This window comes from Amblyomma americanum, chromosome 5, assembly GCF_052857255.1.
Source record: "Amblyomma americanum isolate KBUSLIRL-KWMA chromosome 5, ASM5285725v1, whole genome shotgun sequence".
NCBI classification, from domain to species: Eukaryota; Metazoa; Arthropoda; class Arachnida; order Ixodida; family Ixodidae; genus Amblyomma; species Amblyomma americanum.
The window spans coordinates 143,259,222-143,331,310 of record NC_135501.1 but is presented as its reverse complement, the minus strand read 5'-3'; the positions used below and the strand labels follow the sequence as shown (position 1 = coordinate 143,331,310).

The 72,089-nt window shown below is 43.6% G+C and overlaps 2 protein-coding genes and 1 long non-coding RNA gene across 3 annotated transcripts in view; all 3 read left to right on the top strand.

Annotated features, from left to right (window-relative positions):
• Positions 1–4,742, top strand: part of LOC144134245 (BPTI/Kunitz domain-containing protein-like) — a 14,908-nt gene extending 10,166 nt beyond the window's left edge. The window contains exons 4-5 of the mRNA XM_077667203.1: positions 4,007–4,044; positions 4,675–4,742. Of these exons, the coding sequence (XP_077523329.1) occupies positions 4,007–4,044; positions 4,675–4,742 (106 nt within the window). The remainder of the gene's footprint in view (positions 1–4,006; positions 4,045–4,674) is intronic.
• A 23,321-nt stretch (positions 4,743–28,063) lies between these two features.
• Positions 28,064–31,752, top strand: LOC144135115 (uncharacterized). The gene is made up of 3 exons (XR_013315378.1): positions 28,064–28,141; positions 28,278–28,416; positions 31,659–31,752. It is a non-coding gene; the product is annotated as an uncharacterized LOC144135115 (long non-coding RNA).
• A 23,900-nt stretch (positions 31,753–55,652) lies between these two features.
• On the top strand, positions 55,653–71,487 carry LOC144135113 (BPTI/Kunitz domain-containing protein-like). The gene is made up of 5 exons (XM_077667865.1): positions 55,653–55,751; positions 59,662–59,868; positions 64,856–65,045; positions 71,186–71,223; positions 71,369–71,487. The coding sequence occupies exons 1-5, from the start codon at positions 55,685–55,687 to the stop codon at positions 71,431–71,433; spliced, it is 567 nt and encodes a 188-aa protein (XP_077523991.1). The 5' UTR covers positions 55,653–55,684; the 3' UTR covers positions 71,434–71,487.
• Positions 71,488–72,089: the final 602 nt, after the last annotated feature.

Genomic DNA, 72,089 nt, shown 5'->3' with positions numbered 1-72,089 from the left:
GTCCTCACCGGTTTGAAATGTTTGCCTGCAGGCAGCTCTTGGCACTCAAGGCGATGCTGAAATTTCTCATGGCATTTTTTTTCATCAAGTTTAAAAAAAAATTAACACGAAAGAGGAACGAGATTTGGTTCAGTTGAGAAGTTTGGAGATATGTGAGCATCACATACCCAAAGAATGAAAGAACAATAATCTAGTACTTAAAAGCACTGACAAGCTATAAATCTTGCATAGACACAGTGAGGGATACACACAAACATATTAGGTAAGAGCACGCGCACAAAACAGAGTGTGAAGTATTGCCTTAGAAGAAGTGAAAATAAGAGAAGAATATGCAACGCGGAATTTTGCGTGGCAACTTCTAAACTATTTATTTATTTATTTATTCAAGAAACCGACAGTGCCCCGAAGTGCAATATTGTTGCAGCATTAACCAATCGAAACCATTCAACATAGCAACGCAAAACATAATAAAGATACAAAGTTTTTAGCATCATTAGTGGAATCTTTAGATGAAGCGTAGCAGTCAACGTGCGAACATAATAATCCTCAAGAGGATTGTTAACTAACCTTCAGTATATGTTACACCGTTCAATACACAACTGAAATTGCACAAAAAACATCGGAAATTATAAAAACCAGCACAGTACATTTTTTTATATAACCGTGAAATTCGCACTGTCAAATATGTCATTAGGCAGCAGATTCCAATCATATACCATTTTGGGTAAAAATTTTTTTCAGTAATTTGGCAGCTGTAGTGTCCTCTAATTTGCATGGCACTGTTCCTTCTAGTTGAAACATAGTGAGAAATTCTTCAAATAGACTGTTCTAATAAATCTAACAAGCCAATGACATACAGAAATATTAATTTCAATGCTTTTCTCTTAAGCGATCAGAGTTTCCGCCCAAGCGCTTCTCGCAGCTCAAAGCTTCTATAATTAAAAGTATAGTTAGCGCTTACAAACCTTGCACTAGCTCTAGCTCTAGTGTATCCTTTGGCGGGCCACTAGGCGAAAAAATTTAAGAACTTAAGTTCTTCAATACAACGGTTGGCGTAAACGTTTTTAGAAAAAGAAAGATCGTGTAACATCGGCCAGGCTAAGAAGAGATTATAGTAGTTAGGGAGGTACTGGAGGTAATGCTGTAATGCATTTAGGTCGAGTGGTAGCTGTACGCTTCAAAGGCGCATGATAAATTTCCACAGAATTTAGAATGCACCTTTGGAAGGTGTTGTCCAGGTAATCAGGGCCCAGCCTCGCTCATTGTAAGCTGGGGGGTTTAACGTTCCAATGATAGGCATGCGCTGTGAGGAACACCGCAATAGAGGTTTCCGGATTTATTTAGTCCTCCAGTGATTTCTTACGCACGCAGACATTTCTTAGCACATGGGCAATTTTTCATTTCATTGCAATGATGAGGCGACAGCAGGAATTGCGTCCCGTGCCTCAAATTCAGTAGCGCAACGCGAAAGCCGCAGGGCCAAAGCGGCGGATCCGCTTCTCTTTAACCATAGCATTAACCCCATGTAACCAAGTTAACATGGAGGTACTCATTAAAATGGCCAAACATTATGATGTTAAGACAGCTCTTATACTGTAATACTGTAAAAAGTCGAGCTTAGCTGCTATAAAAAGTTTGCGGTAGGCTTAATCTTCAGAGGAAGCGAAAATTTCGACATAAGAAAAAAATCGATTGGAGTGTGTACTGAAGCTTTTTATAAATAACGAGTAGGTAACCTTTACAGATATTGAATTGAGAAGTGATAATAAACCTTAGCAGTGTTAGTAAGGAGGTGGGAATACGAATTCTGCAAAAGGAAATAAAGGGCAGCAAATATCTCAAGTTCTATTCGCTTGTTCTCGCTCTCGGCTGGGACAAGGCCAAAGCTAAAGGAAGTTATGTAACAACCTCCCTTCTGCTACCTTAATGACTTGCAGCCTTCATGACCGGGGGGCCAAAGAAACACTACATATTTTTTGTTTGGTTTATGGGGTTTCGCGCCCCAAAGTAGATGAGGCTATGAAGAACGCAGCGGTGGAAAGCTCAGAATAATTTCGACCATCTGGGGTTTTCTAATGTGCGCTGAAATCTCATTGTACACGGGCCTCTAGCATTAATTTTCCATCAAAATGAAACGCCTGGAATGCAACCAATGTCTATTTCTTATCAGTAAACGTAACCATATGTGCACTGAGAAAACAAAATTATCAGAGCAGGACTAGGAACGATGGGAATGTGTGGTGGCTGCAGCAGAGAGTTATTTTCAGAAAAATTGCTTGTCCTCTGTTCGTATATATGCCGGTAAATATACATTTGTGCTTCATTCTTCATTTTTTCCGGCATAATTGCGTAAGCGCCAATTTCCACCATGTGTCCTTTTTGTTAGGTCGACGTACTCATCGAGCAGTTCATGCAGCTTTTTGTTGCTGTGCTCCTCGTTCAAATCCGGAAATAGGCTTCGATTTGATTAAATGAGCTTAATTCGAAATACGGCAAATGCTCTTGCTATCACTGCTGTAGGCATCATTTTGTCCGCAAGAACTTTCTGCGCATTTGAACCAGGCGTAGAGAAGTCACCAAACTGATGCATGCTTACGTGTACCAAAGTACACTGACGATCGTATACTGAACAAAAACAACTTTTACTCGCAAATACGAGCGTCTTTTCAATACAATCGCAGCAGGGGTAGGCAGGCGTGACATCAAAGGAAAGAAAATGATAGAGACTAACATCATTCTGATGGGCTTCAACAAAGCAATCAAAAGTGACCAACAATTAAGAGCAATTCAAGAACAGAAAACTCACAGAGGTGAATGTTATACTAGAAAGATTTAAAGAAATTACAACAGACTGCCAATCATTTCTTTCTGATGTCACTAAATCAGAAAATTAATTTACTCAATATTGATTACGAAAAATAACAAAACTTGTAATAGTATGATTCTGTGTTTTAAGCAATGCTGAAAATTTGGGCCCTCCCTAGCTTTATATCCGGACGAGTTATTTATAAACATGAACGTAATATTTTGTTTTCACCTCTGATTATTTGAAAACGAATCTGTAAATAACCAAACTTCTGGGCTGATACAATCGGAAAAGCATTGACCTTTCTTTTCTTAGGAGCGTTGTCCCTTTACTCCAGCTTACCCTTTGTGATACCTTTCTAATACACAAGGACAGCATGGTGGTGCAACAGTTTCGAATACTATCCCCAGCATCAGCGACATAATTAATGCAATAGTCATCTAGTGCCAGGTGCAAGCACTGATGTATAGCTGTTTAGTGGGTTGTTATTTGGCTCCCCCCATTCTGTTTACCTCGTGCTATGGGACTTTGGCTAATTCGCAACGGCAATAATCATGTAAAAAGTATAAACCTCATTTCCAACGATTATTTTATTGCCCGTAATGTATTTCGTTAGCACAGTCCACGGACGTGACGCCGCTGGGGTCGTGAACAGTTACCCAAACTGTTCTGCGAGGACACACGCATGGCTCTGCACCGGCAGAAAATATAGTGGCTTCTAGTTGAAAAAAAAAAAAACGCTTTTCAAGCTTGCTATATACGTAATTGCTTCAGTGAAGATAGTAAGGACAGCTAAGAAGGCAAATGGTACGAAAAAGTCTTCTTGTAGTATGAAGTAAATTACATCTTATCAGTGTCTCTCATACAGGCGGCCACCAAAAAAAAAAAAAGAAAGAGTGCCGCGCAATGGCAATATTGCAATTTTTTAACTGACTCGACGCGCCCTGTGACATTGATTGAACTCACTGTGCTGGCCTCGCATGACGCTGCACAACTGGCCATTCAATACATGACCTTTTGCGAATAGTACCAAGATTAAAGGCATTTTTGCTAACTATGGGGTTCTGAATTTTTTGTGTATCCCTCTACATAATTATGTCCATTTATGAATTTGTGTTCTAAGAAATTTATAATTTTCTTAAGCCAATACTCTTTCGTAACAAGCTGTAATCACAAGGCAAATTTCTTTTTTTATTTCAGTGGATTCGTAATGCCTCAAAATGCTTCAGCCGTAGCCGGTAAGTGTGACAATAATATCCGTTATGGCTGCACTATTTTGATAACTTACTGTGAGCTGTTTAGTGGACCCAGGCTTCACCTTTCTACAAAAGAGTCGTGATTTTGAACGATCATTAAAAAATGTCTCGCTTTAATGTTTTCAGAGATGCTGAGGCGCCTAGGGAGGCTCCCCTTCAAAGAGTTATTCCAAAGCCCCTACAAGCAATAATAAACGAAAAGTTTGTCTTATGAGCAAGTAAATTTTCTGGAAATAAACAAGTGGATTCTGACGGGAAACTGAGTCTGTGCAGAATCCTTCAGACGACGTCATTTAATTGCGAGTTAATGTTGTATGTATTCACCAAAGAGAAATGCGACAACCGAGTACTTGCAGCGAACTTCGGCCGCCGCCAGTGATGCTCCTTGCAGTTTGATCTGTGGGGCGACATGTCAAGCTTTGAAACAATATGCGCTGCAAAAAGAATGAATAAAAAAAAGTGCACCTTCCTCTCACAACCGCAGTAACCTATATGCGACTGTGGGGCAAACGTATTTCGATATCATGTGCAATTAGCTGCGCATCCAGTATGCGTGGGTATTCGTCTCCATGCTTGGCGAAGTGCATTCTGCTCGTCTCGTGGACTACTTAGAGCCGCAGAAATTGAAACCGCAAGGTGGAACCATCGGCTTCAACAAGGATGCTGTTATGACGCGCTGACGGCCAACCACACAGTGTCGCAGAAAATGTCTACACGGTGGAGATGAGATTGTTGCAGAAATTCACACTCTTTTCTGCTCCTTATAACCTGCTTCTTAATTCCAACAACATTTCCGCGTCTCACCATTTCTCATAACCTCTATTCCACTAAGACAGAATGATCTCGTGTGCCCGAGTGTTTTCCTGTCCCCATGACTAGCGTTCGTTTTTTATTCTAACTAAAGTTCCTGGAAATCCCAGTCACAAATTGTCTTTTTGGCTTTCAATTGTGCCCGCAAAGGTTGGATTGCAGGACTCCACGCATATTCTCTCTCCGCATGATAGCCTTCTAGAAGTGCGAAGCTCCACCGACTTCAAGCACACGGTTTTACATTGAGGTTGTTATGTGGTCCATTTTAAAGGCTGAGGCGCATAAACAGGGCAGGTGGCGTAATATATCGCAACAATAAATGGGCGAATTAAACTGCTCCAGCCTGGCGCCTAAGAATACGCTCCATTGTAGATTAGAGTGAACTATACGCGGTCGGCCTCCTGGCACCGTGTCTTCGCTCCACGTAACGCTGAATTCTTTTGCACATGTATCACGAACCCTCCTGCCTAGCTATTGCCTTAATCCTCTCTTCATATGCGAAATGAGCAACAAAGCAGTGATTATGAAAGACACATAACCATTTGACGTTCTACTCACAAGTAGATATTTGAGTGCAGTCCCACACAAGGAGGTAAAATTTGTTAAACATTCGTGGTGATTCATTCGCATGATGAGCGCTTGCCCACATTTCATTCGCCGAATGCAAATAATTCATGATTTACGCGGCAAGGTGTTGTCATTTAGGTAGTATGCGATTATGATGTAAGCCCCAAAACAGCAGGCAGATAAATTTAATATCAATCTGTCTTTGCCGGATAGATTCTGGTTCTCTTGGAGTGCTTGCAATTGAGGATCTCGCAGTCAGTCAAGGGTGACTTGTAGCTTGTGCAACCTGCGCTCGGGGATGCCAAGTGCCTTATGTACGCTTGACCTTGGAACATTTCGCCTGCCGAGAACGCTTACGTCACCGCTGTGGCCCAACCTCAGCATGTTTATTTTTTCGCTTGATATGTCGGACCACTCTGTTACGCGCTGCGTCCTTCTCCTGAGTTTCTTGAAGACGTGGTCCGTCTTTGCGATTGGCAGGAGCGTCAGCCGCATATGCCAACTGTGCGACTAGCATCGAAAGGTAGCGGCTGGTTTGCTACCAGCAACGAAGTTTCCCAAGGTGACTACAGCGCCCTAACCCACAGCCTAACCACAGAAGGAAGCAACTCTGAGGCGGGCCAGGCTCAACGATGTGAGGCCACCAGTCATACGGAAGCTGGAGACATGAACGTTCTTGATTTATGAGGATGCGTGGGATCGCCTTAAGTATAGGGATGCTCCAGTCACAGTTCGAGGGTTTTTTATGTTACTAGTAGATAAAAAGAAATAAAAGGTCAAATGTATTGGACGCCTAGACAATGCCCAGCCAGGAATGTGCTAGCACAAGGGGCCTGTAGATGAACAGTTAGGATGCTTCCGATTTGGTGACGTCACTTGCGGTACTTACTTTAGGTTTTGTGAGGTCACCTGGTAGGCGACGCCACATGAAATGGCATGCTAGTCATATATAATCAATGGCGTTTTATGCTTAGCCATACACTTCACCATAGACTCCGACCATGTCTGACAGAAGGCAACTTGGACGCCGCGAAAACGGGAAAACGGGCTTGTTATGCCTCGCATAACACTTGTCTTCGGCCGAGGTGATACATACGGCTCTCCTACGGTTTTCAGAGAAGGAAAGCGAATCACTGGTTCAATTTGTAGGTGGACAACACCGCCACCTAAAAAGCGCGATTGCGGATTCCACAGAACCAGTGAGCCAGTTATGCACCTCCCGGCCGCTAATACCAATCATCTTTAGCTGATTAATGCACTAAGCTGGGAAGCTTAGATTTAACAAATTTAACAAAGTCCAGGTTTCGTGTAAAATTAATTTTGCTACAATCCTCCCTCTAGATCGAGTACCTGGGATCTGTTTGTTGGATCCAACCAACAAATGCTCCAGTGCTGCCGAGAGCGGTATTTCTACACCAAAACATCTCGTGGTGGCGAAGAGTATTTGACGTTAAACGTTGTAGGAACTGAGTTCTCTGAGATTACATTTGCTTCACTGACGCTTAGCATGATGCGGTGTGGGTGTGTGCACTAGTACTAGTTGTCAAAAACCCCTCCGTCAGGAAAATGTCTTCATTATTATTACACGTTTTCCGTAAATAGGCTTTATCTTGTGAATATGCAGCTTCTAATATGCTATTCACTACTCTGAATGATTTAGTTCAAGAAATTAGAGGCTTTTATGAAAGAAAAGGTGCCATGGTTGGCATTATTCCGGGGAATGAGACTCATAACATTAAATCTTCTACACTAAAACTTTACAAAAGGTAATCAATGGAATATTGTGCAAAATCTACACGAATACGAAATTACTGTGTGAGAGATGAACGTAAACTTTTTCTTTTTCGTTCAGCTTTACTTTCGGGCAGCTGCACACAATTCGAGTAATGCGTTCTAATTTGACTAATTCCACAGAGTGGCAAGTGAAATATCTTGCATTTTTGAACAGATGGAAAAAAAATCGAACTGATTTTAAATCTCATATCTTAGCTGCATTTTTAATGAAATTATTTTTGCATTATTGGCTACGAAAAATACACTTTGCCAGTCATGGATCTCTTTACGAACTACAAAGAATCAATAGACAGGATAATTTTATTGCGGTTTTTATTATAATAAAGCTTGTAGAAAGAAACTTGTGCTTCATCGAATGAAATTGTGTTTATGATAAATTTAAAACCCTGATATCGGTCAAGACCGTTTACAGCTCCGAAAAAGACAACATTAATGCTGGAAAGGGGTGGTCAAATTATGAACTGTCGAAAACGAATACTGCGCTTATATCAAACTAGTACAAAACAGAGCGAAGCAAATATCATGATATGAAATGATTACAACAAATAATGAAAGTATCCATTGCAAACCTAACCTTTTTATTCTTATATTACAAAAGGGTCGCCAATTACGCTCCGCATAAGCACTGATATGTCACCGAAACTATTTTTATTTGCACCTGAGTGAACATGGTCGTTATAAGAAAACGGAGGCACGGATACCTCGTTGTGGGACGTGCGTTTCATAACCTAGATAAGTCTAAGGTTATCTTCAGGTAGCAAGAAGGAATTCATCCTGCACAGGCCATGAAGCCTATCTTATACGACATTAGTATTGTTCACATAGGAAGCATCAAAGTTGCAAAAACGGAACATTAAAAAAATACCCTCACTCTCAGTAAAAGCGCCTTTATTTTATTCGCGGTTATTTTTAAAAGGGCTTGTCAACTATCAACAGGAATTTCTGCATTTAAAACACTGTTTTATATTGCACCATTAAAATGGTTAAAACGGGGGCCTATATGATTGTCCTGTGGCCTTTCGCATATTGTCCGTGCCTGCGTGTGAAAGAGGGCCTGCTGCCGGGACCCATTCATGATATCGCTTCATACCATTAAAGACATGTAGTGTAGGCGTCAACCGCCCTTGAAGGCCGTGAACCATGACAGCAAACGCATGGAACGAAACCCAGTTTATTCAGTGACGCACGCACATATATATGCACACAACTGTAGCCCTCTGGCGGTGTTCACATTGAAAACGAAACAAGAACTAACTATACAACATATTCCCTCCCTTTGTGTTAATGTTAGTGAATTAGTGGATTAGTACGTATTGCCACATCTCAAAGGATTTACTTATAACAAATGCACATTTACATGTACACCATTGCAGTTTGACAAAAATGATCACAACACAGTCCATTCATGCACTCTTCACCTAGAGTTCACACTAGCCTACATGTAGCCATATCGGTCAGGCGGTCGTCTCTTGCGAGGTGGCAGCACACGGCGCGGAGGGTCCGGCGTTGGAAGCAACGCCTCTGTTGTGTCTTGAGGTGGGTCCGGAGTGTAAAGAACTGGTCCGAGCAATCGTGGGGCGTCAGAAGGCGACCCATGCTGGATGCGGACACACTCACCACTCTCGCTGGGGTTCCACGATTGAAGCGCCGCTGGAATCCTCGATAGCATGACCGCATTTCATATCTTGCCGTCGTCGAGACGGAAAGACGATCGCCCATATTTCTTCGTTACCTTGCGGGGACCTGTGAAAGCGAAGTCTCCCTTGAACGAAGTAGCTGGCTTCTTCACCCGCACATAGTCCCCAACTTTCACAGTAGTCTCTTTCGCAGACCTGCGGCTATCCGTATACTTCTTACTGTACTGCTGTTGCTTCTTCACCCGTTCGCGCAGGCGCTCCAGCTCAGAGTCTGGGGAGCTGAAAAAGGCAGGCGACGGGTATCCGACAATATCAAGTCTTGTTCTTGGTACGCGTCCATGGAGCAGTAATGCAGGGGTAAGCCCCGTAGTAGCGTGCGGAGTGCAGCGGTAAATTCCAAGGTACTCGATTACTGCTTGACGAAACGGACGCTGCTCTAACGCTGCCACTTGAACATACGACTTGAAAACTCTGTTGAAGCGTTCAACTTCCCCGTTCGCTTGAGGATGATACAAGGATGAGTGCAGAAGGCGGATGCCACGATCTTTTAGAAATTGCTCAAACTCTCTAGACGTGAACTGTGGCCCATTATCACAAACGACTTCATCCGTGTAACCTTCACGGGAAAATACAGAAAGCAAAAACTTTGTGACTGTAGTGGTGGAGACGTCGGAGCTGAAGTGTACCTCGGGCCACTTCGAAAAATAGTCCACCAGAGTAATCGCAAACCGACAGTCATGCGGAGCTCGCTCCAGCGGTCCCACGATGTCGAGTGCTATCTTTTGCCATGGACCGTCTGGGAATGGCACTGGCTGCAGTGGTGTAGCAGATGCTTTGGCGCTCTTGTCTGCTCCCTGGCAGATGCTGCAGGTCTGGATCGCGAGCTCGACTTGCCGATCCATGCCCGGCCACCAAAACCGCTCTCGTAGACGCGCCTTCGTCCTGACAATTCCGGGATGGGCCTAATGTGCAGTGGCGATCACATGCGGAGTCAGTGCTTCTGGAACAATAAGACGCTCTCCGCGGAGCAACAAGTTATCAACAACGGACAATTCTTGCTGTACCTTGCCATATGGCTTAAGTTTAACCGGAAGCAATTTGTGCGAAGGCCACGACGACTGCACGTAAGAAATGACTTGTTGTAACGTGTCGTCTTCAGCTAGACTCTGCTGGAATTGCTCTTTGGTGATGCACGATGGCGCTTGAATGAATGCTACCACTTCGTCTATAGACGTGTCGTCCTGCTGTAACCCGACTGGAAGACGGGACAGAGCGTCTGCAACTTGGTTTTTCAATCCCTTCCGGTATTGCACCGTATAGTTATACCGAAGATGTCGCTCTGCCCAGCGTGCTATGCACAGCGGCCGTCTACCAGTACCTTGACTTGACAAGAGAGATACCAAAGCCTGGTGATCTGTGTACAGTGTGAAGTGGCGCCCCCAAGGATACGTGTGCCAATGCTCGATAGCCCAGACACACGCGAGCGCTTCGCGTTCTCCCACGGCGTACCTTCTTTCTGCAGGCGTCAGAGTCCTTGACGCAAACGCCACTGTGAATAACTTGTGCCCATGCATCTGTTGAAGAACTGCTCCGAGGCCGCAGTCGGATGCATCTGTGGCGAAAACGACTGGAAGAGATGCGTCGAACATCCGGAGCACTGTCCCGGAATCGAGCATGGACTTGACCTTTTGAAAGCTGGCATCGACATTCTCAGACCAAATAAAAGGCACATTCTTGCGAAGAAGGGCCCGCATAGGCTCGACAACATGTGCTAAATTTGGAACGAACTTTGCGTAATATTCCACTAAGCCAAGGAAGGATCGAAGACCAGCAGCATCCGTGGGAGCAGAGATGTTTTTGATGGATTCTACCTTCTCAGGTTGTGGAATGATGCCATCGGGCGTGACTTTGTGGCCCAAGAATGAAAGTTCATTTGTGCAAAATACACACTTGTCATTTGGCTTGAGCCCTGCTTCTTTTATACGCCTGAGAACGGTCGCAAGGTTTGCCCAGTGGTCTTTTTCACTCTTTCCAAAAACGATGATGTCGTCGATGTAAAACAAGACACCAGAACATCCTTGAAGAATTTGCGACATCATGCGTTGGAAGGCCGAGGGGGCGGAAGCTAATCCAAAGCACACACGCTTGAAGCGATAAAGTCCGTCGTGTGTTACGAAGGCTGTTAAATCACGGCTCTCTGGATGTAGCAAAACTTGGGGATAAGCAGATGCCAGATCTAACTTGGATAAGTGTGTTGCACCCACAAGGCTGTGCAGAAGTTCTTCAGTGTGGGGAAGCGGAAAATTGTCCGGCACGACGGCCTTGTTGGCTTCTCGAAGGTCGACACAGAGGCGAATCCCTCCATCTTTTTTTTTTTTTACCACGACGATAGGGGAGACCCATTCTGATGCGTTGACGCGCTCAATCACATCCGTCTCTTCCAGCCGACGAAGTTCTTCTGAGACCAAAGGTCGTAATGACAGTGGTAGGCGGCGAAGCTTAGACGCAGTGGGTTGGACGGATGGACGCGTTTTGACCTGGTGAACAAAAGTCTTAGCCAGACCAATGCCCTCTCCAAACAGACAATGGAACTCTTTTCTTAAGTAGCTGGGGAGCCCAGCATAACACGGATGCGTTTCTTTTACAGAACATCGTTCTTGGCTACCAGCTGCAGTTGTCTCAAGGCAACAAAGGGATGAGTCCTCAATTCGTAGATTAAGAGCTCTAATCGCATCGATACCGAGAAGCGAAGTGCGCCGATACACGACATAAAACAAAATGGATGCTGTACGAGCCAGGTACGTAACCTCAGAGAGAAAACATCCATGCACCGGTATGGGCTGTCTTGAATAGTCCAATAATTTAACTAGCGGGGCAGTACAGTGTGCTTTACTGGAGAAATGCTGGTTGAAGAGGCTGTACGACATAATGGAAACTGCTGATCCCGAATCCACTAAGAATGATACGCTGGTGTTTCCTACTAAGACATCAATATGAATACCAGGGTGAGTGGATGCTGCCACTACCAGAATGTTTGCAACGTCACTGCGTTCTTCGCTGCTTAGTTCCCGAACAGAAACAACGCGTCGATCCTTATGGCACACTGACTTGAAATGACCGACCCGACCGCAGCAATGGCAGCGTTTCCCTTTAGCCGGGCAGTGGAACGACGCAGCCGAGTGCTGATTAGAACCGCAACAAAAGCAGTGGAAGGGGGCGTTGTTCTTGGTTGCAACATGCTGTACACTTGTAGACGCAAAAGCTTGGACGTCTTGAGTTGTCTGTTCCATCTGAGTGGCCACAAGCACAGCACGCGAAAAAGAAAGACTCGAGCCATCGAGCAACAGACGCTCACGGACATGTTGCGAAGAAATGCCTGTCAGGAACTGATCACGGAGCGCATCCTCAAGCACGGCGAACGAACAAGCAGCTGCATGCTCACGTAATGCAACAATACACTCGTTGATAGATTCACCTGGCTGCTGGACGCGTTTGCGAAAACGGTGACGTTCTACGACGATATTAGTTCGGGTGGTAAAATGGTTCCCCAAGACTGTAACCGCATCGTCATATGGCGAAGGTGCCGTCTCTGTCTGTTTTGGCAACAGTCCGGTGCTTGCGCCCTCACTATCTGCTGGCAGATCCTTAGCGGTAGCGCTCTCACCTTCTTTGGCGTCTTTGGCTGACCCAGGAAGCGTGAAGAATATTCGCTGGCCTTCGACGCCCAGACTGTGGATAAGAAGGGCTTTGCGACACCCTGCCGAAAAATCAGACGCTCCCGAAGCCAGCATGTAGTTCTCGAATAGTCGCACCCATTGTGACCAAGGAACAGCCGGGCGACCTGGAACAGGCAGAAATGGGGGCGGTGGTGCGAGTCCGGAAAAGCTCATGACTGGAAGCGAAAAGGTTGATACGCCAGCTCTTCCGTTCATCCTCGTCGCCAATGTAGTGTTGGCGTGAACCGCCCTTGAAGACCGTGAACCATGACAGCAAACGCATGGAACGAAACCCAGTTTATTCAGTGACGCACGCACATATATATGCACACAACTGTAGCCCTCTGGCGGTGTTCACATTGACAAGGAAACAAGAACTAACTATACAACACTATATGATTGTCGTGTGGCCTTTCGCATAGTGTCCGTGCCTGCGTGTGAAAGAGGGCCTGCTGCCGGGACCCATTCATGATATCGCTTCATACCATTAAAGACGCAGCTTACGTGCACCCCTAATTTCGCGCATGAAAGAACTGCCAAAATAATATTTAGTTACTATTAAGCATTTTTCTTTTCCTTGTTTTCCTTCCTACAAGTGTTCCTTTTCGGAACGTATTGCCAAATAGAAGATGTCAGTACTCAGGCGTACAATCCGATGGGTGTTCGCGTACAAACCACGGTGATGTCCCAAAGAAAGGCAGTAGCTGTATTTTTTTTTCTTTTTTTTCGGCTTAGAGACGTCCACATACAAAGCTTCAAAGCAACGCTTGTCCTTAAACTTCTTTTCTTTCGGGAACAATCTACGCTCCGCTCCGTCCCACGCACACCTGGACTTCCCCACTGAAGGAATGCGAGGGTGCTCCACCGCGTTCTGCGGTCATGCTTACACACCAAGACTTATCTGTTCAAAAACATGCCTGAAGTTGTTCCGTTGGGCTTCGCTTTCATGCCGTCTCCAAAGGTTGTGGAGTAATCAAAGTAATCTTGAAGCAAAGTCTTTGTTCATCGCTTGAGCTTCATCGCCGGCAGGATGTGCAAGGGCGTCACTTGGTTGAACTACATGTTTCAAGCTACTGTATGAGATATTCATTGCCAATCGCTCCTCGGTCGGTGCTTCCCAAGGCGACCTTGCTCTCCTGGCTTCGTGGCAGCGAGCAAAGTTTCCCCGCGAACATCCTTTCGCCTGTTGTTATGGTTTTTGTTGGCCTCTCTATATTTGCGATAGCCGATATATCTACTGACCAAATTTCTGTCTTTTTCGGCTCCGTCTTTTTTATTCACCAACACTGCACTCTTCTTTTCATCTTAGCTCCTATGGCGGCCTTTTTTTGTCTCTTGGCTATATTTGTGGTTTTTACAGGCTCCTTTTCTGCCCGGACGACGTCAGTTTACAAATTTCAGCATAGGAAAGCAATTTTTTCGCGTTATTGCCTCCTTGAAACATGCACAGTTGAGTTATGGCGATAACCGATCTGGTTAAGTGTTACAGTAACTTTCAGTTCGGCGCCCCGAGGGCAGTTTCGTCACTCGGCGAAGCCTTAAGTATTTAAATCTATATTTTATTTTCTGCGAACCTAGAGCGATGTGAGCGGATTAAAAAAGAGGGCGCACAATACAGGTTCAGAATAAAGGAGTTATAACTCCACTTTGCACAAAAGCGCCACCGCTTCGATAAACAGTTAAGAAGAAAAGGCTGTTTCTGAAGCAGTCTAATGTACAAAAAAAATGTATTCAAGTGGTACGACTCAAACATAGCTGGCTATGCTTCCTTTTTCTACCTTTAACGCTTTCAGCGAAGCCAAATGTTTGCGAATAAAACATCTGGGTTTATGCAGGTTAGTGCACTTCAAAGCCAAAGCGCATCGAAAGCTGAACTATGTGTTTCTTGATTATGCAGGACCGCAGATGGTCGCCTTCCATAATGGCATAGACTTAAGAACGTCTCTTTCCAAAATCACCAATCGCTGCCTTTTAAAGGCTGCTTCAGCGCAATGCGCGCACACTCTCATGCGCTCTCACTGCCTAATGAGCGCAAGCAAAAACATACGAGGCCTAAAAATCTGCAGCAGTTCTTAGCTCAGATGTTATGAATTCCGTAATTCAGCTGCTGAAGTAATAATTAGTTCTGGAGACCAGGCCGGTTATTTTCCATGGAACTCAAGTATAATGCCTGAAAGTGTGAGGACTTTAGCTGAGCCTAGCTGATGTATGTGAATAGAATGCATCGGTGCAGTTTATAATTAGTGCAAATGTCAGCAGATGCTAATCGAAAACAACTCCTTGAAGCTTTAATATTGTTTATCCTGGGCAGCAGTTTCTTTAAAACACTTACCTAACAAAGATACAGTTTCGAAAAATGTGATTCGAGTACAATGTCTGCGCTGAAAAAAAAAAAACGTCCTCAGTAGTGCCCGGATACGTTGACCAGAAGCAAAAATAAAAACGATGCCCATTTTGAAGTTCCCGCTTTTTTTTAACTTCAACGGTGTACAGGCCATGCGTGCAGCTTCTGCATTCTAGCATGTTGTGAAAGTAACGTCGTTAGATGGTGTGCCAAGTTGCTCGTACAAATTGCCCTATTGCATAATGTTCACACATTGGAATAAACGAGTAGAGATATTTGTTTTGAATGAGAGACAAAGATTCCAGAAGCTTTTGTGTCGAAAACGGGGCACTCAAGCAAGCATGAGGAGAAAAAGAAGCATTAAGATAGTATATCTCTTCATTTACTCAGAACACTTTCAATTGCTCTAAGAATCTATCATCTGTGATTCTACTATTGCTCTTGGAAGACGTCTCAGTAAAATGCCACTTCCTAGGAGGGAACACATCGACCAGGGTGCTGAGCATTGTTCTGCAGCTCACGGCATCGTGTACCGCGTGCGGACTGTGTTAAGACACGTGGAGTGGAGATGAGTTAATGTGGTTTTTCAATAAAACCCCAAATAATAACACCAATAACCGTTAGGACATTGCGCGACATTAACGTACACGAAGCTATATAACTGAATAATCAATAACTCTCTAGGTTTACCGATGGAATATGAAGCGTGTGCTGCGAACAAAATGGGAGGAATATTTTAGATGTATCATCTTTTAAAGAATTTACTAAATTCTTAAAATATCAATCAGAATGAGTTCATGACATGAAACGCGGCCGCGGACATTGTCACAGCTCGAACGTTCAACCCAGAACAAGGAAAGGTCGCTCACATGCCAACGCTCTGGTGACACCTACTAAACAGATGTCGTGCGTCTTGTATCGCCGCCTAAATTTTCATAGGAGTGACCTCAAGAGCTGGTACACTTCGCCGAGGATGTCACAGCTATGAGGTTCAACCAACATCCAAGAAAGGTTGCTGAAAGGCTATCGCACTGAAGTTACGAACTAAGGAGGTACAGTGCGTACGGTGACATGCAATGCCTAGAAAAATGAAAAATCCTAATTAGCCGCCGCGGTGGCTCAGTGGTTATGCGCTCGGGTGGTTGCCTGAAAGACGCGGTTTCGATCCCGGCCGCGGCGGTCAAATTTCGATGGAGGCGAAATTCTAGAGGCGCTTGTACTGTGCGATGTCAGTGCACGTCAAAGAACCCCAGGTGGTCGAAATTTCCGGAGACCTTCACTACGGCGTCTTCACAGCCTGAGTCGCTTTGGGGCGTTAAACTTACATAAAACCAAACCAAAAATCCTAATGTCCAGTTGGCCTGTATGTTGCAAAAAATAGTTTGTTCAGTTATTCATCAATTCGCGCTAAATTCAAACTTGTTCCTCATGACGCCCTAAGTTTTGTATAGGCCCTCCAAGTAAACTGAACTCGTCCAGACTGCCTACTGTATCTATGGAAAGCAAATGAAATGTTGCGGCTTCGCAATGACTAATTTTCTCTGTATGCTTTATGTTTACGAGAGCAAGGTATGTTCAGTAACGTAAAAAGTGAAAGGGCACATATTTTCAACTTCTCTTACCAGAAGAACAATAAAACATGCATCAATTTGTCATTGCAGACAAAAATAAAAAAAATTGAAAAGTTACGGCATCAGGGTTTAATGCGAACGAATTAAGAGGCATATCGGCAAGAAAACCCGCCGTCGTTGTTGACCAGCAGCAGTGGTCTCAAAAATCCCAGATGATATCACCGCAGTATCCGAGCAAATTTTTTTTTTCCAAGGTGCGGGTAGCTGGACACAAGACTTTCAGGTTCTATTAAACCAAGATAAGCGGTAAACGACTACATGCCTCTCACTGGTTTTCACTTCCTGACAGTTCTGCACAGGGGGAGGAAAATGGGGTCCTTAGAAGGAATAATTTCCTTCTGCAGTGCTTATTCAATGAACAGTAGAAGGCAGTAGCGGCAAGAGGAGCCTGGTGTTTAAGGCTAAATCTTAATTGCTCATACTCGCGGCCTCCGACCGTCCGTCCGTCCGTGCCCTGGAACGGTGCCAGCTGTGGCCCCTCCCCCTTACACTCTCTCAGCAATCACGTAATGGCACAGCGGCACGCGCGGAAACGCTCCTTCGTCAGACGTCTCGTTGCAGCGGTCGAGTTAGTCGGATGGCTCCCCAGCGGCCCGGTGATGATTCCACGGCAAGCGGTTCGGAGAAGTGCCCCAAAAATGTGGGTTCTCCTGATACCAAACGCCAGAAGAAGAATGCGTGAATGTTCATGCTTGGGCTAACATGTAAACGGGCACCAAGGCCAGGCAAACGGAAAGACATGACATTGTCAGTCGAATGGGCACAGGCGTTAGCCTAACAGACATTGTAATTTTCAAAATGCCCTTCAATTTTTTTTTTTTCAGACAAGTTGGAATGTTTCAATTTCATTGCCCATATCATTTAGATAAAAGCCTGCTATTCAACTACCGGAGGAAACTGCTGCTCTCTGCGAGTCCGCTGCTGCATTGCTACTGCACTAAATTTAGTATAGTTAGTTTTGGGGCTAGCTAGTATCGTAGATTTAAGTTCATAGTATTCCAGCGCAAAGACACAGGGCCAAAGAAAGAAGAAAGGCAAGGCCTTCTTATCGTTCTCTTTCTTACTTCTTCGGGCTTGCGTAGATCAGCTGGAATACTGCACATAAATCTTGTTCTAAACTTCCAGATTTTGATGCTGCAAATGCGGTGCGGAAACTTACACGCTGAAGGGGCAGGTACGTGAAAAATGGTTTTTAAAGCTGCTGCACATTCGAGGAAAATCGTGCTACATAAAGGTGCAACTATTAAATCTACTGTATTATACGGCAAATATCTACAAGAAACTAAGCTACACGAAGTAAAAATGCTACGTACCTACAAAATATCCTGCAGGCCAAACATTGCATGCCACTAGGGAACAATATGAGACGAGCTCGCTTTATCCTTGCTTAAATCAGTCGGTGAATGTATCTATCTTTCCCTTTACGCAGTACAGCAGCACGTTCTCAATTTATAATGTATTGGCCTTCTGTAGTGCTGTGAAAGCGAATCGTAGAAGGCCCTGTCATCGCTGAAACGCATTGACAGAGGAATGAGCTGTGCAGCAACTTAGGCAAGGTTTCCAATAAACTGCAATAAAGACTGAGTACGCTTGCACTGTTTCGTAGGTCGCAATACTGGGCTTGTGCATGAGTGAACGCTCCCTTATTGTTGTTATATAGAAGGCTACCTTTCTTTTCCCTTCTTTTACGGTGCGGCCATGTCTACCCTGTGTAAGGCGTACTGCAGTCACTCCTTTCCTATACACTGGTTACAATTTATAACCACGCCACATTCGCTGACATGACGTATTTATGGTAGCTATTGAAAGCCTTGGCACCATCTTTCAACCATTCGACGACTACTTTTTGGGGCTGAAATAAGGGAACAAATACGTACTCCTCGCTGAATTGCGCCTAACAAAGCTCAAAACCGCAGATCCCGTTCCGTGATCGATAGCGCTACCTAGCGCACGCTGACCATTACGGGCTATACCCTGAGGGTATAAAGATGCGACATTGATTCAGACAAAAATAGCGTTTGTTGCTGCGACAAAAACAACGCGAGCTAGGAACAAAGTAAGCTAAGGAGTCGAGGTCGTCCGACTCACTGTCAAGGTTACGAGCGAACGGTCGCCCACAGTAGGTGAGGAAAGAAGCTGCGACCCTGGACGGGTCGAGCTCGCGGAAAAATGCTGACGGAGAGCGGAGTGTGAGGCCGACACGTCTGCAATCGGCTGGCTCCTTATTCAAAGAGGACAGCTTTCTCCCCGAGCTCTCGCCAATCACGCCGTCCATGGTGCTGCGAAGCAGGCGCCCTTTCTTTTCAGTTAAAGTAACTAGGCAGGTTGCATCGAGGGGAAGCAATCCAAGGGAACGAAGCGGGGCCAGTGCCCAGACCTCCTCCCGCCTTCACAGAAGCTCACAGAGCGTCTGAGAACCGATTCTACCACCGATTCTTTAAGTATCTTAGCTGTTTATCTAGTACGTCCTTGTGAGTATGGGGGTTTCTTTTCTCTTTCGAGGAAATTGCGTGTATTATAATAAAAGCTTGGAATGCATCATGCTTTTTCAGACCTATGAAGTGATGACATCTTTCGTAGGTACACAGAATGTTGCAGCAACGTAACAATGAGGTCCGTGTAGTAGCAGTGAAGCCGGGCGAGGCCTGTCGATCTCAGGTGCGGAATTCCTGAGCTTCATTCATTTATGCCTTAAAATCAGCACAAATATTACGACTGTATGTGTTTAAATTGATTTTCTACTCAGCAAAGTTACCTTAAATTACTGAAATCAAGAAATTTTGTGCATTTTTGTGCGCTCCCACGCGGCTAGAGAATACCTCAATTTTTTTCTTAACGCTTATAAGGCCAACATAGACAGAAAAACCCCAACGCAGAAGTCCGCAGGAATATTCGATACCTGAAGAGTTTCGATCAAGAGATCGGACCTTTAGCGCGTGTTGTAAAGGTTTAGTTGATAGTTTGGTAGTTTTGCACCCTGAAGTCCCGATTCCGAGTCTCGGTACAGCTTCTTCATTCTAGACACCTTAATGTGACCATTGGTGGTCTGGAAAATCATACTGAGGTACAGGAGCTGCAAAATTATCAGTCCGGGAAACTGGGTATAGTGGAAAGGATCATTTGAACAGACTCGCAATCTGAGTCCGTAGTCTCGCAGAGAGAGTCCACGTGAAAAATGCATCGACTGTTGCCGCAGAAATGGGGCGCAGGGAGTTATATTCAGGTTATATACTGCAAAAGAAGAGTATAGCGAAGCTATCGAATAGGACGCTGCGAACTGACAGTCGTTTATGACTGGTGGCGCTTGAATAGGCCTTTACACGGATGTACCTGTTGACGTCGCCGGGCAGGATCTCTCAACTACGATATGATGGATGAATAACGGCTAGGTTCTACGAGGACATATGTAGAGCTTGAAACACACCGCACCTATCCATCAAAACGTCTGTCACGGTGAGGTGAAATCCGAAGACATTCACAAGCTGTAGCTATTACTGCTGCTCCTCTCTTCTGGGTTATACTTTGCAGAATGACACGCAAGGACGGGAGGGGGAGGGGATAGAATGTCAGCAGGTTCTATGGAGCTCCTACATGAATATGTATTCTCTAAACCATTTGTAGTGCATATAAGCATAATAGGTGGGTTTTCAATGTAATGCACAGTGAATGAATTAGTGTTTCTTGAGTCTGATGGCTGCAGTGCTAACATGTCCAATTGTCGCAGGTTCAGGAGGTTTCTGACAGCTGTCATGCGCTTACAGGCGTCTACTTGTTCTACACATGAAAGTGAAAGGAGCGGACGCAGAAAGATACCGAAACGAAGTGGGAGTCCAATCGCATGTATACTTATTTGCGCCACAGCATCACGAGACTTTTTCTAATATTTGTTCTCACCCATAAAAATACCTTTACTGTAAATGTTATACGTGAAAATACGCCGTGTTCATGTCTTTGATTTCCGTGGAGCAAAATTCGGGCGAAGAAATTCTTTAAATTTGCGGTATAACAGCAGGCACATCTATCAGATAATAAAATTTGGCATGATATGGCTTTTACATTGCAGCTTGCGACATTTGAATTTGATTCCTAGACCCGAGTTTCTCTGCAATGTTTTCAATCTTTCTTCGCCACAACTTGCATAGGCGATTGAATGCCGAAGAGCAACGAAGCACGTGCACCTTTTCCCTATAGAAGCCGGAATATAAGAGGAGAAACGTAACCAGGTAAAGATTGGACAAATACCAGAACGCGCAGCAGAAGTTTCAAATCTTAATCCTCAGTAGTAATAACTTCCTCATTAAGCCCGCGCGTATTTCTCCTTTCAGCCAAAACGCCGAACACTCGAAAGCAAATGATAACACTTTGTTAGAGATTATAAACTCTCCTTGAAAACGTATTCCGTGTTCACGACGGGAATTTATTTCAGACCATAGAAAAATCAAAACGCGAACCAAGGTGAATTTCTTACTGTTCCTGCAGTAAGTAGGTGACCATATAATCACGTGGCTCAACAAAGTCATTTGCAGCGCATCCATATTGTTGTGTAGGCGTAAAGTTGTTCGTTCACCGTGAAAAGCGGTACAGCGCTTTTCACCATAATGTCGGCAGCCGTCGTAATCATAAAGCAAAAATCTCGTCAGTGGCAGCCTCTCGACACAATACGGTGGCAGATAGTTACCGCAAAGGTTGAAGCAAAGAAATAAAATTTGCACGTAAACAGAAATCTATATCGGGAAATCGACAGGCATGGAAGAATAATTTGCTTAAGATAATGCACGTAGACTCTCGTTTTACACCTCCACTTTTCTCATGTTCCGATTGGCTGTCTTTTTTGACTATGGAGTAAATTTTGAGTATCAGCGTTATCCCCGAAGACATGAAGCGATTGAAGAGAATCTTCAAATCATGCAATAATTAGGTATTCATATCCAGCTTTCTCGGGCAAAAATTTTGAAAATAAAAAATTGTAAGACACTCTTATGAAAATCTTGAAGGCAATGGTCCATTATTCTGATATGAATCAAAATCTTCCTTTAAAGCGTTTCCAGCGATCGCATCGAACAGTTAAGAATCCTATTTGAAAACCAACGGGGAACGCTTTTAACTATAGAAAAAACGTGAATAGAGAAAAAAAAGACAAGACTTCCGTCGGGTAGTCTTCGGGTATATTAATTGTTATAGTGAACATTTATATTATATAAAAAACTTGCGTTCATAAATGGTTTACCACTCAAGAATGCTCGTGTCCAGAATTGCTGGTTATGAGATGCCACGTTTAGCGTCTACTTGTCTACATTGCTCGGCAGCGCGCCACGAGAAGAGTATACAAGCAGTTAGAGGTACACTTCGTTCAATCTAAGCGTAGGCAACTTGAGATTTTTTGTTATAATTCTAAAGTTGCGCTCTTTCATAGCATTCTAAAAAGCTGGGTGGAAAGAAAGCTGCTGTTCATCTGTTAAAAATTTCCTCTGACACCAAAAATCCTTTTAGAGCTTTTCGCTGGAACCAAACCCACCCTTCCCCCGCACCAGTCACACATCTTTGAGAACTTAGATCATTTTTGGTGTCTATAAGAGGCAAAACAGACTGAACGGTTATTTGCAATGGTTGACATTTATAGTCAGTAAGTGCACTTTGCAAGAACATTTGTTGCATTTGTAATGTAATGTTTGCTAGGGATTGTTACTCGCAAGGTTTTTGGTATTTAGCATTTTTTGTTTTAAATTTCAATGTGGGGGCAATATCCGCGGGAGTTCATCTGCAATGTACGCCAGCATTATAGGGGCACGAACTATATAATTTGTTGCGGCCGAGGAATAACGCAGGCAATTCCCGACATCTCTCGACCCACGCCTAAAAGGAAACTATGAGGGAGCAGGTGCTAGTTGCTCTCCTTGTCATATTCCTCGTGAAAGCAACGCATACTGGTGAGGCACGATTTTAGCATATTTTACACCTATACTTGTAGCAGTCTGCTTCGAGAGCATGCGACGGTGATGTGACGTCCTGTAGTAACCAGATTACACGTGCTTCACTTTTTCGCCAATCAGGAAAATATTTAGACAGCTGCGCTGGAAGGAGCTCTGGATTGTGTACTTTGTGTGGGTGGGCCTTGTACTTGAGCACGTAGTCCTGATTTATGTGGCTTTTAAAATTGGCGATCTCATGAGCCGGGGTATACAGCGGTAGACATAAAGTTTGAACTTCCCGGACCTGCAGGCAATCTGTCCGTTTCTTTTGAATTCTGATGAAATTCCTCAGATTTCAAAGCAGACAAGAAGGTTTCTGGAGACCAAACTATGCTATGAAGGTATCTGTAGCCCCATGGCTGGAAAGGTTTGATCTATGTTGTGGGTGATGTCAAAGGCGCTTGCCATTGTTAATTTTCTCCGCGATTAAAGAAGAAGCGGGTTAATTCGCGTTTACTATTATTCATTTTGTGATTACGTTTTACATTCTGCAAATGAACTCTTCAGAATATAAAGAAGTAAAATATACCGGCTCATTTCGTTGATGAATGCTAAAAGGTCTTGACGCTGAGGAATGTGTGTCTACATAGTTGTGTCATAAGAACGTATGTCATTCACAGGCACGGTGAAGTGCGCGATGAAGAGGGGCAGTAGGAGGATGTCAGTGGAGGAAATTGCAACCTACATGTCCAGAATTCAGTGACCTTGAAGTTTATCAAAGCGCAATACGAATATTCCGCTGAGCGACGTGCTCACTACGTGCTCACTACGACGTGCTCACTACGAGTGCAGCCGAGATTTCGGCTCTTGACCGGACAACTCATCTTGCACAAGCTAAGAAATCTTTCAGGAGCCGTGAATACAGCTTTCTCGCGTGACCGCCAGTCCACCTTCTGGACATTATGTGACACTTCTGCAAATAGCGTTCTTTCACCACCATTCTTACCTAAGGTTTTCTGCTTACTGCATGGACCCAACGCTCTGTGTTCAAGTATTGTCTGACCAACTGGCCGCTCAATATAGTTTGTCAGCATCACAAAACTGACCAGCCGCTGCGCTGGCACAGTTAGTGGGGCGGGGTCGGCTCCAGAGCCCAAGGCTCAAGATCAATATCCCGCCCGCGGGCGTTATATGTGCTGGAGTCAGGCTGCTATAACGACCCTTCGGTGCTGAATGTCAGTGCATGCTGAAAAACACCGGTTGGTTGAAATTAATTTGGTGCATTCCGCTTTGCCGCCTCTCATATTCTATGTGCACCTTTGGACAAGAGGACCACATTCGTTGCCAGCAAGCGATTGATGATATTAGGGAAAAAGAGGCGCCAGTGTTGCCAAGCAGCGCGACATTGTGCAGCAAGAATCGGCGTGCGTAACTGCTTCAGGTCCTCCATTGCGTGAGCGACTAGTTGACAACTTCACACGGTGTTACAGTTGCGCAGTAAGAAAGAAAGGTAAAAGTTTGCAAACGATATTGCAGCTTTAGTCACTTGAAAACAAAGCAAACAAGAATGGTAATTGAGTATAACGTCATTCGTCGGGATTAGTAATAACTTCGCCGCCTGAAAGGGGGCTGTTGCAGATGCACGAAATTCAGTAACCTCTGCAGTGCAATTAAATACCTTCTTTGAATAAAATATAGCGCAAAAGAAACGAGCACGGGAGGTAGACAGGACAAACACGAACACTACCAACAACCAGCTTTATTTTCCGTAACAGTCATCAATATATAGGTGTACACATCACGAGCACGCTTTTCTGGAAAGTTTTCTGTGAGAGCAACACCGCCTCTCACGTGCGTGCCTGTTTTTTCTTTAGGTTTTTATTTCAGTGCCTGCTTGTCAACCTTTTTTCCCTGATACACTTTATACCCGTCATTTTTGCAATTGTAGTTATATAATGAGATTTAGCTTTTTTTCCTGTCAAGAAGCTCAGCGTCGCCCTAGTGTCGTGTGCGCATGCGATGTGTACACGCATATATTGATAACTGTTTCGGAAAATAAAGCCAGTTGTTAGTAGCGTTCGTGTTTGTCGCGTCTTCCTGCCGTGCTCGCCTTTTTTTCTCTACATTTTATTCAAGTATGCGTCACCAACTAGCCCAGCAATAAGTTTTATAAAATGCCTTATTCGCCTCCTCCCTTCTCCCACAGGCTCATTAAATATCGAGGGATTGATCATCAATCGCGCGCCTAGCTGCTCACGGAACACACGCTAATAAACATTACTCGCTCTTACGCTACTTAATTTAACATAAAATACCGACGCAGACGGCAAAGGACGATGACGGACGTGCTAATTAATACTGGGCGGAAAACATGCCACTAGTAACGGCCGGCTGAGCTGCCCTTCCACGTGATAATTTCGATACGTAGTCTATTCAGAGAGATTCTTGTGAAGAAGGTACAGACGATCGCTGCATTTAAAAGGCGTTAGAATATTAATAAAGAGGTCGAAACGTATATATGATCCGTTAAGTATAGTGCTGTCGAAAAAATTTGCAGCGGCTTAGCTCGGATATGCCAGGATATATGTAGCGAGAGGTACGTTTCCCTGACTGAACTTGTTTTTCGGAAACTCGAATGGTGTCATCAGTCACAGCATGGGCCTTCACATCCTCTTCTTTCAGTTCCCGTTGACTAACGCCTTCCATAGGCGCCATCGCGGAGGCTATGCGCCGTCTACTACGCTCAGCAGTCTGGCGTCTCCGTTTGGCAAGGCTTTCCTCTCTCTGTTCGGGCGTCTCCGCTGCTCTCTTCGCCTTCTGACGCACATTCTCTCTTTGTTGAGTAGCCAACTGCTAGGAGACAACCTCAGAATCGAAAGAGTAAATATTCTCCTGTCTATACTGCCGTTTAGCAGCGGCTGGACTCTCCTTCTGTGCATGCTAGTAAAACGTTGATACAGTCGAACGTTGATTTTATCTACGCCTTTTTACGCACTGCTGCGCACGCGACGCGTGGTTCGGGTGACAGAGAGGCGGGCGGCGAGGTGGCGATGCAGAATGCGGCGCAGCTGTTGTGTGTCTCTGGTTTCAATGGTATCGGCGCATTTGCACAACTGCTCATCCGCGTGACGTCACACTCGGCTCCGACAGTGGAGCGGACGCGCGGCCTTGGCGATGGTGAAGCGCACGCCGCAACTTGCCCCTCTCTTGTTGCCATGGCAACGGCGCATGCGCATAACTTTCCTCTGCCATGCACAGCGAAATGCACGACCGCTAGCCAGAGTGTAGCTCTCGCTAGAAAACCAAGCACAAAATTGTTGGAAGCGGGTGGTGACGCCGGGAAAGGGCGTATCCGCTGCAGCTAGCGACAAGCTGTGTCTCCCTCCCTCGACTGTTCCAGAGGGCTCGAGCTATCTCGCTCAGAAGGTCCCTGCGCGCCGGTTTACCGAGGGCGCGGGGAGATAACAGAGGGCCGTGAGGAGCTGAGACGCGTTAGCGGGAGCGCGAGCCTTCGAGCGTGGGCGAAAAAAATCTTTTCCATCTTCTTTTCCTGGTCGCGGCGGCCGCCGCGCAACCTCCCTTCACGCTACCGATTTTCTCGTTATGCTTTCTCCGCTATCGTCATCTTTCGTGCCTTTTATGCAGCAATGCGCTCGTTCACCCAGTTACGCTAAGGCCGATCCATGACACTCAAGGCAGGAACGGGAGCATTATGGCTGCGCTCTAAAACAACTCTAGCGCCAAACCCAGAACAAACGTTCCTATGCGCGTGCCCAAGCGCCCGCTTATGCATAAATGAAACATGCAGATTCTATTTCTAGGCAACTTCCTCCCTCGGCTGAGTACCTACTTGAGGCTTCTTGAGTTTGCACAGCAGAGATAGGCACGCAGAAAGCAAGGGCATTTCAGGAAAACCAGTTTTGCGGACACACGATGCTTGAATTGCAAAGCTGCTTTTCGTTTAATGGGGGTAAGATCTTAAAAGCGAAGAGCTCAGGCATGTCGTTGCTACTACCCTCCTGACTAATTTGAGTGGTCTCATATGATATTTAATATTGGCATCACTGATCTCGGATTGTAAAAGTAACAGACACGAGCATCCCGAAACAAGAGATTAACGTTATTTTATTGGACTGCGCAAGTCTACGGGAATTTCAAAGTGAACATCAAGCACATTCCCCTTCGGTTGGAAGTATTTAGCACATTCACAGCTGCACAAGAAACAGCAACACCCTTGAGAAAATTAGGTAGTCATCCACAAATCTCAATTCATGCGCTACCAAACCCGTTTGGTCACCGTTAGGTCAACCTTTGCTAGGAAATAATCACTCAGAGTGGGGGTGACGAAAGAGTCGATGCACACACCTGAGGTCTACAGACAGACATCCAACACATAAAGGTTTCTTTGAATAAAAACTCAAATGCTGTAAAAAGCTTCAACCGGAAGCGCAGAGGCACTACCGAATTACAGCTTGTCAGTGGCCTCCATTATAGTTTATTTACATCGGTTTCGGTAAACTGCTATTTTGCCCAGAATAATGATCAAAGTGCAATCAGAGAAGACTAGGTCTCTCGAGAGAGGAATCCATATCAGGAAGAAAACATTACGTATCTTTTAAAGTTTGCCCCTGAATTTGGAACAAACAAAAGAGCTCCAGTCACGAAGACATGCATAAAGTAAACAAGTGCGATAAAAATCCTTCAGCTGCCACAATTTGGACAGTGCTTGTTTACGTGTTTGAACACAATTCACTCCTCGATAAATAAACATAAGGCGAGGATATAAGCCAAACGTAAGGCAAGCCGATAGCACTCAGATGAGGAGCAAAACGTAGGAAGCCACGAGGTAAAGTGGTAATCACTGAATGCTGGGGAATAGACTTCCTGGTAGCGAGCAGCCGGCTGTCATTCGCTCCCGCATCTCAAGCAGTTAAACATTGAGTGGTTCATAGGATACACACATAGTATGCATTTCCTGAAAGGTAATAGAGTTTGTGCTTCTTCGTAACATTCATAATGTGCATGCGTCGTAACATTCGGAACCGTCATATCAGAGACCACAAGCAACATCCTTTTGGCCTTTGTGTCTCTGTTGCACTTTGTTGGGCTACGTGATTAAAATATGTCTGCTTGCTGCTCTAATAGAGGTATATCTTCTAAACTGGCTCAACGAGAACGAATGCGGTCGCTCGCGCCGATTCTAGCAGGACATGCATTCTGGAAAAATTATTAGCGTGTTAAACAAAAAGTTCGCACTTATGAGTAAATAGACCGCAGTCTACAGCCAGTGTGATTCTGGTTCTGGCAAATAGAAATTACCGTTGACTGTACACAACCAACCCTACCCCTTTCTTTCATGTTTAGACAAAGGTGCGTGCTATATTCTGTTTATTCTTCCACGCCACTTTACCCTGCTGTGGTCGGCGCCAGCTTACTTGCCAAGTTTCTGTAATTCCATTTTTTTTTTCAGTGTTGACGAGTGGGACAACGTCTCTAGTGAAAAGCAGATCATGCATGACACCCCCAATGGAAGATGAGCTAAGGTGCAATGTAAAACTACATAGATATTACTACGGCGGCCAGAACTACTGCCACCCTTTCCTATGGAATGGTTGTATAAAAGAGGGCGTCTATGAAATGCGCGTTGACTGCGTGTTGAATTGCAACGCTGGTATGTACTCAACGGTGGCAGGATTTCCTATCTGCCACTATTTTTGTGTTGTTAACATTAGGATCTTCGGCTTCCCTGTGACGTTTTCGTTTGTACCGCCAATTGATTAAAAATAACCTTTTGATTGCTGTTACAGAGAGCGAACCAGATTGCCAGTGGTCTGTAAAAAAAAACTGTTACCACAATGGCACAGCGAGTCATAAGCAATAATTGTAAATGTAGCCAAAGAAATCATGATATAAAGCATAGCAATTTTCGTCATGGTTTAAGTGGTGGTGAGTTTTTGGTAAACTTATATGTGGAGAGAACGCACTTCATTACTATTCGACGCTGTGCTTATTGTTTTTCAGGACTTTTCCTGCTTTGTAGACTGATTCTAAGCTTGCTTTGCGGTAAGGAAATGGGAGCACAATGACGTAATCGATTTTCCCTGTATTGCCTGCTGACCTCGTTATCTCTGAACATGTTTCTTGATGTTAGCAACTGCATTACATAAGTTTTGAGAGTGACGTCCCCACATCTTGAACGAATTGCCCGCGGTTCACGGCGTCGATGCTAAAGTGGGCAGGAAATAGGACATAAGAAAGCAGATCACAGCCCGCGAGGATCGACATCACAAAATTCAGGTTGCTTCCCACATATGTGCTTCGAGACGCCTGGCAGCCGCTTGATGCGGTCATGCGCCTTGCATGATCAATTTCAAAAAGACCATGCCGTGCGGAGTAGGGGCTGCCTGCACGTGGTGGTGGCATGTTCGATGACAAGCACTCTATGCTGCATCTCATGCCTCGCGCTCCCTAAGTAGTCCTCAGTTTAGAGAGTGCTACATCGATTGCCATGTGAAAGGGGGCAATAAAACTCCGACCGCTCGGGTTTTTTACTTACAACTACTTCCAGCCTGTGAAAAATGACATGGATTAAAGGCGACAGGAACTGTTTTGAATAAAATATCGCTGAGCCAAGAATAGCACTCCCGCATAGTAGTAGAGGCACAGAACGTTGTTCCCCGAATTCCTGCCCCATAAATTGTGGCACTGATCGACAAGCTCTTACGGGCCGAAGAAAGATTTCGCGTTGTTTTCTTCTACGGAGCTGTACGTGGCTCTTGCAGACGGCAAATTGCTCTACAACAGTGACAACAGTGACAGACTTTCAAAACCAAAAACTCTTTTACAATGCTCAGACAGCTCACCTAATAGTTCACGTCAAGATGCAAAGCTACAGCTTGCAATATTCTTAACGGAGCGTGAACTGGAAATCCGGTACAATTTAAATGGTTTAAGCCATCAATTTTAGGAGCAAGAAAAAATGAAAGAATTTTAGCAACAAGAAATCATACTACGGAGACACTATTTACAGCTGAATAAAAGTATACAATTCAGGGTGGAGCCTTAATGACAAACCACGCTGTTCGCTCAGCCGTCCACTAGGATATCGTGTTGTGCTCTTTCGGTTCGTCCTTTGTCGCTTCATTGGCAAAACAGCACGCCAAACTGCAACCAAAGGCAACAACAATGTGTTAGTTATTGCTTTCACGAAAACAACAACTTGACGACCCCGCCGGCTCAAAATAAGAACACAGCTAGTTGGCGGGAACGAAAACACTAGCTTATTTCAAGCCGAAACTACAAACTGGAGTAAGCAACTGGAGCCACATTTGGGCAGATAACATACCGAAAACTGCTTATGAACAGGTGTCTGTACAGCAAGGAGAGTGCAGCTGAGTAACTGACAGAAAACCGTCATCAATAATTGAAAGATAATCGGTAATCAATACACATGATAATTTTCCTTTTCAGCAGGTGCCTAAGGTGCAGATCCACCACCATGTTAAGCTGAAAGGTGATTTGGGCACAGGAGAAAGGAAATGAAGGCAATGCAAAGCGGGTATCTTCACAGTTGTTCACCAGGAGTACAACTGACTGGCCACATATAAGGATAAGAATAAAGCCTGCAACCGAGCACGATAATGACGTCGACAAAGAACACACAGGATAAGTTTTAAAGAGAGCACATTAGCATCGTAAGAGCCAGAGGGAGCAAAAAAAATAACACAAAGCGCCGAGGTTCTTGAACAAAAAGGCAGGTAGCTATGCTGGAGACGGCAAATGGACTGATACTACGACCGCTTTCACGCGCGGGAAATAACAGACGATAGCACGGAAACATTATGTAAATAACACTGTGAACAGCATAACGGAACCAAAAATCGGACGTTCGAAACGGTGCAATGAAAGGGGTATGCGAAGTCACATGATTTCTCCGAAGAATGTTGCTTGAAGGGTTATTCAACCGAGTGTGCTTTAAAGAATCTGCTGAATTTAACACGACAAAGCAAAGTGAACAAGAATTGACAGGGAGCCTTAGTTCGCCAGCCACCGTTTCAACAAGAAGACATATCTTTGCCTGGACATTTTAACAGGTAGACATAAGTATTTCCAAATATACAGTAAGTTCGGCTTCAAGCAGAGGTTAAGCCTGCCAAATCCAGGAAGTAGATGTACGAAGGGACTTCTGCAAGCCGGTCCTGAAAGATTAACATTATATATGTGGATATGTAAAAGAGGAACCTCTCTAGAGGAGATCTCTCGTTCCCTCATGAAAGCCGCGCTCCTCATTGATCTAGACATTAGTAGTAAACCCATACCCACCATGCTTCTTTGCCGCCAATGTGAAATTCAGAAACAAACGCCTGTATTCATTAGCAATAAACCTCTTTAAAAGTCTTATCGCACTTGCAAAGCCAAGGAGAAAGAAGCTAGGACTGAGCAATATGCGCGAGCTAACTGCTATTTGCTTAAAACTATGTAGTCGACGCCTTAACTAGAGTACCTGAGTGGGGCAGTCTGCCTTGTTCTTTGAGTGCTTGCGTGAGTTGTTCAAATAAGTACCTCATTTACACGCAGTAAACAAATCGCATAATGACATCTTGTACGCGAGTGTGCAAAGAGCTACATAATTAATGTGGAAGTGAAGTGGTTTTCTGATAAGATATAAACGATGGGTCTACTTTCAAAAAGGCATTTATACTGTTTTGTACATCTAAAGAGGCGCGTATAATTAAGATATCCTAAGGAAAGCATGGGTCGACAAAACAGCTTTATTGTAGGTTCAATATTGCGACGTAGTCAGCGTAGCTCCATCAAAACAAACATGAATTGAAATGTAGTGAGATTTATCCCATTCACTGGATGTAAGTTGGCCGATTATAATAAATTTTAAATTACTTCTCTCAGATATTTTTGGGCTGGCTTTCTTTTATAAACCGGGGCTTCATTATAAAATTTTCAGCGCTTTCGCTTAAAAATGGTGGAATTCTGCAACAATTCATTCATTAGTAAGGAACATAAGAAAAAATAAAACGAAATTTAAAGCTCAACTGTGCACTTCGTCACTACAGAAAGCATCAGCAGAGAAATTATCAGCACCTTCTTTCAAATTCCTAGAATCAGAAACAAAAGAACCAACTAGCTTAAGTTTTGGCGTCACAGCTGTTTTCCTTTATTGCTTTATTTAGATCAAGGCCCTGGCATCTGTACACTGCCGGCAGCAAATAAATGCACAACGGATAACAAAGAGGGACATCGAGACCGATATTTCTACAACGAAAACTCGCGGACTTGTGAGAAATATCAAATGTGTGGCGTTGCAGGCGAAGAGTTTGCCCAGAACTCGTTTGGTACACAGACACTTTGCTTGATGCACTGCAGGTAAGTATAAGTAACACATGTCAAACTATCGGCATTGAAAAATTACTACGAGAGGCGCTTATAAATTAAACTTTTCTCGCTCTAAACGACCTAGAAAGAGCGAAGACACCACATGAATATTTGCTATGCTACACGATCCTGCCTTGCTGTGTATCCGGGGAATCTGATCTATTGCCTCACGGTCCTTCTATCGAGCCGCATGCTGCAAGTGCGCCTGTGTACAATTTTTTCAAATGCTACATACAGAATAAAGACATAACTCAGAGGTGGCATTCAAACCACAAATGTTCACAGTACAATAAGCTTTTTACCGTAAAGAATCACTCTGATATGTGTTTCGTCTATGTGGACCTGTTGTAATTTGTGCACACATATTGGAGCATATCAAAGTGCGAAAAAAAATACGGCACACTATAAGAGAATTAGCCGCGTAGGCTGCTAAGGAGTTTTAGTTCTGTATATAGAAAGCCTACAGCTCGACTATTATACCTAAGCAAATATAAGCTGACGCCATCCTTTATTTGTAAAAGTCAATTACTTGTGAGAACAAAACACGAGTTCAATGACGCAGCTATCGAAAAAACAGTACGAATTCTGAATTACATATTAACCCACGAAATTTAAACCTTCTGAAAATAATAATGCTTACAAAATGCGGGCACAACAGTGTTAGAGCTCCGATCGGACCACCTTTTAAGTTCTATGTTCCATATACACAACATTTCGATGAAGGATACATAATTCAATTCCGTCATACATGAAACGCGTATCCCGAAGAAACCTTAGGATTGTTCCTGGCCAAAGACGCAACCTGAACATACCACGTAAGCAGCCGTTATGCGAAGATGGAAGCAAAATCTAGGAGAAACTCTCACTAGCCGAGCTGCATAAGAAAAACTGGGTCGGATGTCACGAACTTTCTCAAGGCCAACTGAAACTCTTTCGTGCGTGGCGAAGCCGCGTGGTTTGCATCAGTGGTGCATTATCTGTAATCGACTAGTCAGTTTGTGGTAAGGTACTGCCTCAAGTTTTGATCCATCCATCCACCAACCCACCCATCCATCCACCCCATCCATCCAGTCCATCCACCCCATCCATCCATCCTTTCAACCATCCATCCAATCCATCGACCCATCCCATCCATCCACCCATCCATCGATCCATCTAATCCATTCACCCATCCATCGATCCGTTCAATCCATCCACCCATCCATCCAATCCATCCATCCGATGCACGCAATCCATCGAAACCGCCCGTCCGTCCATCCATCCAATCCGTCCGTCCAATCCATCCATTCAATCTGTCGGTCCGTCCAATCCATCCATCCGATCTGTCAGTCGGTATGTCCAATCCATCCGTTCGTCCGTCCATCCATCCGTCCAATCCATCCATCCGTCCAAATGTCCGTCCCTCCATCCGTCCAATCCATCTATCCATCCACCCATCCGTCCATCCGTTCGTCCGTCCGTCCATCCGCACATAAATCCATCATCTGCCTACCAACCTGCCTGCCTGTCCGCCGCCTGCCTGTCCGCCGCCTGCCTGTCCGCGTGAGCAGGTCGAGTAAGCAGGTCGGGGTTGCAGCGAAATGGTAGAGGATTAAGCAGCGCTACTAAGGTGTTTATAAAAATTGCAAGCAGAGGAGACTCGTGAAGAGAATGAGATGTGGCGGCGCAGAGAGAAAATGGTGCGGAAAAAGGGTGTAAAGAGAATGAACGTAGCGCGAGGAGGGAAGAGAATAATGGAAACAATGCATGAAATAAAACAGAAGCCTGAAGGAGGTAAAATAGTACAACAGCGGATGATTTAGACACTCTGAGAACAGGAAAAAGAAAAACATAAGGTTAAACAAAGCTAAAGAAAAGTTTTAAAGTAAACGTCTGATGGTTACACTATTTTATGGAAAGGAATGATATTTCAAATTTTTCTGACGACCATGGAAAGGCTATTTGCCTTTGATTTGTTCCACCACCAACTATTCCATTCCGCTATGCCAATGCCATGGCGAAGGAAGTTTGCGAACGAGACCGAAGAGCAAGCAAGTGTAAGCAAACGGTGCAGCTATACAATGTTCCACTCTTGCTTTTGGCTTGCTGGATCTTCAAATACATCGATACGAAGGAAGCCTGGGTCCTCAGAAGCGAGAACTGCTTGCGATGACGGAGAGGAGTTTCAAAAGCCATACCTTTCTACCTTCGGAAACATCTCTCCCATCGAACGACCGAACCAGTGCACTTCTTCGTCAATTCGATGTACAACAGATTTCGAAGTATTTTCTTTAAATCGTACGAAGTTCAATGGAGGCGTCTCTAGTCGGCCATTATGTGGCTCATTAACGGACACCATCAACGACCATCGCCCTCTTAAAGAAGATGAGGCCCTGAATCAAGTTTATATACGAAGATTAGGCCTTATGGAAGCCGATGTAATTACTCTGTCGTATGCTGACCTGAAAAGCTTCGCATATAATGAATGAACAAAAAACGTATAGTTTTTAGAAAAAGTGTATACCGTCAGTTTTTCTTTGGTCTGCGACTGGTGTGGAATTTTACAGTTTCATTTGATGACCTCGAAAGCATATCTCCCACAATCGTTGATTCGCACGTTTGTCAAAAGCAAGTTTTTCAGATTTTGAAAGGAAATCAAAATTATTCATGTATTTCAAAAATTTAAACTGCACTGCGCTGAATTACATTGCCTAATTCACCGCCTGTTATTTAATCTATACAAATATCTACTTGTGGAAACAACGTCGTTGAGACAAAACGTTTCTCAGCGAGCGTAGGAGATAGAACGCATTTTGAGAAAACGGATTCACTTTGCTAAGCCACGAAGTTATGAAGCATTGAAAAGGGATTGCAGGGCATTTAGGCCAGAGTTTTTCTGATCGAATGAGTAATGGCGAGATGCAGTTAGCAGATTCATCTCCATGCACAATGCACAGATGTTCGAAGAAAGAAGACGTCTGTTTGAGGTCTGTCTTCGTTACTCCAGGGATGGGCGATGCACTACTAGAATTGTCTAATGGGTGCTTAATAAAATTTGGGCCAATGCTTAAAGAAAACGGTTCGTACATCGCATATGAGTAAAAAAAATTACCTAATGTTTCTCGCATTTGCAGCGGATTTCCAGTAAATGAAGAAACTAAGAAAGATGCAGGTAAGTATCTCTACAAGCTTTTCCGTTGCGCTCGCGCTGAATTCAACCAATAAATGAATAATACGAAAGAGAAGTAGGAACAAATTAAAGCTTCCTGATAAATCGTTTCACAAAACCTACGCCAAGATCAAAATAACACATGCAACTTGTTTTTTTTTTTTCAGAACGACGGAGAAGTAATAATTATGCGCGCTTTTGAGAAGATATAAGAGGCCGCTGAGATGCTCAACAACCATGAATTAAGTTTCTGGACAGCCGTAAGACCCCTTCGGCTAAGACGGGACCACAATAAAGTGTTTCTTAGTAGCGTTTCGAGCAGAAATATTTACTACCGCTTCGTATGCTTTTTTAGATGGTAAACATTTATGCCTTCCCACTACGTTACCTAATGTATTTTTGAAAAAAATAATTCCTCACGGCAGTACATCGCGAAAGCTATATAACATTGTGCAGAAAGAAACAATAAAATAGGAACAGTTTTACAAAGGTGAACTCAAGTGGTCATGTCTACAGGCATCCACAGTACATGAATCACATAAAGACAGCACAGTGTACTAGACAAGCACTAAAAACCTTGTTCAACCTAATGCAGTCGAGTGAAATGTGCACTAATACAAATGTTCAACTTCCTTGTTATCAGAAGCGCTTCAAAAACTTTATTAGAGACCTGATTCCGGGTTTTGATACAAGCTCTCATCACTAGGAGCAACTTCAGTTCTGAATAGAAAGGAAATATCTGTTATTCAATAGAGAATGCTAATGCTTTTGCGACCATCACTCTTTCAACCCTTGCTCTAGCCAAGTAAAGCGCTCTCGCATCCCAGCTATTATGTTGTTCTATGTGTATGCATGAGATCGAAACATTAAACCGCGCACGTTCATTGCTATTGTTACCGTGGAGTTATTTTAGCATAGTGCGAATTAAACAGCCATTCTCTTTGTTAACGCACCTTGACCGTTTCAGGAAGTGTTTGCAGAACGATAAACTCATCCAGCTTTTTTCTCTTGAGGTCGCGTGAAATTTTGCCACGATGTCAAGATTGCAGAGCGGGACTGTGAGGATAAAGCACTTTTGTTTTACTCAAAGGGAACAACGGAAGAATTTGCTTTTTTGAGCGGAGTGGAATTAAGGCTACGTCTATTCGCTGATTTTGCAAAGGCGTTTAACTTCTAACATCACGTTGCCCTATGTTGATAATTAACCACATACATTTCTACAGTTAATTTATCCCATATATATCAGTCCTGTTTTCAACCAAACCAGCAACAAGCAGCTTTTATAAAGACATGTCGGATATCACGGCTTTTCTAGCAGAGGGGCCCCAATGTACCGTCTTGGGACTGCTGCCTTTTTGTTGACATGAAAACAATCCATTGACATTCGTTGAAAACGTAGAACCCATTCAACGTAGGAGTACAACCACGTCCTCAATACGAAACTCAACGAGAAACATCGCTTGAATGCGCTGTAAAATCGTGGACCTCTGAGTCGACGGCTCAGAACCCCTAATTGCGGCTGCTACTTTTTCTGACATTTTATGTTCAACGTAGTTTTCAATGTTTTTCTCTGTGCTATTAGAAAGGCATTAAAACCTGTGCACACGAATAAGACCTGCTCATTTCCAAGGTATCGACAGGTGATTTGCGCGTGCAGTATCCTTGAAAATTATACTGCTCACAGGCGGCACACAGAATGCCTAAACGTGAATTAATGCAAGTAAGCAGAGTGACCAACGATCGGCAGCCAATACTGAAGTGTGCTTGTGGAGATGATGTTGTTTCAGTATTTAGAAGGGAGATGCGCGTTTTCCGCACACCATGCACTTTTGGCAACGAAAATCATGTTCATAAATCCATGATCTTTAGGAAGTATCGAAATGTATCATATGATGTTAAAAAATAACGAAAAGTATTTCGCGGGTTTCATTTGTAAGATGTCTCAACAACAAAAACTGCATCTATGAAGTAAATAAACTAGTGTTCAGTTGTCTTTGCTACTATTAGGCGGAGTGCTAATGCCATTACCGAATTACCTATTCCGCACGATGGCTACTAAGTCTTGCGTCTACAGACATTGTGACTTGTAAACTGATGAAAATGGCCACTAAATCGCTTTCATTTAGCATCGATGCCGTCACAGCGCGGTACATTTATTCATTTCATTTCATTGAAAACCAGGTTTGCACCTATATAAAATATACGTAATGTTCTTCAGTGGTAACTGCTACAGATGAATCAAAATGTGTGGATAAAAGTGCAGCGTCACGCACGCAAGCAATAGTTCACTGTTATTTCAACGAAATAACTCCAAAAACGGCCCTCTATACGGAAAAAGGGGAATTTAAATATTTTATGATTACACAAGTTATCAACTAAAAAAATGCTGAAATTTATTGATAGAGAAAACGTAAATAGCTTAAAAATTAAAAGCCTGCCCGTGGGAAATATGCGCATATAAATAATTCGGTACAGAAACTTTCCTACTGAAATATCCTTCGGTTCAGAAACCCTAAAGTCTAAAGGCTTTATTAAGAAGGCTTTTAGGTAAAATGCCTTTACCATGTAACCTCTAATGCCCACCTTAACTTGTCCTACTACAAGATAATCCGCGCTTCGCCGTGCTATGCCGTGTCCTATATTTTTAAGTGGACGGCGTTTTTCCCGGCAGCCTGTTTATATCAACCTCTCCACCAAAGGTCTGTGCATGGCGTGGGCGCATTCATCTCAAATGGTGATGTCAAGAAGTGTTTGAATTCGTTTGATGATAACAGCAATATTTCGGTGTGTCTACTATCTTGTACACCGCTTTTACGCACCCGCGTACGGTGCGATTTCCTTGCACATTAAAGAATACCCGTTGGTCCTAAACACGTGCCGTGAACTACGGGTCCTTTACAGCCCATTTACAGCTTTGGGAAATTAAACACTGCATAACATAATTTAATCAGGGTTCCAATGCTTCCTTTTGTAGTGAGAGATTCTTCCGGCTTGGTTGGCTGCCAGGCTGTATACTTTTCAGACTACAATGTTGTGCAAACGTTATGACCCTCTGTACAAGCATGTAGAATCTACGCTTGCACAATGTTTTCCCCGCTGCCAACTGTTGTTCACTACTTGCATACTTACCACGGTTAAGTGATTCTAACTTACGCTTTGCAAAACGCTGTGGAACTGTGCCAACGATCAGAGCGTTATGTTGCACTCAGCACCTTCATGGTCTTCCCCATTCCAGTGCTGCACTGCCAGGTTCTGGAATGTTTGAGTTGCTGATGCGATGGCTGCGAGCAACAGTCAATTGTGTAGACTTTTCGAGCCGAAAAATACAAGAGTAGTCACTCCGAGCCTTGAATATAAACGCTAAATCAGCAGCAACCGCCAGTGAGGTTTTTCAAATCTGTGGCTTTAGTGAGGCTCCCATGGCGGCTAAGACGGAGCCGTTGGCACTGCTTGCATTGGCAAGGGCACAGACAACAGCTGCCGCATATAAATGGCGGATGCAGCAGCAGCGCAGAGTCCTCATCAGCCAAAACTGTCCAACAAGTCACAGATTGCAGCGGTGCCGATCACCTCGGTGCCGTTTGAGAAGAGGAACCGCGAACCCTTCTCTGAGGTTGGCCACGCCTCGCCGCTCTTAAGCTTGGGCACCTTCCTGCAAGAGAAGATCAAGGCCGCAAGTGTGAGCGCTTCGTACTCATAAATTTTTGCCGATCCAATCGCAAAGCTAGGTGTGAAAAACAACTGGCCGCCAAGAGAGCCGTGAGACGCTTCTGTCTGATCAACAGATCAGGTAAACTCGCGTTTAGCAGTGCAGCTCGCTTTGAGCACATAACGAGACTAAGCACTGCTGGGCGTGGACATATAACTGACTTCTGTTCTGCGTGCACCTTTTATTTTATTTATTTATTTTATTTATGTATTTACAAATACTGCTGTCTCGGAAGGGAGACATAGCAGGAGTGGGTGCATACATTAGTAAAAACAATTAGCACGGGTAGCATAGAAATAGATAACAAAGCAGTATTAAAAACAAATCAACAGGTCAATTTGTTAGGAAGCTGAAAAACGAACTCTTTAATTGGCAATGCGCGAAGTGAGCCGTCCAATCGATTCCAAATATCAACAGTTAGCGGGAAAAAATAAAATTTAAAGCAGTCTATATGTGGTTTCAAAGGAACAATGTTTAATGGGTGGTTCCGTCGGGTTGCACGTGCGCTTGAGGACACAAAAAAGAAGGGTGCCTGAATGCGAGATGACATGTGAACCATCTTGTGCAGCATGATGATGCGTTCACGTGTGCGCCTATGTTCTAACGTTTGCAAAGATAAAGTGTGCATATGTGAAGAAGGTGAAAAGTTGCAATCGTACCGGCCAAAGATGAATCGTATTGCTTTTTTTGAACTGATTCTAAACGGTCAATGTTGCGAGCGTGATGAGGGGACCAAACAGTTGAGGCGTACTCCAGGATCGGTCGAACTGGTGATTGGTAAGCAATTAATTTACATGCCTTCGTGGCATTTTTTAAGGTTCGTTTGAGGTATCCAAGTTAGCGAAGTGCTTTCCCAAAAATGTTATTAATATGAGCATTTCATTTTAAGTAATACGAAAAAATAACACCCAAGTATCTGAACTCGCTGACATAGCTCAAGCAACCGTTATTACTGTAACAGAACTGCGGCGGATTATTTTTGTTCCCAAAGGTCATTGCAACTGTTTTAGTGATATTAATTTTCATTTGCCATGCGTTACTTCATTCACAGAACAATGAAAACACTTTGTTTAGTTCCTGTTGATCATGGGCGTTAGCAACATTACGGTAAAGAACGCAGTCATCGGCATATAGGCTTAACTTCACTGCGGTGTCATTAATAACATTTGCGACATCATTAAAAAATTATAAATAGAGGCCCAAGCACCGATCTTTGGGGCACACCTGAAGTTACGGTGACTGACGATGACTGTGCATGGCTGAAAGTGACCAACTGGGATCTTAAGTGTAAGTAGTCGGTTATCCAGTCGAGTAACTAATTGCCGTTAAATATGGTACGTAGTTTACGAAAAAGCTTGTTATGGCAGACCATGTCAGATGCTTTGGAATAATCTATAAATATTGCATCGATTTGATCGCGGTTATTTCATGCGGAAGCTATGTCGTGAGTAAATTCAATGAACAGAGTGACAGTGGAAAAACCAGATCGAAAACCGTGCTGACAGCGTGACAGTAGATTATGACAAGTTAAGTACTGAACAATGTGCTTGTCAATAATGTGCTCAAGAAGCTTGCCGCAAGTGGAAATTAGAGAGATCGGTTGGAAATTACTAATTTGTTGTTTATCGCCAGATTTAAACACCGGGATCACATTGGCAATTTTCCTAGCCTGGCAATTTTCCTAGCCAGGGGAACGGACATTGTGTCCAGTCATTTATTTAAAATGACTAAGATAACGGGCACTCCATTCCGAGTACCTCTTCAAGAACATATTAGGTATGGCATCTGGTCCCGCACTTTTGTTGTGTCAATTTTTAATGACAGATTTTTAACCCGAGCGTAACTTACTTCGAGGTTGGGTGACTTGTTCCGAGCAATGAGTGAAAGGATTGTTACCATCATCAAGAAGGAAGACAGAGTGAAAGTAGCTATTAAACGTTTCAGAAATCGTTACGGGATCAGAGCAAGGCTGATGGTTGATAATGAAGGATACAGAGTCATGGGAAAGTGGTAATATTTTTTTCCAGAATTTCTATGGGTTTTCTTTCACGAAGGTTGACAGTGTTGTGTTGAAGTAAAAGTGTTTCGCTTCTGTCATTCTTGTTTTTAGCTCAGACTTGAGTGAAAGAAGTAGTGAGTCGTGGTTTTCGTTTTGTGACCGATTGCGCTTGCGCATGCGCTTGATGCGTCTTAGGAGATGAGTTATGTCTCTTGTGTACCATGGATGCTTGGATGTTTCACACATATTGTGGCGACGAACTGAAGCACACAGCTGTGTACTAAACTGCGAAACTGCTCTATTAAAGCATCAACAAATGAAGGAAGTGGTAGGCTTTAGCACATGTAACAGTCTGTAGAGGGTTCCTACATAAACTCCTGGCGCCAGGCGTTTACCATTTTCCGAACATTTAACAAAACAAACGAAGACAGCCCCGTTTACGGCAGAGTCACAGGTTCATGAGTCCGGCAATGTACAGTCCCTGGGCGAAAGCGCAACATTTGTGATGCTCCTGCCTCGCGATACGCGATGGCAGGTATGCTGGCGAGACTCCTATGTACGCTAAAATTAGGTATTGTGTCCTCGAGACGTCTGTCACATAGGCGCTCCAATTATCTTCTAAACACAAAGAGGAAGACATTTCGGACTCTCTGCAGCTGTCCAGCACGCATATCCGTTCTCGAAAAGGCACAGCAGTACAACTTCGTTCTCCCTTCTAGTTCTTACGTCTTCCTAAATGGCCATGTTGCCTCAGTATCATCTCTTTACGACCAAAATTTAACGCAAACCGAGAGTACCGCAGAAATACTTAGCCCGCATTTACCTTTAGGAAATGGACTCGACCGCTTGTCTTATCCGCCTAAACACTTTTCTATCGATATCTAATTCCCGAAAGTAAGTATCCGGTTGTTAGGGCAGGGCTGGCCCGCTCTTTGTTTTTGTTTGTTTTTTTGAGCGTCTCCTTTCTACAGCACAATGCTGCTGCTGCCAATCAGTTGAGCCAATGCCTACAGCGGTGTTAATCTTGTATTACTTTAAAGGCTCTCAAGACTGTTGCTCACTTGCGTCAAGTGCTAGTGCCGCGGAACTTATTCTTCTCAGTTACTGTTGCTATCAAAATACAAGTTTTTCAAGAAACGTATTTGAGTCTCTGTTTATACAGGTAGAGTGGGGCATCATTATTGCAATTCTTTACCTGACACCTAGCGCTTGTGTAAACAAATTTACACACAAATGAAAATTATGCTGTTACCAGTTTCGACTAGTAAATCCCTTTTTTTAACCTCTTGTGATTTTAACATCCAATATTTGAAAGACTGATGTGCTTATCTCTTGCTGTTACAGTCGTTTAAATTGACAAATGTTATGGGTGAGTAACTAATCAATCTGCCTAATTGACCATGCGCTTTGCAACAAAGCCTTAAATTTGCTGACAGCGCCAAGGCCATTTCGAACCCCAATCCCACTTTTTATTACCCTTAGCGCTGTCAATCCACAGAGCCTCGATAACACGTAACTCGAGTCGAATGCGCTCACGTGCGATCTTTACTTCAGTGCACTGATTTCGAAGACGTGTACGATAGCATTCGTATTGAATACCATAATCTGGTGGCCAAAAGTACTGACGCCACCCATCAAAAGACTCGCTCCTAGAGGGAGCGTTGTTGTTGCCAAGATATGTGCCCTCAGATGACAAAATCAATATTGAAGTCCTTAAAAATAAACATTCATACTATCATCACTGGAAAAATCAACAGGCTGATATTAACTACTGCGAATAGTCTCGATGCTACGAAAATAAGTCAACGGTCATGATGATGAACTAAAAAAACTGCAGAAGTTTATTTACACTTAAGTATGAGAGTGCGGAAAGGGCATGAAGAATCGTAAAAGGTGTAGGATTAAGAAGAAAGGATTTCACCGTTCCTGACAATCACAAAGGAGGCCGCCGAACTTTTCAGAATTCATTACGTTGATTGCAGGTGTCAACTTAAAAATGAATTCCGTTCAATAACACCGGGGTCAAGCACACCTGCAGTAAAGAATAATATTTACACTTTCCGTGGGATAACCGAAGAAAAACAGAGGTCAGTAATTAAAGGTGTGGAACAAACAAAGCTTTCGGCTCTGAAGGAGCACCAGCGAACGTATCAAAAACAGTGTTGACACCCTGAGTCCCCTCATCCATTATATTTAATCAGGCGATAGTTAGTTCCAAGTATCCAACAAATTTGAAGATTGCGAACGTTGTGACTAATTTTAAGACTGCAGACATCCATGACATCAATAGTCACGGATTCATATCTGTGCTTACTGTACTCAATACGCCTCTTTCGAAAAACAATAGCGCTAAATTTTAATAAAATCTGCTAAAAAATAATTTAATTTGTGCTGAGAAGTATGACATTCTTTAAGTTAAATAAATGACTATAGACATTGTATGCCTTTCGCAGAAAATTAACACGGCACTGCTCAATAACCAGCTTGAAATGCAATTATTCCTCCTAATAAAAACGCGTCTGAATGCGTGTCTCTGATTTTTTGAAAAATTAGAAGCACATGACATTCAGAATGATTCTCTCCAGTTCTTCGCACTTACCTACCCGCAACAAAACAATGAGTATTTCTGATGAACCTGCATTCCGCATTTCTACCCACAGCTTGCCGGGTTCCGCAAGGATCTCAATTCGGACCTGTTTTCTTTCCTATCTTCGCGATTGACTTCACCCAAGCCGTTCGATCTTCAAAGACCCTAATGCACGCAGAAGTCACTGCTCTTTTTTTCACAGCTGAACCACTCCTGGGCAGACAAAACTTGACAATATCTGAACTGTGCAATACTTCCGCAAAGTTTTGTACCAATAAGTTAAAGAACCCCAGGTGGCCGAAATCTCCGGAGCCCTTCACTACGGCGTCCCTCATAGCCTGAGTCGCTTTGGGACGTTAAACCCCCATAAACCAAACCTGTAGTATTCCACGAAATTGAACGATTCAGGCAGTGTCTTCTTGCAAATACCTTGAATAATCTTCGAACAATACCGAAAAGGTGTGTACAAAGATAGCTTTCAGTTGCTGGGCACTTATAAAGTAAAAGCAATATCTTCTGTACTATGGACTCTATTCCTCGCGTTTTTCGCTACTTCATTGTCACATCACCTGCTCCTGCATAATAGGGGCCAAACATACACGCACCTATTTAGCTCCAATACAGACTACAGAAAAGAGCATTGCGGGCAATAGGTCATGCGGCTTCAAATAATACAACCTTTATCCGTAAAGTTTCAAGACTAATTTATTTTCTTCTCTAGAAATGATTCCCTAAAAAATATTGGTGCGTATGTGTAGCGCCATTTTTTCGGGCTAGCCTGGGCTATTTATGTCAATTGCTGCGGCAGCCGATAGATGGCACTACATGTAGAAAAATACGTGGTTACTAGTCATCTGGGCATAATACTACTGTTAGTGAATGTGGAGAGATGGACGTCCACCTCGAATAGCGTGTAAACATAAAATTCTGTGTGAGGCTTCGCAAAACAGCCAAACAGACGTATGAGCTCCTTCGTCACGCTTACGGCAACTAGACATTATTGAGGGCGCGAGTTTTCGAGTGGCACAAGAGGTTCGCCTAAGGGAAAATGTCGGTGGAAGACGACTCAAGGCACGGGCGCCCTTCGACCTCACGGAATGAAAACAACATGGCTCGGATGAGGGAAACCGTGCAGCAAGACCGCATAATTACAGTCAGCGCGCTGTCAGATGTTCTCGAAACTAGTAAGACAGCATGCCACCAAATTTTGCTTGAGAACTTGTGTGAACGAAAGCTGAATACCAGACTAGTGCCGCGCTCCCTCACAAAAGACCAGAAGGACACGCGGGTATCATTAAGCGTTGATTTGCTCTCCTAGACAGAGAAGGATGCTGCATTCGTCGGCAGCATCATTGCTGAAGACAAAACATGGTGTTTTTAATACGATCCTCAAACAAAGAGGCAGAGCGCCGAATGGCGATCCACAAGCTCTCCGGCGTCGAGAAGGTGCGGCGACAGAAGGCCAAAACAATTACGATGCTGATAGTTTTTTCGATGCCAGAGGTGTCATACACCATGAGTTCGTCCCACAAGGGCAGATGGTGAATCAGGAGTTTTATATCAGCGTGCTCCAACACATGTGTGATGCACTGCAACGCCGTCGCCCTGACTTATGGGCATTTGACAATGGAGCCTTCTCCACGATAACGCACTGCCGCACACTGCTCTCAGCGTGACTAAATTTCTCTCCAAGCACAGCATTACTGTACTTCCCATCCGCCATACTAGCCTGACCTCTCTCTATGCGATTTTGCCCTGTTTCCTCGTGTGAAGAGAGCCCTAAAAGGGCGCTGGATGGGGAGCGTGGAGGCCATTCAAGACGCCACGACAAAGGAGCTGAGAGCCCTGCCAAAAGCGTTTTCCAACTGTTTCCAAGACATCAAGAAGCCTTGGAAGGTGTATATAGACTGCATCAGACTATTTCTAAGGGGTTATGCACAAATTATTTCATTGTTGAAAGCATTTTTTTAATGGACCCAGTCTCCAAACTTGACGGGCATTGGTTGTAGCTCCAATTGTCTATATCAGGAGCATCATGTACTGTTATTAAAGCCCTTATTAATTACAAACTGTGTGTATTGGTGAATAATATTCTAATACGACTCCACCACACAACTTTTTCATAGCACCATATCACAACTCAAGAGATGCATTAAATGGAAAGCTCGCTGTTCGCAATATATACGAGGAACGATTAGTTTAATTTGACATTTAGGATGCCGCTCCGGCTTCGGCTGCTGAGCGACTTTCTGTTCCGATTGAAACCAGTTTGAAACGGTTCAAAAAAATTTAGGACAAATATGCTATAGAATTCAACCTTTGCAAGCATCTAACATTCAGCAGCCGCTGTTCCAACCTGCGTCAGCGCGGACAGCGCTTTCCCTGTGGCCTTCACACTAACTCCGTCATGTAAAGCCCGCCTTCCCGGACTAAAAGCCGTCACAGAGTTCCTTGCATTTTACCAGCTGTTTAAAAATTAAGCATCTCAACATCCTCTTTGTGGAGCAATCCAAACTGGGCATCTCCAATGTTCGCCTGCGAAGGAGGATCATTGCCGCTGATCGCAGAATGTCACTGCAGTGCTGGCATTGCGGACATTGCGTTGCACTGCATACATGTGTTCTCTGTTCAAACATTACATGACCATTCTCCGCGACACATTATAGACACATTAACAAAATTGAGCGGGTAATTTGCGCTACAGTCTTCAGCACAGATACTAGAGGAGCCATTTGGTTGAGGTTCATTATGAGACGCAGCGCACATAAGACGCTATTTTACACAAATCACAGGATGAATGCTGATAGAAGCACAGGTCTGCTAAATGCTGAGAAGGTCAAGTAAAGGCGGTAACCCAAAGGCGATGCTCATCTACTGAGAAGTGACGTCAGAACAGTGCTGGCTTTGATGATTTTTTCGACGTGAACTGTTTACTGAATCTCCACCTTTTGGATGCCTCAGCGTTACTCGTCCGGAGCCGTTCCCAAAACCTCGCGCTAAACTTCGCAGTTAACAAGGGGGGGGGGGGGGGCATGGTGCCGAAAAAATACGCCACAAAAAGGCTTAAAAGCTATCGCGTTAACATCCAGTGCACGTTGCCCGTGCCTCGCGGATATTTCGTCAAATAAGCGGAAGGGGACGGCACTTGCCCTACAAAAAAGTCCTATGGGCGTCTATGGAAAAGGCTATGTCCGTCTACGGCCTTTTATGAACGTCTATAAGCACCCATAGAGGTGCTTATTGCCAGCTATTGAAAAATTTATGCCACTAAAGCTATAGCTTTGGAACCATACAATTGTCTTAAGCTCTCTATAGAAAAATATATCAGCCTGTATAGACAGCTATAGATAGAAATGGAAAGGTCTATAGCTATCTGGGCCAAAATTCTATAGCCGGCCATAGGACACTTTTGTATGGGTTAACGCCTTGAAGCGGTTTTTGCAAAAATATCCTGCAATGACTGGAAGTCGCGGCATCCTGCATGGGCACCTGGGTAGCAGGAGCAGCGCCCCAGTTGACATGCAACGCAATTGGTTTAAAGGGAAGGAAAAGAGCCGTAACTGCCTCAATCTCAATGCACACCGAAAAAGAAGAGATGAAAGAAGCGGTCAAAAAGAGAAAGCCTTGCAACATAAATCACGTTGCGGGAGATGGGAGGAGGGGGGGGGGGGGGGGTACGTTGTTGCAGCCGAGCCGAAGTGCCGTGAATGCTACACGTATACCGTAACCTCAGTGTTTGAGGAGAAAACGCCCACCACAATCCCCTCGACTCAGACCCTACGAACCTGGGGTGTGCGATTAACAAGTAGATATAAGCCGCTCGATAGAGTATTCAAGATCGAATGGCCAGTTTGTCCTACATATTGTCGTTTGCGGGCGACAAAATGTAGGACAACCTGATCGCTGCTTAAATGACCGCCGTCATGAGCATAATCGCTATGTAAGTAAAAACAACGGAGAAAACGGAGAACTAGTGAAGCATTCCAGTGCATGTAACAACTGCTGGCCATTCCTCGATAAGTGCTTTTTAGTTGGGAAACCAAGGACAGGCGCACACAGAAAATCATCGAAGCAGAAAATATAGACAGGTTAGATCCGAAGTTCTTGTGTAAGCACACCTTCTGTCAGACTTTCAAAAAAGAAATTGCCTACTTACGTTAGCGCTGATTCTCGCATATCTTGTGATGACACGGCAATGCTGCATGTATCTATTGTTGTGCATCTTTTCCTATAAAGCTGTTGGAAGTTAGCACTGTGTGTGGTTTACTCGTTCATAGGTCCCTTGTGTTGGTACGCTACACGTCAGAAGTATAAAACAACCTCAAATTTCACCTTTTCTTTAATACTCCGTTTTTCGCTTTTTGAATAAAACTAACACAAGTGAAATCTCGCACCGAGACCTTCACAGCATTTATCCGATATTCGGTGCGAGGTGTATGGTACTGATATAGAGAATCCACGTTTTATACCCAGCGGAAAACAGCCAGGCCAACTACAAAACTTACATTTACTCCGCCTTCCTCCGTCCCTCCAAGGTAGATGAAGTGCGGCGCCGACTGCTTTCTCTCTAGGTAATAGTGAGACACTCTATGGCCGTACGCAGGGTTGTTCTGTACACTCCCTACAGCCAATATGCGGCGTCTCGCAAACGGCACCACTCACCGATTCAATGTAGAAGCACCTATCCAAGATAATTCCATGTGTAAAAAATGGAATACGCTTAAGCTTCGCCTTTAAGAGTGGAACGCGACAGTGTGTTTCAGCACTGCCAGGGAGTCCACGGAACGCCATCGCCCGTTCAGCGCGACTCCTTGCCCGTTTGACAAATCCCTCTGCTACGTTCGGTGAAACGGACGCGCGCAGTAGCAAACCACGTAGAAGAGCTGCCAGGCGCCTTGCCGAAACACGCGGGACTCAAGTTGCAGTCGTAGTTGGTCGGCCCATCGTTCTCGACAAACCCGATGCCACGAACGCCAGCACAGCTTCCTCGCCGAACGAACGGGCAGCAAGCCGCAAGCTTCGTGGTGAACGCGCTTCAGATGTGATCGCCGCTCACCGCATGATTGCTGCATGCCCGCACGGCCCCACTGCACCCGAACGAGACGAGCGGTAGGCACTGGCCGCACTGCCGTAGCGCGCCATCAGTTGCGGCAGTGGCGTACTTATTGAGGAGGAGGAGGGATTGTTCGCTCACGGCCGACGCCGACGACACTGACGTTCCTGCGACAGGAGCTCCTTAACAGTGTCGCGTTAAAATGCAACAATGAAAAGATTTGAATGGTTATAGGCACTCGGGGAAAAACAAAAACGTCGGAAAGTGCGGGAGTAGCAAGTGAACTGTTGCACGTCCGGCTGCAGTCAATAGCTGAAAAAACCCGAAACGATGTTCCTCTGCAATGCTGAGATTTCTTGGAAACAAAATTTCTGCTGGCAAATAGAAGCGTGAGCTAGCAGTAAGCCTAAACGCGAAACTCTTGTCCCGGTGGCAGTGTTTACGATAACTGTAGTGGTCATAAAAGCCGCAGGAACAAGAATTCAGCCGGCAGTCGCTTCAGTGGTCCGGATATCTGGCAGTGTTCGTATTCTACTGGTCAACTGTGGCACTGTTCAGGTATTCACGCCACAATACCGGTCTCCAGATCACTACCAGCCGCCTGAATATCTTTTCTGTGCACCAAACTAACGATGGTGCATGAGTGTTTTAGCCAAAGGAGCTACAACTGGGGCTAGTTGGAAATGCATCCTTGAAGGTATTGGTGAACGCTACCAAAATACGGAAGGGGCGAACACACAGGACAAAGCGCTTTCTAACAACTGTTTATTCTCTGAAGAAGCATGACTATATACACATATTAACGTCACATCATACACAGAAGAGGGAAGAGCGCACGGTGCGGACAAGAGCGATATGAAGTAAAAAATATATACATAAAAACAAGATCAACAGATGCCTTTACAACAGCCGAAGATTACTATTCCCGAGGCAATTTAATTCAGTTCTCTCTAAAATCACCGAAGGGGAGCTAGCGCATTGGTTATCTGGAGCCACATGCATAGCGAAAGCTTCGATAATTTCGCGTTGGCGCCTGTTTCTGGCCCGACCTATTTATTACCTTGGTGTTTTTAGCATAGGGGTGCACTTGCAGTGCGCCCAATGTGATGCCAGATTTCCGGATTTTGCTACTTTATCGCATAGTCTTTCGTGCTCTCTGAGCCTCTTATTCAGGCATCTACCCGTTTGTCCTACGTAGGTTCGTTGACCTCTAAGCAGAATACTGTAAATGACGTTTTCTTCGCACTCTACATAGGTGATGTCGTGTTTGACGTTGCACCCAGGTTTCTTTTTGTGGTCTTCATTCTCGTTGACCTTTCTGCATATTCCAATGAGTTTATTGAGAGCTGAAAAAACCACCTCAACTCCGTACTTATTAGCTGTCTTCCTTACTCTGTGGGAGATGGTATGAATGGACGGCATCTCTGTATGATTTGACGTTAATACGTGTATATAGTCATGTTTCTTCAGAGAATAAAGTTGTTAGAAAGCGCTTTGTCCTGTGTGTTCGTCCCTTTCCGTATTTTGGTAGTGCTCGCCAATACCTTCAAGGAGTGTTTTAGCATTTCACAAATGTCATAGTCTGCATGGCGCGCGTTACCTTTCTTTCATTAGCGGTTTGAAGAAGCAATAATAGTTTGTTGTGCTCCGGGGCAGTGTAAATCTTGGTATAAGCATCAGGACTGTGCTCACCCATCGGAAAGGTACTGGGCGACGTCTGCTGTGTTCAGAACAGGCTCGAAGAGCGGTGGCACGCCGCCATCGACGACGTAGCGGTAGCCCCGCGATGCGCTCCGGGCTGCGCTGCGCGTAGCCCGGAGCTCGCATTCTGACGCTCGCATTCTCTCTCCCTGCAAAGAAAACACCGCAGCCGTCAATGCGCGTTCCGGGATCAAATGACAAGTAATCTTCACACATACGCTTGCCCTGCTTCATGAACAAAAATTATTTGGGCCGCACATTTTCACGACCCGAGAGGAGGCTGTTTTAGGCGCAATAACATGTACTGTTTATTTCAAGTTGGTAATCATTCATAGCCTCACAAAACTCTGAGAAAGACAGGAGGGGCTAGAAGCAGACAGGGCACGTGCGGAATGAGAATTACGTTTTAAGACCGTTAGCTATAACAAACTATGTTTCGAGATTTCGTGGGGTCTCTACCACCACGAGATCACAGCGCCCTCTGTGGGAACAACTAGAAAACGGCACGTATCGCATGGAGACTTGTAGCGCCATCTACAACAGCATTGTACAAACAACCATCTGCCAAGTGTCAATGATGACGTCTCGGTGCAATATGGTGGATAGGGGTGGAACTGTATGAGAATGACGTCAGGGGACTAAATGGCGGCATAGTTTCGGTTCCTTGAATCCAAGAAGGTGGCCATTAAAATTGGTGGTGACCTCCCATTTCTTTCTCCCCTCATCCCCCAAAAATATCCTACAACGGTCGGAAAACTGTCCCTTTAGGGACCGCTAAATGTTTATACATTTGTTCTATATATACTCCGACAACAAGGGGCACCCATCAGGGGACAGTTCTTTACCGAATTTGGTCGGCAAATAAAACCCTATGGCTGTGGTATAGAAATAAAAGCACAATTAAATAATAGGTAAACATTGCATACATGAAATTCCTGATTGAAGTGTTAACATATAGCGCTGCAAGCCGAATTCTCGGCCCACCTTGACCACCAAACGAAGCACGTTCCGTCTGGGACGTATCTTGATGGGTTTCAACTGGTCAACGGGCGTGTTCTTCTTTGCTTTCTTCGTCTAGTAAACCAAACAGCTAACGCTCGTAACTTTGTCGTCTTCTGCGAAGCTAGAATCGCAGCCGGCCATGCGAAAGGCTTTCGCCTTGCCGCACTTTAGATTGGCAAAGTGCTCCCAGATTTTTTTTTTTTTGATTTCACGGTGTACTTTAAGTTCCATAGATTGGATCGATGCTGCTTTTCTGTTGCTCATTGCTTTTTTATGAATTCTTGTTTTGAGATTTAGGTGTAAGGGTGATAATGACGTAACGAACTCTTGAATTAGAAAGTAGTTTGTTCTAAGCATTCATATTGTGTTAATCAAATATTTTGTGTGTATGCAAGTGCCACTTGTTACTGCATTTGTGTGGTGCTTAGGGCACTGTCAGGTGAATTTCTTTCACGAACTTGCCCTTGGAAGCAGGACTCTGTTTGTCATCTCAACTTCCGGAAGAAAGGAAAAAAGCACAATAGTCGCATTACTTGGTCATGAGGCTCTTCTATACTAAGTTTACGCGATGCCGCCATAACAGCCGAGGTTTCCACTGACTGTAATGCTTCCTCGTCGTCTGTGATGGCTATAAATAGAGCTTCGTTACATACTGTATACATACTACATAACCGAGAAGCCTTTAAGAAATCCAGCTTGGCTCTTGGTTTACTGAAGCCTAGAAGCACTATATCCTGAATCATAACAATCCCCTTGACCAAATTTTTCTGTGCTTATAATAAAAGTTCGCGCTGCATTGGTTGCCTTTAGCATCCGTTTGCTCACACCTTCAGGGATTACTGTGGCCTCTTGTCACGGTAGGATGAGCATTAGAACGAACTAAGTGCTTACATTTTGTGTGCCGACCCAAGGGCGGCAGTCTCGGCGACCACGCCCTCCTGTCTTTACACACAGCTTTCCAGGGAACTTCTTGCTGACATGTGTAGCGTAAACAGCCATTCTTTGCACTGCAGTTAGCGGTAGCAGAATGTCCAATGATCTTTCAATAACAAGCGATGGGGCTGCTTTTCTATCCTGGAAAACAAGTGGCCCACGCTCACTATCGCAAATGAGCGATTCTGCCATGAGTGCGTAAGAGGCAAAACGAAGCTCGGTCGTCTGCAGATATAAAGACCTTCCCTTTTTTCTTCATTCTCACTAAGGTTCGTCTACTTCGAAAGCTTCAGCATGTCAATAATACCATCCTTTGACAAACGCAATCTAAATGTTCCAGCTTCCCTCCCACGTTGTTGCCGTCGTTTTGACACCACAATCTGGTGTAATCTCCACAGTCTTGTTTCTCAGCGCTTGTAGCAGTTCTTCGTTGAAACCGCTCGTGTCCCAATAATCGTCCTTCATTGCTTCGCTGTGGTTTCAACGAGGTCTCATTTTATTTCGGCGGCATTGTGTCTCCCGCTTTCCAGGAAAGATGGCGTCCGTCCGTCTCATGAAAAACTAGGTAAGAGCAAAATTGTGACTGGCCAATAGAGACCACGTGATCTTCTGATTAGATCACAAATTTATACGGTGGATGAAGGCGATGAAATTATTCGAATTAAATTATATTCAAGCGTCATTATGCACACATGGAACTCATCACTCACTTGCTCAGATGCAGACAGCGCTCCGAAGAGTTAACTAAGATTTATGGAATGAAATGAGCCTTATGGGATCTCGCGAAGTGCCATTTGGTCATGACATTCCCAACTGGTGGCTGTAAATTCAAACAGCCACCTGACCTAGCAACGGTGCCTCACTTGGTCACTCCATCACTACACGAGTAGTGGAGTCAGGACTCACGGGGACATATGAATTTGTAAAATAGAGAACGAACAATTTCACACTTATGGGCCAGTAGGCAGACCCTAGATGAAAGAGGAAGACTCTTGCGCCGGAGGCATGTCTAAAGCGTTCGCATTGTACACCTGAGGGCATGTTGTACGTCACCAAGTCTTTCTCTCTTTAACACGGTTCAAAAACAGATTTGAGAAATTAACTTACCAAATGCCGCCTTTCCTCATGACGTTCCCACCCGCTGGTAATTATCTACGACACAGTCTTGGGCCCCGAACGATTTATAACGCCTGTACAAAAAATTTCGCTTGGTAGGTAAGAAAAAAGGGCAGTGCCATTATTTGAGTGTTCCCTGTTGACGATTCAAACTCGTATTCTCTAACCTGTTTGTCATGTCGGCTTGGTCGAAAATGTTTGTAGCCAAATAAATATCAGCAATTTTCGTTTATATTTACCTTGTGAAACGCAAGTATGCAATGTTTGCCTTTTTTATTCTAGCAGCAGTACAATGCTAGCGTCAAAATATATCCTGAGTCCTAAACTATGCGATGCAGTGTTGTTAGTGTATAAGTATGTTTTCATATTTAAGGAAGAATATGCCACTGTGAAGTAAAAACCACTGCCTTTTCCTGCTTTACACAAGGAAGATCAGGGCGAGCAGGAAAAAAATTAGAAGACACAGCGAGCTGATGAGAATAAGACGGCGAAGAATCCACAACAATATTAGATATCCGTGCGTCCCCCTGACTGCTTCGGCACATATGCGCGTGGGCTGACGCGCCAAGTAACTGATAAGATTAAGTGTATTATGCGTAAATTTACTTCGTGCTGAGTTATAATTAATCATTATCATCATCAGCCTGACTACGGCCACTACAGGGCAACGGCCTTGCCCATGTCTCTCCCATTAACCCTGCCATTTGCCAGCTGCGCCCATCGTATGCCTCCAAACATCTTAATCTCATCCGCACACCTAAATTTCTGCCGACCCCTGCTATACGCTTGCCTTCTCTTGAAATTCACTCCGTTACCTTAAGGACCAGCGGTTATCTTCGCCTGCCAATTACATGCTCTGGCCAAGCCCAAGAAAAAAATATCCTGTCATTCTGGTAAATACTGTCGTAGCTTTTTTTGCCATAAAACCTTTTTCGCTTCACGGCCATCATGTTAAGTTCGCAGTTGGTAGTGAAAGAAAATAAAAATGGGACCTTTTATCTATCTATATTCATGAACATTTAATGATCATAATTCGATGGCGTTGCGCCTACAAATGATTAAACTTCATACATTATTTGTAGTTTCTTTAGTAGGTTATAGGGTAATTAGTAGAAATTTCTGAACTCTATTTTTAGATATTTTTAGAGCTTTTATTTCCACTGTTTTCAGTAGACCTATTTTCAATATTTTATAGAAGGTGGCAGAATGAAACAAAAAATGTTTACAACCACGAGGGGCATAAATGACGCCAGATATGAAATCCTTAAGAAGGAAAAAAAAACTGCTTTTTGCCCCATATTCTTGGCGCATATATTTAGGTGTTCCTAGCAAAATTATCAGAGACGGTATGCTGCATTATGATATCTTACGAGATTTATTTAATGATGTTTACCCACAACAAGTTTTCTTTTCGTGCACAAATAATTTTGCAAGTTTGGCATCTACGCAATTGTTGGGCGCCGCCCTGTGCTCATTCTTCACAGCAGTGCGCGCTGTCGCCAGTGGCAAGTAGGCAAGTAATGGCCTCCACGGTCTCCCAGGTGGATGTCTGTAACCTACTTATGTAAAAATGATTGCTTGACTTGATCACCCGTGTTTAGATTTCTGAAACCCTTATGAGCAAAGGTACAACACTTTATAGTGTTTACTCTTAGCTTACACACACTTCGCTTACACTTGCATTTGGCTAAAGTTCAAGTTTCCTTTAGCATCCAAAGGCTTGATATGCTTCTCTGCCTAAATAATAGGGGATGACGGGTCATTATTTGACCTACATATGGCCTCTGAGTTATGGGTGTTGTTTTCCTAGCGCATCACACTTTCTACAGTGCTCTTGTGTACGCTCTCGGCAGCTGAGGTGACAATAAAATTCCATTCTACATACACATTTAAAGGTTTTTTTATGGTAGCGGATGTTCAAGAAGGTCATTTTTTCGCATATTGATAAGACAGGTCATCCGAAGCCTAAAAACTTGAGTGAATTTTCAGTAGATAGACTTTAGATTATTATATATCCAGTGTTTTTTTTTATTGGGGCCCTAAAACACTACAATTGAGTTCACTGAAATGCTGTGGACGCATGTGTCGTACAAGGAGGTTTCCAAATAACGCATTTTTATTCCGAAGGAAGAAAAACGAGTCTCCTATTCTTCCCGTATGTGCTTCCCAAAAATGTCAACAGCTAAAAAGTCCAAACGTTTCAACTATAATTTCCATAGTGACGCTGACAAGCCCTGCATCACATTTCGATAATTCTTTCAAGTTCACGCTTCAGTCTTTTTGGCAGCATAATGTCGGAAAAGGGTTGTAGTTTCCCCTTCTGTCGTTTACTATTTTATTTTCAGTCAAGCACCGTGCAGAGGAAGCGTGTTTGGAATCTATAAGTATACAAGTGATCAGCGTAGAATTCTTTGCACGCAATGTATTTTTTGGTTTTTAATCAGAAGCCAACATTATCAAAGATTATCTTCCGACATATACTTCAGAATGCCGTCGAAGCAGATATAAATCTGGAATCTTGCGGAAAAAAGTTTGCAGGCAGTGAAACATCGTTCCGCAATACGTGAACCGCCAAGATGGGCAAGGTGCAAGGTCACTTCGTTTGTGTCTTTTGGTTGGCGCTTGCAGCTGCGGTGATTTCGAGTAAGATAATTATTATCTTTCTGGTGATATCTTAACGCCAATTATCAAATTAAGTCTGGCCTGGCCTAAAATTGCAGCGTTTATGTCATGCTCTTCAAGGGCTTTATATAATTATGCGTATAAGAAATGGCTCTACACCACCTAAATATGAAGATATTCTGCAAGGGTCTGAAGACACAGGCATGATTTTCCTCTTTGCAATTCTCGCAGGAATTCATGGAGCAGCAGATTCCAATTCAACTATTGTGCTTAAGTACTTTTGTCATCGTACAGGCACAATTGTATAGAGTTGAGATCTATAGAAACGGTGGCACACTGCGTTTAAATTGAAGCAATGTCGTCTTTGATGCCCGTGTCCAATGCGTGATGTCACGGGCGTAGACATCTGAAAGCGGCACGTAGCATTTATCCACAGGGCTCAAGATAAATCGCTTCTGTGTGCAATATCAATTGAAGTTAACAACACTTGAAAGCACGATGTTGCATAATGTTCTTTATAGAGAATGACCATATGTTTTTGTGTGATAATATTCCTCGCTTTACATCCGCATCGATTTTTCTACACTTCGTGGGATAGTTTTGTAGCGAATTAGCTGGATAGAGCACTTGACGTCCATATTCAAGTATATGAGCAGGATTTATAACTTGATACCGACATTCGACGGGGGGCTTACATTACTCCAGGAGGAAACGCGCGACTAAAAGCTTCTACATTGTTTAGGTCACCGTAGACTTTTGGCTCTATTAGGTACAACAACGTTCTACAAAATTAAGATAACATAAATACTAAAAATTTTTGCCAGGGCTTCTGCTTATCTGTGCTTTCACCTATCCGGCATGTGTACCTGTATTCATATATTTACGATAGCCCTAAAACCTCACATTACATCCTGGCTAAGTTGCCTAAGTAGGCTTTGTTCTTTAAGCTTTTGACGGTAGCGTTACGTGACAAATTCGTTAATATTAAACTTCCGCTATTGTTTTTTAGAGCCAAAGCCCTGCACACAACCAAACCTGCAAAAGTCGCTTCACTGCTGAAGTTTAACCTTGAATTAAACTTGTGAGCTTAAATAAAGCCACAAAATATTGCCGCGACTGGGCTTCCAACCGTGGTGGCGCGAACAGATAATTTTCGCTGGCCTCGCCACGTAAGCACTAGGCTATCGCGGTAGCCAATCACGCCTTGTGTCAAGCGGTAACACACCTTGTTGTTGTTGCTGTTGTTGCCCTCACACAATGGCACAAACCTTCAAGCCTTTCATTGCACGTCATCGTCTTCATCAAAATCTGTGTGTTCGCAAGTCACCAAACGACAGGAAACGCGCTCTCCACCGGTACATTCAGTCATGTGGTGTTGCTGTCAACCAGCAAAAGCCTTTTTTTCACATTTCGTGGTTAATAATGCTATACCGCCAACAATTTTTTAAACGCTCGATATTTAAGATGATGCAAACTTGTTATGGATCAGAAACGGCATGCTTATTTTTCGGCTTGATATCAATCAGTGTAACTACGGGTGCTTTTCCCATTTTAAGCGTGGTTTTAATTTTCATTAGGAAATTCGAGTGTTTGGTCAGCAGATGTTAGGGTAAGGTGAATAATATTCGATGATCAGTTAGTCTATAGATTCATGCCACGCAGTTTCTATATTAGGAGGAATTCAGTAATATAGAGTTTTATCCAATAGGTTGTAGGGTTTTCAATTCTGTACAAGAAATGCATTGGTAAAAAAAAGAAGCAGAGCCACGAAAAGGGCATACGCGTATATATAAAATGAGTATTTGATTTCTTGATCTCTTATCAGCGGTCAGCTTTTGTTTGCCGCGAAAATGAGTGCTTCATCCAAAACCTAGTTTCTCAAATACATTCGCTTTCCCACTCTGGTTAGGAATCTATAACGACGACCTGTTATGTTTAAATGACTACTTGCGTCTTCTAGCCACATTCAGTAACGACGTTTTTGCTAAGCTTTTCGCACGAGTGCTTCCCAGAGACGGCGTACACAGGTCGTTCCAAGCGCCGTGCGTAAGCCCCCTCCTATTTCGCCGTCTTTCCGAATGCATACAGGTCTGCACCGAAGCATAATTCGGCTCCACCTTCTTTCGAGCATAATGCAAGCATGCGTGCTATGTGTCCAAGAAAAGTGAAAACTCTAAAAACTGTAAAAATCTCTGTTTTGATAAAACTAATGAAAGACGCACGCCCCACTCTTCTGTCTGAACACCTCTAATGAGTTTATCGCTGTTCCTATGCTGGTGGACTCTCGTACGAACATTGATAAATCGTCAGCGGACCGAAAAATGGTAACGCAGTCGTCCAGTAGATGACTCTGAGTGTTTCTTTACAACTTTCTGATATATACGTGGAAAGCACTGAAGCGATTCTGCATCCAATGCAGACACCTGACCTCTGGAAATAACTCTTGTCTAAACACCTCATTGTTATGTCAGCATAAAAAGAGTAAAGCTTTAGTAAGATTTCGACCGAAATCTCTGTCGTTCCTCAATAACAGTTCATAGCTGCCTTAGTCATGCACTGCCCGATGGATATCTTTATGTAATTGTATTGAGCGAATAATAGTACAGTTCCATATAGGGGCACCGCGCAGTGCACCTTTCAGGGATGTGGTACTGTCTACACGTGACAACGCTGGTAGGACTCAGTGTCACGAAATTTGCCACTATGATATAAAGCGCTTTTGAAGAAATTATACTTCTTGTTCCTAGGAATGCATTTCTGAAACATATGTAAGAAATGTGATTGCTTTTGGGGTGTTGACGTGAAAATAAAATGCAGCTGCTATTCCCCAACCCATGATCACCATCTCGCACAGTGCTTCCTGTTTGCAGTCCATTTAAGGCATCATGTTTAAGTGTGCAATGACTTTGTGCAAGCTGTCATGATGAATCAAAAGAACAAAGCATATTTGGCCAAAGATTTCTTGTCAATTCTAGACACGTGTCAACACGCAGTTTAAACGAGCTTGACCTGATGGTGGCTCTGCCTTGCAGATGTGCACAGGAGCAAGTGACTTTTTGGATTTTATCTTCTTTGTTGTATTCTTCTTTGCGATATAAATACACACGTTGCTTCATCGGAGCTTTTAGTTGCTCACTTTAGGGCCTGTGTTTTCTTTCTTCCCCCGTCCTTGTCGTCTTGTCGTCAAAACAGACATAGTCATCCTCAATAACACTAACCAAGACACCGGTCAGCGTGGTTTTTGTGGTTAGGGCTCTAGGCTTTTGAGCAGGAGTACCCGGGTTCGAACACAGTCAAGGCAGCGCACCTGCGTTATGATGGTAGTGTAACGAAAGAGACGCCCTTGTGGGGTGCGATACCAGTGCACGTTAAAAATCCCAAGGGGGATAAGTACTCTGGAGCCCACAACTTCAACACCTCTTTCTTTCCTCTTTGACTCCCGCTTTCTTTCTTACCATCATGCCGTTTTTGAGGTGCACAAAAAGAGTGAGTCAGTTAAGGCATTTTTCTTTTCCTGACAATTAATCTTTTCTTTTCCAAAAAGAAGGTGCTACCTATGCTCTTGACTCATCTAAGACCACTGTAGTGGTTGCACCAATATAACCGCTTTTGCTTTTCATTGTTGTGCAATCGGAGCTTTGATTTGCATTTTCGTGTTGTCACTAGTGTCTCCTAAGCCATTGCTAGTGCATTAAGGTATCTTTCATACGAGCGGAGCAATCTTTGGAACGTTACCCGAATGTAACAAGAAATGATCTCGCTCCTCTTGACATTGCAACCGCTTATATTTGGTACCACTTACTTCGAGAGAATTTGATGCTCTCGTTCTTTTTTGCTTTCATTGCAATAGCACATGACACATGTATAACTGACCAACATTCTTGAGATGTCTTCTCAACTAACACTGACTATGTTGATGGTTTCCTTTCAGGACCAGAGATGCTGGCGGAGCCTAAGAGCAATAAAAATAAATGCGTCATGCCAACAAACGATTACGATGGACGATGCCTGGCAAGAGTACCGAGATATTTCTTCAACAAAACCGCGGGGGTGTGCCAGTATATCCTTTGGAATGGCTGCCTTTCAGATGGCCTCTTTGAGAAGCGGTTTGAATGTGCGAAGCAGTGTGGCAACCAATGTACGTTCGTTTCATTTTATTTTTTCGATTGACTCCGCTTCTAGCCAAGGAAATTTTTATGCTCATGCTTCCCTCATATACTTCCGCGCTCGACAGCAGAAATAGAAATAAAAACGTTCCCTTTGTGATGGTGCTAGAAATGTCAAAACATTTTACGTTGTACAAATCTTCGGCGAGCTTTACTCCTGGAGTACTTCGATGAGGCCAAACAGGATTCTGTGAAGAGATTTAAAGCCTAGCATTCTTAAAGCTGTTGATTCATAGAGCTTTGCACAAGTTTTGAGCGCTCTTGATGGCACCCATTGCTTTCGTTGTGCACCTTCACATTAACCTAGAGAATGAGGAAGTTTGCAAGAAGTCAAGCCAGTACTTCGTTCCGTCTGGAACGTGACAACGTTGCGTTTCGCCCAACTTGGAACATGTTGCTAACATATTTATTTCTAAAATACTCAAGACACTAAAATTACTTAAATGTGCATTATATGAGTATAATAACAAGCTGAAATAACTAAACACTTCTGTTATTCTAGTACTCCAGGTTGATTGAGCCGCGCAGTTTTCTTAACATCTGCCACGCAGAAGTTGTGCATTTTTCACTGATTCCTCGTTACCGAATGGAGAATTCGTAATTTTGGCTCTGTTTAAAGAATCGCACATACGTCAACGCAGATTACAGTTACTACGTTAGGCCATTTAGAGTTAGTTTAATCAAAATTCAAATCCGTGTGTTTTTTCATTGTCATTGTATTCTCCACACCGAAACAGCCCCTTCATGCGTTAGCAATATTCCAAATAAAAATTAAGTAGCTCAATACCGCTTTTACCTTTGACGCGCATTGTTTCACTCTCTCGTATCTGAGAGCTGTAAGTCTCTTTTGAAGTCTTTTATCCGCGATGGTTGTAATGATTTAAATTTGTGGATTAGGATTGCCTTTCTCAATTTGCTACCTCTTTGTGACATGAGCCTTAATTGAAGAATAAATAGCCCTGCCTCAAAGTAGTTACGGCCACCCTTACAAATTACCTTTAAAACCCTTTTAAAGGTTATTTGCAGTGCCAGAGGGGTAGCCATTCAATCTCGCGCTGATTATATATTCAATATATTATTTCGATATATCATTTCTGACAGAAGAAGCATTAAAGTAGTTAGATAAAATTAGCAAAGGCGGTGTTATGCCTAATCTTCATACCTAATCTCTATACCTTTGTATTGTCCTGCTTCTAACCATAGTGTCCCCTCATAAATATTTGCAATGTACACATTGGAGGAGCCGGCACAGCCTAGTGAGGAACGAACCTTCCGAAAATACGAGACGAAGTCCACAGAATTTCGAAAGCTATTTGCAAGAATAGGGGGTCAGGTATTCTTAGATTGTGCTTTTCTGCCGTTAGATCGTGAGTGAGCCATACGTGCAGACAGCTGTCCTAGGTGCTGCATATTTTTTAAACGGCAACATTTGCCGCTTTTCAACTTCTGGTTGCCGTCTATTAAGAAACGCAGAAAATTGTCGCTATGTAGGATGCGTCGTTAATGTCGGTGTCGTAGACAACAACGCCGTGGAGGCAAATGAAACAATAGACCATTTCATATACCCAAGTGCACTCGAAGAAGCGTTGGAACATCGATTTTTGCATTGCACGGAATAAATGAGAGGCGGGCGAACTCGAAGAGGCAGTCTGGTCATGTCCAACATTATGTGAGAAAAATTTTGAATATTGAAAAGATTTAAGGTACTGTTATTAAAATAATAAAGGTTATGGTCCACTCTTCAGATGTGTAGAAAAATCTTTCTTTTAAACTGTTTTTCGTCGCTGGCATTAAGCAGTTGAGACTGCAATAGACAACCAAAGGGGAACACTTTTGGCAATAGCGAAAAAGTTAGTAGCAAAAAGAGGTAAGCTTGCGTACGAGAGATCTGCGGATATATTTATTGTTATAGTGAAGTCGTAATATATATTTAAAAATTTGCATTCACATATTTTTTGCCATTTAAAAATGTCTTTTTCTAGAATGGTTGGGTATGATTGCAAAGGCAGGTTTTATTGTGTGGACATCCTGTAATAAAAATATAGAGTGTGCCGATTTAAACTCCTGCTTAGTAAAAATTGGACCGTTCCTTAACCATTTCCAAGACGTTGTCACGTCTTTTAAGAAAATTAACTTCGCGCTGCGTCATGTCGTTGAGTTTCGTGAAGTCAGCCTAAAAACAAAATGGGCAATCCTTCTTGGTCACTAACACATCAGAAGACCATAATCTTGTTCAGAGAGGGGAAAGTCTTCCTCAAGCATGTAATTCACATGAGCTTGACTATATTACAATCAGTAGGGAAATCCTCAGTTCAGCGGGAATTCGTAAGTGCGTGTTCGGTCAGCGGGGTTAACTAGGGGCCGAACCGAAGCAATTGCTCTCGGTCCCGCAGGCATGAATGCAACAATACAAGGGTGGTATCGAGGCAGTATGTTCATAAGGACTGAGCACAGGAAAAAAACCTGAATTCTGCCACGTCCAGCTTCTGCGACTCTTTAGACGGTAGTTCATCATGTCGCTGTTTTTAAGCTTATGTAAGACACAAGCATGTCTTGTGAGAGCCGGAAGGGTGCACGGTCATGCTCTGGGGTGTATACGAATATGCTTTCCTCTTGAGATTAATAACCAAGACATGCACAGTAAGGGCTGCCTAAGCACACAAGTCTCATTGGCTGGGAGATATACATAGTGGTTGAAAGATGCAGTCGCAAATTGTCTACGCTATTGCCACTGACCCAGTGAGAGTTGTTAGCTGAGCGAAGCACGCGGAAATATTAGCGCACGTGCCACACCTAGCCCGGACGGGAGTCCCACACTGCAAGAAACAGCGCTCTAAGCGAAAGTAAGGCCTTAACAAAAACCAAGGTTAAATGGACGCTGCCAAGCCATGCGAGAAAACATTCGATGGTTTTCTTTCGCAATCGCAGACTGCAGCATAATGGAGATGAAGCACCAGACTGACGGTACATATACGCTCTCGGCTACGGTCCTCCCACTTGCAAAGGTTTCAACGTCGCCTGTGTTGGTCGGAGATCTGGATAGCGGGTGTTTAACTACGTGATCACTGCACCGGCACGTGGCTAGAATCACGGTTCATGCTCTGCAGCCATGGCCCAGTCCCACTCCACACTTATGTTGCGTATACGTTTGATTACAGCTGAAAAAACCTAAAGTTTAAGAGAGCAGTGACTGGCACAAAGCAATGAATTCTCGCCTTAACCAGTGTCGAGGAGAGCTGTGTAAACGCGACTCACTATTACAACCAAACGAGTGGGCCGAGCAGCAGATGCACACCTAGGAACAGCGAAGGGACTCCGCCTTTTTTGCCGGCCCTTGCAGTGTTGGCCGATTGACCGCTTGCCTACAGCGGGCGCCGTCCCGGTAGCTACGTGAGAAGTCCCCCGCACCTAGCCAGCATAGCAACGCCGCAAAAAAGGTCCTTTGAGCGGAAACATTGTTTCATTGAGTGTGTCTGTAGGCACTTGCGACTAACATATGCGTACACGGTAGTAACTGTAAGTAGTAGCAGCAACACTGGTTTCGCGGTATAACCAGTTGAGTATTGCAACATCGCGACGTCACCCAAATCACAGTTACCTCTTGTTCCTCGAGGCAATCTCGCAGCAGCATTGTCTTTATAGTATTTTGAGCGCGTATCCTATTTCTCACAACAAAGTCGACTTACAAGGGTAGATGTACGGGCTAGTTGGTGGCTTATACTTCTCTTAGAAAGCGCAAAAGACGCGGACAGATAGTTGAGAGTCAGCGCTGTGTGTGTCCTCAGTGTGCCTTCTCCGTCCGCGTCTTTTGCGCTGTTTAAAAGAAAAAAAACTTGACTTGCGGCTTATGCCACCTGTGTCGTGTATTATTATGGTGTATTTCGGCCAACGCTGTTCAAGATGGTGTTTTCTCGAAGCTGAATGGCCGCGGTAGAGCGCTCGGGTCGTGACACCTTAGTGTCTACATCACGTGCCATGTCACCTGCCACTGCATTTTTGAGACCGGCCCGAGGGGTGGAAGGATGTAACTGGTGCGCCTCGGACACGCTGCGGTACGATTAGGCCCCTGCATCAATAGTCCGCTATCCTGTTAGCGGGGTAGGGCAAAATTCTAGAATATCGATTGGTAATACAGGCTGCATCAAAACCGCTTGCAACTTAGTTTATATGCTAATAGCCGGCAATTATAAATTGGAGCGCCCGTTGAAAGAAACCGAACAGCGTTTATCGGCGAAGATAACAGCATAACATCTTGGTTTTCAACAAAAGGCCTTCCTTTGTGGTTCAGCTGAAACAATAATGCCCGCGCCTAGATATCTCTGACACCGTGGAAATGTCCCTGTGAAATCTGTAAATTGCCTGTACACTATTACAACTTGCACTAGAACAAATTTTGAGAAATCTCCCACTGAAAATCACTTTACAAGCGCAGTGCACACCTCTTGAAATGAGGGGTAGACGAGGATGAGGCGTCTGTGTTTCTGCAGCGGCTAAAATACAGATGAACAACAATTGTTCGGATAACTAAGCAGACTCTGCATCCATAAAACGGATCTTTTGAGGCATTTCAGCAAAAAACTTCCAGTACTGTTAACTCAACGTCTTCTCATGTTCATTACAGGATAATGACAAACATCAGATCTGCCATAATAACTGATAACAATGTTCTAGGGTCACAACCTACTTCCGCCGCCAAATATTTGAACATGCGGGAAAGTTTGGTTGATGAGCACAATTGATGTACGGCAATACATAAATACAGGAGTAAAATTAGCCTAAACACGCCTCTCGCTTCAATATTTTGTGTTATATTAACGACAAAAAATTAAAAAAAACTAGCGTCATTGCCTTGCGTAATGCTAACGAAGTAGAGAAATAAAGTCCACTTGTCCAATGTTTGAAGTGGTAAAGAGGGGATGCAAATCATTGAAATGAAGCATGTTTTTTGTGCGTTTTCAGATGAAGAGGGAGACGTATGCCTATTATATCGCCCTGGAGTATGTACCAGAGAGAGTTATCAAGTAAGATCAAGATATTTCTATAACCACACTACCAAGGAATGCAAGCAGTACTACATGTGCGAAAATATGGGACCGGAGTTGTCAGCCAATTCCTTTCATTCGCTGGTATTTTGCAACATGCACTGCAGGTAAGTTAATGCGCCATATTTCATGAAAAGTTTATAATTACCGTATGACGGCAACAAGCAATTTTTAACTCCGAATGTTTGCCTCAGTGCATTTTTTTAGGAAGCAATGTTGAAAACTATATTGACATCGCGAAGACAATTATCTCCCCACATGCTGAAAGTTTTATTACTATCCTCATAATAAACAATACACTGTAATTTTTACTCCCGGGCTACTTCTGACTGTCTAGCCTGATGGCACGCGATCACTTTTCCTATATATGCAGAATAAAATGGAGGGAAGTTTAGCTTGGGCCTAATCACAAAATATCGTGCGCTACTTTGGTTAGCTCTGGTTCTCATATCCTGATTAGCCTTGACAGTCATGTTTGTCATGATAAGTCATTTTATACTGTATGATTGGCCATACTCTAGATACACATATCACTGGCAGTTCCACACTAATCCTCGCGCAGTGATGCAGTGATTAAGCGATGTGCGACTGTCAAACTATGGCAGGTGCTACAAACGGGATGGCTTGTGAGACACACGCTGCTCTTCCCGAGCAATCTTTGGCCACCTATCAAGAATTGAACTGCCACTTTCCTTGGTTGTATAGACTTGTCAGGTTTTCCACAACCACATGTTGTGACGAAGTCCACGTCCGTTTGCTGTAATCCTTCAACACCTTCACAACACAGACGTGAGCTTGTAGTCATCTCACTGCCTGACTGCAGTATAATACAGGTGCTTCCTTGTGCGTTCTGCTCCCAGGCGGCTACAGGTTTACGTACAGTGGAAGTAGCTTAGAGACAAGGTGGACGACATCGCATTGCTTTTCTGAGTATTTATTTTTTTCTGATGCGTGCGTGCTCACCAGGAAACATTTTTTTTTTTCATTTAGCCCAAATGCTCTGCCCTGCTGCCGCAAAAATCGCAGGAAATGGCTGGAAACCTCGACTTTCCGGATAACCTTCAGGCTTCACTTTACAGCTAGCTAATGTTAATACAGTAAAATTTTCAGTCAGAACTGTAGATGCCAGGTCCTTAGGTGTTCACAAATTCAGAAGGCGAACTGCTGACTGTTTGCGGTCGGAAAGTTTCCGGAGACAGCATTCGCTTTTCTTGCTTTTAAAATCCCCCCCCCCCCCTCGTTCACCCCTTCCCGTTACCCGCGAACTTCCAGACGCTGCGAGAATGCATTCGTTGTTCTGAGACCGGGTTACGTTGAGCTCCCCCTCCCCGTTTTGGGCACTCTCATTTAAATGGGACTGATTACGAAGATTCACCGGAGAAGGCAATGCTCATTGATATCGATAGTGTGAACTAACTTGTCGGCTCACCTTAAAGACCGTTCCTGCGATATGCCACCTCACACACCAGCTCACCTCCAAATAGTTTGTTACAGAGCCTGTATTAAAGTCTTCAGTGCTCCTGATTTGATTATTACATGTATGAAGCCTTTATGGCGCTTGCTATCAAATGTTTTAAAATGGGAAAAAGGGTTCTACCATGCACAGATTTCAAGCATCATAGACGTCATAACCTTCCCACTCCAGGGCATAAAGAAAATTATGTGATTTCAACACTTTCAACCAGTGGAACACGTATCCCGCAAACAAACAGTGAATTGGTAAACGAGGAGCAATTGCAATTTAAGGCTCCACCTATATTACACAAAGCAAGCTTTTGGTGTCCTGATATCAAAGTACCTGCACGTTTGCATGCAAATACGAACAGACTAAAAACGCAGAGGTTTTGCGATGCAGAAATCCTGTTGATTCTAATGGCACAGATTTAACCTGGTGAAATAGTCCCACAGCTAACGAGTTGTTTCTTTGAACAATGGGAAGCCCACGGCCAATATATTGAAGCATTACGCACTTATAAAGCCCAGCACGAAACCCGTTGGAAAATATAATGTTGAAAAACATGCGGCTCTCTGAATCGAATAGCAAAGCACTTACGTACAAGGCAAATGCTTAAACAACTGGTCTACTGAAGCAGTACCCCCCCGAAATACCTCCGATGCTGGTCATTGGTTGCCAGCTTAAGCATTAAAAGTTTTCTTCCTTCAGCATATATTATAGGATGAAAGTCGTTATATGAAAATAAGTCACTTATTCATAATAGTAATGCTACCGGAGAAACAACGACGGTTCTGTCCTCACTGGTTTTAAATGTTTGCCTGAAGGCAGCTGTTAGCACTCAAGGCGATGCTGAAATTTCTTATGGTATTTTTTTCATCAAGTTTAAAGAAAATTTCACACGAAAGAGGAACGAGATTTAGTTCAGTTGAGAAGTTTGGAGATATGTGAGCATCACATACTCAAAGAATGAAAGAACAATAATCGAGTACTTCCAAGCACTGACAAGCAATAAATCTTGCATAGACACAGTGAGGGATACACAAAAACATATTAGATAAGAGCACGCGCACAAAACAGAGTGTGAAGTATTGCCTTCGTAGATGTGAAAATAAGAGAAGAATATGCAACGCGGAATTTTGCGAGGCAACATCAAAACTATTTATTTGTTTATTTATTCAAGACACCGACAGTGCATCGAATTGCAATATTGTTGCAGTGTTAATTATACCAACCGAAACCATTCAACATAGCAACGCAAAACATAATAAAGATACAAAGTTTTTAACATCATTAGTGGAATCTTTAGATGAAGCGTAGCAGTCAACGTGCGAACATAATAATCCTCAAGAGGATTGTTAACTAACCTTCAGTATATTACACCGTTCAATACACAACTGAAATTGCACAAAAAACATCGGAAATTATAAATACCAGAACAAACACTACATTTCTTTATATAACCGTGAAATTTGTACTGTCAAATATGTCATTAGGCAGCAGATTCCAATCATATACCATTTTGGGTAAAAACTTTTTCTGAGTAATTTGGCAGCTGTAGTTTCCTCTAATTTGCATGGAACTGTTCCTTCTACTTGAAACATAATGATAATTCTTCAAATAGACTGTTCTAATAAATCTAACAAGCCAATGACACACAGAAATATTAATTTCAATGCTTTTCTCTTATGCGATCAGAGTTTCCGCCCAAGCGCTTCTCGCAGCTCAAAGCTTCTATAATTAAAAGTATAGTTAGCGCTTACAAACCTTGCACTAGCTCTAGCTCTAGTGTATCGTCTGGCGGGCCACTAGGCGAAAAATTTAAGGACTTAAGTTCTTTAGAAAAGTTTTTAGAAAAAGAAAGATCGTGTAACATCGCCCAGGCTAGGAAGAGATTATAGTAGTTAGGGAGGTATTGGAGGTAATGCTGTAATGCATTTAAGTTGAGTGGTAGCTGTACGCTTCAAAGGCGCGTGATGAATGTCCACAGAATTTAGAATGCACCTTTAGAAGGCGTTGTCCAGGTAACCAGGGCCCAGCCTCGCTCATTGTAAGCTAGGGGGCTTAACGTTCCAATGATACGCATGCGCTGTGAGGAACACCGCAATAGAGGTTTCCGGATTTATTTAGTCCTCCAGTGATTTCTTACGCGCGCAGACATTTCTTAGCACATGGGCAATTTTCCATTTCATTGCAATGATGAGGCGACAGCAGGAATTGCGTCCCGTGCCTCAAATTCAGTAGCTCAACGCGAAAGCCATAGAGCCACAGCGGCGGATCCGCTTCTCTTTAACCATAGCATTAACCCCCTGTAACCAAGTTAACATGAAGGCACTCAATAAAAGACCAAACATTATGATGTGAAGACAGCTCTTATACTGTGAAAAGTCAGACTAAGCTGCCATAAAAAGTTTGCGGTAGCCTTAATCTTCAGAGGAAGCGAGAAAGTCGACATATACAGAAAATCGAAAGGAGTGTCTACTGAAGCATTTTATAAATAAGGAGTAGGTAACTTTGACAGATGTTGAATTGAGAAGTGATAACAAATCTTAACAGTGTTAGCAAGGAGGTAGAAATACGAATTCTGCAAAAGGGAATAAAAGGCAGCAAATATCTTAAGTTCTATTCGCTTGTTCTTGCTCTCGGCTGGGGCAAGGCCAAAGCTAAAGGAAGTTATGCGAAAACCTACCTTCTGTTTGAAGGTTAAAATGACTTGTAGTCTTCATGAACGGGGGGCCAAAGAAACACTACATATTTTTTGTTTGGTCTATGGGGTTTCGCGCCCCAAAGTAGCTGAGGCTATAAAGAACGCCGCGGTGGAACGCTCGTAAAATTTCGACCATCTGGGGTTTTCTAATGTGCGCTGAAATCCCACTGTACACAGGCCTCTAGCATTAAGCTTCCATCGAAATGAAACGCCTGGAACGCAACCAATGTCTATTTTTTATCAGTGAACGTAACTATATGTGCACCGAGAAAAAAAATGATCAGAGCAGGACCAGGAACGATGGGAATGCGTGCTGGCTGCAGCAGAGAGTTATTTTCAGAAAAATTGCTTGTCCTGTGTTCGTATGTATGCTGTTAAATGTACATTTGTGCTTCATTCTTCTTTTTTTCCGGCATAATTGCATAGACGCAATTTCCACCATGTGTCCTTTTTGTTTGGTCGACGTACTCAACGAGTAGTTCATGCAGCTTTTTCGTTGCTTTGCACCTCGTTCAAATTAGGAAATAGGCTTCGATTTGATTAAATGAGCTTAATTCGAAATACGGCAAATGCTCTTGCTACCACTGCTGTAGGCATCATTTTGTCCGCATGAACTTTCTGCGCAATTGAACCAGGAGTAGAGAAGTAGAGAAGTCACCAAACTCTGATGGCATGCTCACGTGTACCAAAGTACACTGACGATCGTATACTGAATAAAAACAACTTTTACTTGCAAATACGAGCATATTTTCAACACCATCGCAGCAGGAGTAGGCAGGCGGGAAGTCAAAGGAAAAAAAATGATAGAGACTAACATCATTCTGATGGGCTTCAACAAAGCAATCAAAAGTGACCAAGAATGAAGAGCAATTCAAGAACAGAAAACCCACAGAGGTGCATGTTATACCAGAAAGATTTAAACAAATTCCAACACACTGCCAATAATTTTTTTCTGATCTTGTCACCAAATCAGAAGTAAGATTATTTCACCCTATATAAAAAAATAGGAAAACTTGTAATAGCATGATTCTTTGTTTTAAGTGAAGCTGAAAATTTGGGCCCTCCCTAGTTTTATATCCAGAAGAGTAGTATATAATCATGAACGTAATAATTTGTTTTCACCTCTGATTATTTGAAAACGAATCTGTAAAGAACCTAACTTCAGGGCTGATACAATCGGAAAAGCATTGATCTTTCTTTTCTTAGGAGCGTTGTCCTTTTACTCCAGATTACCCTTTGTGATACCTTTCTAATACACAAGGACAGCATGGTGGTGCAACAGTTTCGAATAATATCCCCATCATCAGCGACATAATTAATGCAATAGTCATCTAGTGCCAGGTGTAAGCACTGATGTATAGCTGTTTAGTGGGTTGTTATTTGGCTCCCCCCATTCTGTTTACCTCGTGCTATGGGACTTTTGCTAATTCTCAACGGCAATAATCATGTAAAAAGTATAAAGCTCATTTCCAACGATAATTTTATTGCCCGTAATGTATTTCGTTAGCACAGTCCACGGACGTGACGCCGCTGGAGTCGTGAACAGACACCCAAACTGTTCTGTGAGAACGCACGCATGGCTGTGCACCGGCAGAAAAATATAGTGGCTTCTAGTTGAAAAAAAAAGGCTTTTCAAGCTTTGTATATACGTAATTGCGTCATTGAAGGTAGTAAGGACAGCTAAGAAGGAAAATTGTATGAAAAAGTCTTCTTGTAGTATGAAGTAAATTACATCTAATCAGTGTCTCTCATACAGGTGGCCACCAAAAAAAAAAAGAAAGTGGGGCGCAATGGCAATATTGTAATTTTTTAGCTGACTCGACGCGCCCTGTGACATTGATTGAACTCACTGTGCTGGCCTTGCATGACGCTGCACAACTGGCCATTCAATACATGACCTAGTGCGAATAGTACCAAAAAAAAGGCATTTTTGCTAACAAAGGGGTTCTGAATTTTTTGTGTATCCCTGTACATAAATATGTCCATTTATGAATTTGTGTTCTAAGAAATTTATAATTTTCTTAAGCCAATACTCTTTCGTAACAAGCTGTAATCGCAAGGCAAATTTCTTTTTTTTTTTATTTCAGTGGATTCGTTATGCCTCAAAATGCTTCAGCAGTAGCCGGTAAGTGTGACAATAATTTCCGTTATGGCTGCACTCTTTTGATAACTTACTGTGAGCTGTTTAGTGGATCCAGGCTTCACCTTTCTACAAAAGTGTCGTGATTTTGAACGATCAATAAAAAAATGTCTTGCTTTAATGTTTTCAGAGAAGCTGAGGAGCCTAGGGAGGCTCCCCTTCAAAGAGTTATTCCAAAGCCCCTACAAGCAATAATAAACGATAAGTTTGTCTTATGAGCAAGTTAATTTTCTGGAAATAAACAATTGGATTTTGACGGGAAACTGAGTCTGTGCATAATCCTTCAGATGACGTCATTTAATTGCGAGTTAATGTTGTATGTATTCACCAAAGAGAAATGCAACAACCGAGTACTTGCAGCGAACTTCGGCCGCCGCCAGTGATGCTCCTTGCAGTTTGATCTGTGGGGCTTTGAAACAATATGCGCTGCAAAAAGAATAAATAAAAAAAGTGCACCTTCCTCTCACAACCGCAGTAACCTATATGCGACTATGGGGCAAACGTATTTCGATATTATGTGCAATAAGCTGCGCATCCAGTATGCGTGGCTATTCGTCTCCACGCTTGGCGAAGTGCATTCTGCTCGTCTCATGGACTACTTCGAGCCGCAGAAATTGAAACCGCGAGGTGGAACCATCGGCTTCAACAAGGATGCTGTTTTGACGGGCTGACGGGCAACCACACACTGTCGAAGGAAATGTTTACACAGTGCAGATGAGATTATTGCAGAAATTCACTCTCTTTTCTGCTCCTTATAACCTGCTTCTTAATTCCAACAACATTTCCGCGTCTCACCATTTCTCATAACCTCTATTCCACTAAGACAGAATAATCTCGTGTGCCCGAGTGTT

Coding starts and splice junctions, on each gene's coding strand:
- LOC144135113 (XM_077667865.1), top strand. CDS start 55,685: ATGGGCAAGGTGCAAGGTCACTTCGTTTGTGTCTTTTGGTTGGCGCTT. Junction 65,046..71,185: donor TTTTGCAACATGCACTGCAG/GTAAGTTAATGC, acceptor TTTTTATTTCAG/TGGATTCGTTATGCCTCAAA. Junction 71,224..71,368: donor AAATGCTTCAGCAGTAGCCG/GTAAGTGTGACA, acceptor TAATGTTTTCAG/AGAAGCTGAGGAGCCTAGGG.